This window comes from Arachis stenosperma, chromosome 6, assembly GCF_014773155.1.
Source record: "Arachis stenosperma cultivar V10309 chromosome 6, arast.V10309.gnm1.PFL2, whole genome shotgun sequence".
In the NCBI taxonomy this organism is placed as follows: Eukaryota; Viridiplantae; Streptophyta; class Magnoliopsida; order Fabales; family Fabaceae; genus Arachis; species Arachis stenosperma.
The window spans coordinates 127,645,040-127,717,128 of record NC_080382.1 but is presented as its reverse complement, the minus strand read 5'-3'; the positions used below and the strand labels follow the sequence as shown (position 1 = coordinate 127,717,128).

Here is a 72,089-nt window from a genome sequence, read left to right as displayed (position 1 = left end):
AAATAGTCTCAATGATAATTAATCTTCAAACATTTGAGAAATAAATATTACGAAAGGTAAAATTAAATTTTTAAAGTGACAAAAATTAATTTATAAGTTAAAATCGAATTTATATAGTTTTTTAAAAAATTAATTTTTAGATTAAAAGTTCAAACTTTTAAAAAAATAATTTTGTATAAAAAATTAGTTTTTTTTTTTTAAAAACCAGATTTGTCTATGCAAAAAATCGGTTTTTCTTTATAAAACGGATTTTTTTTTTTGCAAAAACCAATTTTTTATGTAAAAATCAATTATTTTTCTAAAATCAATTTTTATTTTTATAACTCATTAAAAAATAATTTTTTAACCTATTAATAATTAATTTTATTATGTAAAATTTATGATGCATGGACACAGACACAAGACACGCGGACACGCGAATTTAAAATTTTTGTAAGAAACGGAGACATGTATATAAAATATAAAGTATTTTTTAGATAAATTGTAATGATATTTTAGTATTTTATTGATATTAAAATATAAATTAGTTTTTTAATTATTTTAATATATTTTTTAATTATATAAAATATTTAAAATACATTTTATTTTAATAATTAATAATATATACTATTTAAACTCATTTCAAGAATACATGTTAAGAATAAAATTGGACACACTGACACGTGATGGTATTTAGGTGTGTCCAAGCGTGTCCGGAAGAGAATTTTTTATTTTTTATTAAGACACGATTGGATACAGAAGACACGCATGTCGAACGAGTGTCGATGTGTGTCATGTCCGAAATGTGTCCGACATAGGGACACAACAAATCAAGGAAGTGCTCGTTCTCCATAGTGTAAAACGAATTTGACTAATTAACTTAAACTAAATTTTTGGTTAATCAAAACAATAAAACTCTACATCTAAATTAACAAAACACTTAACCAAGTCTAACCAAGTTGTTGTAACAATTTTTTAAATCACGTGATTCTCCAATGTTGCATCTTCTTCTCTTTTTCTTTTTCATTATCGTCATCACCAATAACCAAGGTTACGAGCACCGGACCGGTCAATAAACCGACACTACAAGAATTTGACAAATTAGCGACAAATTGTTGCGAGAAATATTTTTTGTCACTAATTCGTCACTAACTTGCCAGGAATTAGTGACGGACTAACGACAAAATTAATGAGCGGTCACAAAATATCAGAACTTGAAAAAAGCAACTGATTAGCGAGAGATTCACGAGTAAGTTTGTTTCTCGCAAATTGACTTTTGTAGCTAAAAAAGAGCGGGAAAAATTTCCTCGCTAATTTCTCACAAATTAATTAGCGAGTGACAATGTTCTAGCAAATCAGTCACTTGGGGGGTTCAATCAAATAAAAGTAAAGTAGCAAGGAATATTATTGTCACTATTCCATTGCAAATGTTTGATATACAATTAGCGAGAAACAATTCACACACTAGTTCGTCGCTAAATAAATTTTGTGCAAAAAGTCTAATTAGTGAGGAACAATGTTACTAGCTAATCCGTTACAAAGACTAGAAATGCAATTTGCGATGGAAAATTTCCTAGCTAATTTGTCACCAAAATTTTTATTTTTAGCGAGCAACTAGTTTCTTGCTATTTTGTCGCATAATATTGTAAAAATTAAAAATTAGGGTAGCGACAGAAAACAGTCGTCGCTAACTCGTCGCAATGGATAAATCATTCAGCTAGGAAAGTTTTCCTTGCTAATTAGTCGCTAAAGTGGAAATAAGATATTGAGCGCCTGGGATCTAAGTAGCGAGAAATTTGCGACCGTTTAACAACTGACACACTTCATTCGCTGATTTCAAGTCGCTGATTAGCGAGCGAAATACATTTGTCGCTAAGCTGTCGCAATTTTAATTTAGCGAGCGACTTGACAACTGCAATCTTGTCGCAAAGCAAAAGCTATATCCTACCTATTTTGTAGCAAATTACTCGCTAATCTCGTTGGAAATCCGTCGCAGAGTTATAACAAACCCAAAGCTGATTGAGAAAATTTTAGAAGTAACTGGTCGTAATTGAGTCACTAATCAAAAGTTTATTTAGTGAGGAATTAGCGACCGCTTAACAACTGATAGACTTTTTTTTCGCTTATTTCATGTTGCTACTAATTTGTTAGAAAAAACATTAGTCTTTATTTTGTCCTTATTTCATGTTGCTACTACTCACTAACCTCTATATAAATCCATGAAAAATTCACAAAAAATTTGAAGCAAATTTGCCAAGCACACTAATATAATTTGTCACAATTTTGTCACTAATCTAAATCAATTTTAAATGAGAGAATAATTAAAATCTCAGAATTGTGACTAATAATTAGCTAACTAATTTTTAATAACTAATAACTTACAATATTCTAGCAAGATGTCAATTCTCAAAGTTTTCACAAACAACTCAAATCAAAAGCTTTTCCTTAAAAAAGATTTTTTTTTAAAATGTCTCCTGTAACACCCTAACTACCAAAGCTCACGCTTCCGGCTGCGCAACTCTGATAGCTCGGACATTACGACGACACTTATACTATTTAATACTAAAATATGAGCCTGTTTAAAAACTTTAAACCGCAATACCATTCCCAAAAAATACTTTCGCCATACAACGTACGTCCATACATACCATACAACTTACAGAAACTCATAAAGAGTACATCCATATATATATACATACATATATATAAATAATATTACAAACATTATCCAGTACAATTCCTATCCCTCTCACAGAATATATCAAGATAAAGGCGAGGGTACAAAAATAATAATCTAAAGCAATACAGTGCATTTCAATAACAAATAAATAAACTCTTCATAACTTCTGCGCCCAAATCCTGAAAGGGGAAAAATGTAGGGGTGAGAACATCATCCTCGAAAGGGTTCTCAGTAGAGGGTTTTTGGGAATTACTGTAATAGGATACATGAAGATAAACCGTACCAGTGATTAATAACCATCTTATGCCTCTTTTCAAAAACAACAGTTTACAATAAAAATAAAGTCAGAAATCTTTTCTGAAAGAGGAACTGTTCAATTCTCAAAACATCAAAGCATTTCAAAAAGGTTTATCTATACTGAACCAAAATAACCTTTCATATCTTATTCCAAACCAGAACCACAAAACCGAAATCAACCATCGGTCCATCTCATTCAACCACGGCCCTAGGCCCAAACAATCCAACCACAACCAATCCACTACAATCCAACAGAGTTCCAGATGCAAACACAAGTAGGAAGATGCAAACACAAACAAATAGTTAATTGCAAGTAGAACAATTAGCAGTTAATCACATAGGCAAACCAAGTACAATATGCATACCCAAACAATGTCACATAGATGCATATGATGCATGCCTGTCCCTAGTGGTTGATGATATCATCTGTCGGTTATAGAGCCAACCCGACAAGTCCTGGTAGCTAACCATTGGACTGTCCCTCTGTCGCGCATCCCCAACTCGAGTTATACTCATCATAAACTTGATCATAAACATGATCCATATCCATCACCCTCACTGGTGAATATTTCGGGGGCGAGCTCATCCGGGACTTTCACAGTGCCCGGCCACACTTACGACATAGGGTCAACAGAGTATCAAGTCTCAACCTGGAGCACATGGTGGCTAGCCATTGCTACTACCCAGGGAAACCCGTATCTCAGATAGTGGAAGTGCAACATTCACATTTATCAATGATTCAGCATAAACATGCATTCAATCTCATCCATGGATCACCATCCATCTCAGCCATCCGGCTCACGGTTCATTCCAGAACCAGCCAATATTCATATCATACACAGCCATTCCGGCTCACGGTTCAATCCAGAACCAACCAATATTCATATCATACACAGCCATTCCGGCTCACGGTTCAATCCAGAACCAATCAATATGTATAAACATACACAGCCAATCCGGCTCTCAACAAAACAGCACTTCCACATTCAAAATCATCAAATTCATGAAATTGGCATTTAAGCCATAAATCATTTTCTCTATTCATTTCACTTTGAAATCAAGTTTCAACTCTTTTCAGCCTTGGCTTTAGAAATCTCGTTTCTCAAATCATCTCAGGCTCATAAGCCAAATTTACTCAAAGTGAGTTCCCTTTTTAAAACAGAGCCACTCTCGGCATTCTCTTTCCAAAACTTCCAAAACCATGACAAGTTAAGGATTTATTTCAAAGCATTCAAAATCACCCATCCAACAATGGGATTTTATAACAAAAGTTTCTCGGCAGAGTCCCAAGTCTTTAGGGAAGGTCAACCTATATCAATTCCTTAAAATTCATTGAAACTCTTAAAATCATAGATTTCTCGGTTCAAGTAAATAAAACTGAATTTACTATAAAACCGGCCATACAAAATCACAAGTTCCAACCCGGTCCAAAAATCAACTCATTTGAAACGGAACCGGTTCATTTGAATCAAACCACTTTCAAGTTTCTTTTTAGAACCCATTTTTTTTAACTCTTCCAAAATGCCTCAAACTTGATTAATCAATCAAAAGTCTAGATTCCTTTGAAATCACTAAAAACTCCTTTTTATATTAAAATCAATATTGGAGCATCATTCTTTCCTTTAGTGATTCAAACGGTAAAAATAGTTCAGTTCTAAATAAGCCGAACTCAACGTATAAGGTCCATCAAATAAATTAAGCTTGAAAACATAAATATCCTTTTAATAAATCAAATAATACAATTTCTCAAATCCAACCCTTTTTAAGTAACCTTACAAGCAAGTGTAGGATTTTGTAGAAATTTCGGCAGCACCTCCCCTAAAACTTGGACTTTTGCCACCCGGTTTGGGTCCCAACTAAACCATTTCTCATTCCTTTTCAACAGCTCAAAACCAGAAATCAATTTAAAGCAAGCTAAATCCAACAATCGCCTCAGTGGCATATCTCAAGGATACCATTTCAAAATCAACTCAATATCAATCGATATAACTCATTTCCAAAGCTTTAAAGAAACGGTTCAATAACAAATCATTTGTCCAAAACCAAATCAATTAAAATAAACCTGGCTGAATTCAAAAGTGCATTCAACTTTTCATATCATCAAAACAATTAACTCAAATCAAATCAATCCTCAGCGGATTAAACTCAGATTTCAAATCTTTAAAGAATCAACTTCAAAACATTACATTTCACAATGCCGCACAACAATTCAACCAAACCAACATCCATAATCATTCGAGTCAATCAAATAATACATAAGGCAGATACAATCACCAAATACATAATATCTCACATCAGTATCCATATGTAATAATTCCAATATATAAAACATAGTTTTTGGAAAGCGCCCCTACCTCAAAACGCCAAAATCACAACCCAAACGTGTCAACTAAACTCTTTTCGCTCCGCCCAAAATCACCGGCAATCAGAACCCGACTCGGCTTGCTCTCTCGAAAGCAGAAACAGCTACAAGCGGCATAATCAAACCAGATTCTAACTCCTAAAACCATTAACATCGCAAATACTTTATTACACGGAACAGAGAACTAACGCAGGGCTTTCAAAAATCGAAATACTCACTGAAATAACAAAATGAAGCAGCCGCAGCTCCTTATCAACCCGGCAGTGGCTCCGTCAGTAACCCCAAGTGACAATCGCGAGCAAAAACACCAGTGACGGTAACTGTAACAACCACGCGGCGTTAACAACTTTTTCGAAATTCCAACAGAACAGAAACCAAACTCAAAATCTTACCGGCGGTGGCACACGATGGCGGCAGGGTCTCAAGTGGCAGAAACTCAGCCCGGAGCTCCGGCGGCGGCCTGAATCCTTTTCCGGCGACGGTGAGAACCCCAACAGCACGGCGCGGTTCAGTCTGCTCCATAGCACAGCGGCGACTGGACCTCTAGCTCGCGTCGTCCTATCTCCCAGCGGTGCTCAGTCTCAGCCTTCCTCTCCGACGCGACGTGGCAGTGACTGGCACAGCTCGTGGCTCCACAGCGACTCCCTCTCCCTCCCAAACGTCGCCCACTCACGGCGAACCAGGGAAGCAGAAACAAAGCCCCATTGTTCTTCCCATTCGGAGCTGATAAGGACGACAGCGCGGTAACCCCGACGGCGTCAGATCGGCGAGGATGAGCTCCTCTGGCTCGCGCGCGACAACTGCTTCTCCTCAAACCCTCTTCTGCGCGAACAGTGGCGATGCAGGAGACTTTGACGGCGGCAAATCGGTGGCAACGTGGTGGTTCGACAGTGTCCCTGGCAGCATGGACTGCTGCGACGGTGAGGCGCGGTGAGGCGCGATGGCGGCGATGAGCTCCCTCCTCCCTTCCTCGCCGCAGCTCAGTCTCCCTTTCCTTCTTTGCTTCTGTTACTTTCGGTCGTGGAAGGGGAAACCATGGGTGTTGATGTCCGTGGCTGCTGTCCGTGGGTGAAAGGGAATGTAGGTAGGGTTTCGGCTGCTGGGATGGAGGCTTTAGGGTTTCATTTGCATTTTTGAAAATTAGGATTAGGGGTATTTTAGTAATTTCACTTAAAATTGGGAAAAATATAGTAATTGAAACTCAATGTAAATCCAACACTAAGTGTACATAGAAAATACTATTTGCTCATCAATTTCACAAATTATTTTCAATAAAATGCCCAAATCTAAAAATTAGAAATAGTATACTTAATTCCTTCATTTTCCAAAATAGCAGTAATAATATTTAAAATATTACTTATCTAATCCAAATCATATAAAATCCTTATTATTTCATAACTATCAACCTTATACTTTAAATATAGAAAATAGTCCAATAATTATAAAATTGGATAATAATTATAACTTATCTCAAATCCAATAAATCAAAACTTGCCTTAATTATCTTTAATAAAATAATTTCTGAAATTAAGGCTATAATTAACTATATGATTTGAGACTTGATCATAAAAAGACTTTTCAAAGGTTTTGGGTCTTACATCTCCACTAGGTCTCGAACCAAGAACCTATTTGCAAAAACAACCTCCATTTCCCACTCGACCATTGCACTTCTTATTATTGTATGTGATAAATATTAATTATATAGTATACATAAATATCTAATTTAATTTAATTTTTGTTTTTTCTATTTTTCAAATTAATTACATTTTAATTATATACCATTATTAATATAAATATAAATTCCACTAAAAATTTATTAATTTACTTGATCTATTTCAATGCTAGTATTGTGATTAAGGTTATTTGTTTTAATATTAGTGTTAAAATTTACTAATCTTATAGTTAGATGATATGCTTTATGAATTAATTATTTTTTTATTGTGTCAAATTAAGATACTATTGTAGTATTATTGATAAATTTTATGATTTTTTTATATTAGTTATTTTTAGAAGTTGAGACTTGATTCTTCATAAAATGTTAGTGAAAATATGTATATTTCAAATTGAGTCACTAGTTTTTAACTATTTTATATTTTATATTTACGTGAGACCAATTTTATCGGTTGAACCAACGAACCAGTAAACTAGTAGCTTGACCGGTTCGATCACCAGTTTGATTCTGATAACTATGCTAGTACATTTATTTTTGTGGAACCGACTTGAAATCTGACCCACCCTGAAATTTGAGGTCGCATTCAATTTGACCCTCAAAATTTTAATGAACTCAAATTGGACCTTAAAATTTGTAATTATAATTCGCATTAGTCCTTGAGCTATTAAATATTTTACATGGATGAATAAAATTAAACACAAAAATCATAGAACATTTTAAAGTGGTCATGGATTCATTATATATACAAATTCATTTTTTATTAGCAAAATAGCATATCTATATATATATATATATATATATATATATATATATACCCTTATTATTTTTGGTTATTTTACAGTATTTTTTAATTCGACAGGTCAAGAATTAATCTGTTATGGATTGGAGCTCTGTTTAATAGTTTATTACTAGTCAATGAATTGTTACTTATGAGATGGGATTCGAATGCTGAATACTTGTTTCTTATTTGTTTATATGATATATATTGTTCTATAAATTATACTTTAAATAAATGTTATTAAATACAAAATATCCAATAATATATATTTAATTAAATTGAACTGATTTTTGAGATTTTGGTTATGAAAATATAAATTTTAATATATAAAAATATTCTTAAATTAAAAGAATAAAAATTATTTTAATTTATTTGTTTTAATATAAGATCATTGATATTTACATAAATATTTTTGTATTTATTAATAATAATCTTATCTACCTTATAAATTTTTTTAAAATTTAAATTTTTTAAAAAAAAATCAAAATGAAAATTTGAAAACAAAAGAAAAAAAATAGTAACTCGAAAAACAAAAAAAACCATTTTATTTCGAATTTGAAATCACCCCTATAAGCATTTAACTCGTATGAAGGCACTTCACCTCTATCTTTTTTCTCTGAAAATTCAAATTGGAGAACCCTACTAGTGCCAAACCTCCTTGAACGCAGCCGCAGCAGCAACCATCCCTCTTCGGTTATCGTCGAACTCTTCTCCTCCAGGGATAGATCGTGGGTGCCGCATCGCGCATGAGAAGCTTTGTTTGGTGGTTCGGCTCTCCTCAATTTGTTCCTCCCGTCATCGCGTGTGGAAGCTCTGTTCAGCGGTTCGGCCCTCTTTGATTCATTCATCCTTTCGTCGCCGTCGTAGGAAGATCTCCTCTCCTCTCATCCGAGCGCTCTCTTTCTCTCTGTCTTCGTTGGCAGTTCCCATTCCTCTGCCACCGTCACGAAGGTTGAGCGTAGTGTAGCCGAGTTCAATAGCCCTGCTTCGAGCTCTCTCTCGCTCTCTCTCCGTCCAAGCTCACTTCCTTTCCTCTATCGCTGTCGCTGCCCATTCCTACATCAATGTCACTACCCTTCCTTCCTCGCGCCAGTAAGCTCTCTATCTCTTAAAATTATTTTTGCTTGTTTAATTCTCAGTTGCTAAGTTAGGTTTAATTGTGAGTTGCTAATTTACATTTAATTGTGAGTTGCTGGGTTTAATTTGAGTTGCTGCGTTAATAATAATGATCTTTTTATGTTTGTTTATTTTGAGAGTTGCTGATTTTCTGAAATGTTGTTGCTATGGTAAATGAATGATAATAGATAGAAAAGAAACCCCCTTTTCTGTCTGGTAATAGGCTTTCACCCCGAAACTAACTGCAAAAAGAAGGATTTATAATGAACAAATCTACTCATTGGAGAACTTGTTATAGAAAAGGCGCACTCCTCATATAGATTAGTGGGAAGGTTTCAGCCTGTTAGCTCATCATTCGTTTCGGGCCTAGCCACTCCTGCCCTTATTATTTCCACTTTGTTGCTTCTTTACTTTTTATTAAATATATAAGAAAAAAAAAAAAGGATGGATACTTCTTGCTCATGAGTAGCTATCACTTTCCTCTTCTCCGCTAAAACCACTTCAAGTGGGTACCCGTTCTTTTTTAGTTATTTCTTAACCTGTAATTTGTTGCTAGAATATTAAGACTAGTTAGAGCATAAGGATTAGTAGAATCTCATAAAAGAAAATGGTGATATAAAAAAGAGGCAAAATTCCCATACTTCTATATAGTATGAAGCACGCGTAGCACTTGCTAAGAGTTACCTAATTGATTGAATACCACTAAATTTATCACAAGAGTCTACTCATTTCCACAACACAATTTCATTGCTTTGGATGCGGCTCCTTTAACTGCTAATCTTTTTCCACCCGAATGCTAGTTAAACATATGTCGAAAAGAGTCGAATCTGAATTTCTATCTGATGAGGATACTGCTGCAGCGGCTGAGTTTGTGGTAGTATGAATTCTCTTTCGGACTGATTTTCTGATGGTTAAATTTTTTGGCTGTATGTTGAACATTATGTTTGTCATTTACTGTGCGATTTGATCTGCTTGGTTAATGAGATTTGTTCACATGTATATGTAGGAACATGAGGATCTGGGCATTTTTTCATCCATGGATAACTCATGGTTTTAAAATAGTCACAAAGAGAGTGAGCAAGGGTGTAAGAGTGGGAATTTAATGGAGTGGGTGAGGGTCAGGGAGGGCATTGAGAAATTGGAGGGTATACTACACAGATGACAGTGATATGGAAATGTACTGATCTTCGCCTGTCCCAAATAGGGGAGGTATTGATTAGTTGATTGCATTATTATTGACTTTTGTTAAAGCTAGCATCTGATTCTTTTCTGCCTTTTTTTCCTTCCTTATGTTGTTTTTTTTCTTATTTATTTTTTTTAAATCATTATGTTGTGTTCTAATTGATGCTCATACAAAGTAATAGCAATTATTTTGTATTGTGGCATGAACCTTCTTGTTTATTCGCGTATTCATTCATTCTGTAATTACATTTAATTAATTATATAGTTAGAATTAAGGAAATAGTGGACGATGAAATGCCTGAAAATGAAGAAGATCCAGCTCAGAAATTAAAGAAAAAGAAACAGGAAGCTTAGATGAAAGAGGAAGATAACAAAAAGTTCTCAGCTTCCAATAGTTATTAGGGGTGAGACTGGCCATCCTGTTTTGGAAAGTGAAGATGAGGATGGTTTTTCAATTTCTGCTGCTGAGAAAGGTAAATCTGAAGTTAAAGAAAACAAAGCACATAAGACAGCTAAGGAAGCTGGCAAAAATGCAGGTGTTAATCATTCTCCAAGCTTAAGACAGAAAGTCAAAAGTGCTGATGGAGATGAACCGCAGCAGCAAGACAGGTGAGACAAATATACTGATTTAGTGGCATCTTACATTTTTGTGCTAACCAGCCTTTGGTTTTTTTAAAAGGGTCACTGAAAAAGAATACTTTGTGCCTTTTGTTTAATTTATACCAACTGTTTTGCACTTCTTTTTCTCTCCTGATAATGATTTCATATAATTTTCAGGAAAAAGAAGAAGAAAAAGAACAAGTTGAAAGAACCTGGTAAATGGAAAAGTGCTCAGGCACCAGGCAATAGAGCAGCTCCAGAAAAGAAGGTTAACATCCTCTACTGATTGTGTTGGTTGAACTTGCACAAATTACTATTGTAGACTGATGTTATTGAACCTGTTTTCTGATGCAATCTCTTTTAATGAGAATCAATTGTTTGATTTTAGGTTAGTGTTAAATAGTCAATTATTTTACTCTCTTTTTTCAGAGTCTCTTATCAATTATTCAGGTATTTGTTGGCTCATGCTATTTTCAACTCACCCTGTTCCCTTCTGTTGAGAGGAGCTGAAAATCAATCCTATTTGTGTTTCTTGGTAAAGTTTCTGCTTTAATTTCTCATATTGCATTCTTCTATTTGATTCTGTTGTTTATCTTAATTAATTTCTTTTGCATGCAAACAAGAATCACATGATGTTGTGTAGTGTAGTGCAGTGCTTTTGATTTTGACTGTTGTTGGATTCTTTATGATTATAAATTTCTTTTCTTTTCTTTTTTGTTGAATTTCTTACTACTTTGGTGATTATCTTCTATGAATCCATTTATGGAATTCTACATCATGGGTTAGGTTGGCTTATAGTTCTATGACCTCATATATGGACAAAAAATTTCCCTTTTTTTATTGATTTGTGTTGCTTTTTTGTAATCTGCAGAACTGATGAGGTAATCAACATTCAATTGATGGTTTCTCCGCAAATTTACCAAAAATGGAATAAGCATTTTTCTCCATATTTTAGCTTGAAATAAAGAGGTTGTTATGGCTTATTGGCATTACATTTGCCTAATGTAAATTAAATTATTAGTTTTATTGTAGGATTGTAATTTTGTTAGTTATAATTATAGCATGTAAATCAATAAAAAATTAATTCTTTTTATACTTTCTTATTTTCTCCCTTCAAAAACGTGGTTATGGTACCTATTGGCACACTTTCGAAGCGTAGCCAAAACCAATTCAATTGGCATGTTTCTTAAAGCATGGTTGTATCTCTACTTTTTGGCACGCTTTAAAAGCGTAGCGAAAGCCAGTTTTTCTTATAGTGCGAGATATTTATCGATTTGTTACTAGTTTAAAAGGAATTTGTAATGACAGTTGCGATAGTATTGCAACTAATTAAATATATATTATTTTCTAGCAAATTAGTAACTACTTTGTAACTTTGGTTTCTCATTTAGACTATCTTTGGTTTAGCGACAAAATTCCTACAAATTTAATTAAGGATTTTCAAAGATTAGCTATAGATTTGCTATAAATTGTGATAGATTTGCGATCATATTAGCGAGCAACTTGCGACGAGTTAGATTCGGAAAAATTCCTCACCAATTAGCGTCAACAAAAGATTCTATTTTCTCTACGAAGTTAGCTTGGATTTAGCGATGAGTTTACTGCAGTAGTGTTTGACGCTAATTAGCGACTACCTATTAGTCTATTTCTTTTATGGAATTAGCTTTTAATTTAGTGATAGATTTGCGACTATCTATTCAGTCGCTAAAAAATTTTTCTGATGAATTAGCGACTATTGTGTTTGCCTCATTGATCTGCGACTTGTAATTAGCGAGGAAAGCATTGGTTGCTAGGCGGTAGCTAGTCCGTCACAAATTCTATTTTGCGTCAGATTAGCAATGATTTTCCGACTATTTTTGTGGTAGCTAATCGGCCTTATTCTTGTAGTGCGATGAAATCACTGGTTCAATGGTTCACTGGTTCGACCGAAATACAACCGGGATTCAACCGGTTTAATTAAATATTAAATAAAATTATTAAAAAATCTATATATAATTTTGAATATATAAATTTAATAATTTCTAACTTAATAAATTTTAAAATTTCACAATTTCACATCATAAATTATTCATAATTTAATATTAAAAGTTCACAAACAATTTCAATCAATAAATTGCTTCCATTTATACAACAACATGCAACGATCACATCAATCAAAATCAAAATCAAAGTTTTATTACTCAACGAGAAGCATAGTTCACTTGAGCTGCAACTATTCATAACTAAATATGCATTAACAAACATGTTGAATAATGTGAAGCGCATGTGAAGGATAATCAGGAACAATAATAATAAACATAAGGAGGTGAAGAGGATCAAGAAAGAAAGGGTTAGAGAGAACAAGGTCAGCTACTATTATAATTAGACCAATGATTAATGTTCCAGTTTGCACCCAAGTTAAAGGCAGTGCCTTGCCACCTCTTTTTTCACTCAAGAAAGGAAGATTAGAGAGGTAAAAAAAATAAAAAAAAAATTTGGAGTATTCATAAGTTTGTTTAGTTTGATCCTCCTTATTAGTCTTCAGAGTTCTTCTCAAATAAATTTCCTTATTTGTTTTTATGATCAAACTATGCTTTTATGCTTATTAGGCTAGTTGTTAATTTGGGTGGATCTAAGAGACTTAGAATGTAAATTCTGACTTTTGTATAATCATATGGAATGTGCATTCCCTTGTGTGATGTCACTAGAAGCCAGAAAATATTTAATATTTTGCATGTGGGTAGCTAATTAGGAAAGAAGTGGAGTCATCTCACATGATGGATACAGAATTTCTCAAATAAGTGAGTCCCACATGGCTGCTTGATCCATCAGCCTCAAAGATCTGATCAATCGACACAATATTAATGAGTGAGTGGTGCAACAATTCAGTTTCAGAAAAAAAGCATAGTTGAATAAAATTTAGCTCAGATTTACAGCAACACCCAAGTTCCATCGAGAAGCGCGGGTTCCTCAACAAACAATAATCTCAGGAAAAAATCATGAACAGAAAATCAGATTCCAATATAAACAATACCAAAATCATGAATCCAAAATAACTTCAGAAAATCATGAACAAATACCAAAATCATGAAGTCCAGTAAATCAGAAAATCATGAACAGATACCAAAATCATGAAATCCAGCAAATCAGAAAATCAGAAGGCGGCGAGGAGGAATAACAGAGTATTACTTACTGGCGGCGAGCAACGGCGTCGACAGAGGAGGCGAGATCGGCGATGACAAAGACACGGTGGAGGCTGTGGTGGTCAAACCCGTCGTTGCTGTGACTGCGGGACGCGGTGGCAGTGGGTTGCTCGATTGGTGGTGGTGGCTGCAATAGTTCAGAGAAGAGAGGAGAGATGAGTGTGAATTGGTGATTAGGATTCAGTCGTTCAGAGTTTAGCACTTCAGCGTTTAGCCTTTCTTCTTTTTTTTTTATTTATTTTTATAGGTTAAACGACGACGTTTCAGAGGGTATATTTCCGAACCGGAAACCCTCTAAAAAATCGAACAGTTCTACCGGTTTACCGCTGATTCGACTGGTTTTTCATCGATTTTTTGTCAAGCAGTTTATAGACTTACCCGGACCGGCTAGGTAACTGATTTCCGGTTAATCCGGTTGAACTGGCCAGTCCAGTTCGATTTTCAGAATCATGCCAATAACACCAATATTTTTTAAACATCTTTATTAATTCTGATTTTTTCTGCTGCCATCATTAAATAATTTTAGTTTATTTCTTAATTTATTTCAATTATAAGTATTGACCAAATTTTTTAATCTTTAAGTAACATTTTATTTCTTAGTTTAATTGAGATTTATTTCTTAAGGAGGAGGAGAAGGAGGAGAAGACAAAGACAAAAAAAAATATATATTTTGCGTTATTGAAACGCACGTGTATACACATGAGTATAATAAAAGTGATTTTTATTGAATTTGGGCTAACTTAATTATCAAAAACATTTAGACATGTAGTTAGACTATAATTAAAAACAGATTTAGTTGTTTGGTTAACCTTAATTATCCACCACTTTAGACAAGCTATCGGTCTCTCATGACCAACTTACAATCAACGGTATGTCAGAGCATCCAGTCAAATACTGGCCTAGTTTGGTCAACTATCAATTGACCTCGTCATTCCCATTGGCCATGTATCAGATTATTACTCCCAAACCATGCAGGTGGAACTCTATCAGCCATCCCTATACATCCACCGACCAACCTTGGCCTACCCATTTTGATCCCATTGCACATGCCAGCTTTGTCCATTTTTTTTCTAATTTAATTTAATAAACAAACTATCAAAATCATTTATATAATCATAAAATTGCTATCAACACGATGTGATAAGTTTCATTATAAGAACATTAAATATTATTAAAATATTTATTTCATAATAAAAATTAAATTCGGATATATATTGTATTTAAAGTAATTAACCATAAATAAGTAAATAATTTTGTAATATTATTATGGATATAAATATTTAAGAGAATTTTTTTAATGAAGAATAAAATTTTTGTAAAGAATGAAATTTTTTGTCTAAATATATAAAAAAGATATGCATTACACAGGATAATCTTCACTCTTTGTCAATTTTTTTCTCCTTACCATGGCATTCCCTAATACATACTAATACTAATACTTACTAATGCTAATAGTAGTGTATGATAGTTTTATAATTTTGTCTTTTAATCATCCAAGTTTATTTGATTATTTCATTAATGTTATTTTGGGCTAGAATTTTTAAAAAGTTTTCATCTATAATAATACAAGTATAATTATTGTTGATCTTTATTTGAGAATTGGCCTTATGAGAGTTGTATAAATAATTATATATTAATTAGTTTTGAATTTATCTATCTCGTATGTTGAGAATACATATTAAATTTATAAATTAATTTTTTTAAAATATAAAAATTTAAATTTTTAATGTATTTATTTTATATTTATTAAATAAAAATATTTAAAATTTTTTGTTAATGATAAACTTAAGAGTACATATTGGTTAACCCATTAGTTTTTCATGTAGTAACACTTGTGAAAATGAAAGAAATTGTTATGCTTTATTTCTTTATGATTTGGATGGACCTTATCCCTTGTAATAAATAATAATGCGCAAAACCTTATCTGATCCTTGAAAGTTGAAACCGTGTCAAGATTTTTGACACAGGGTGTAACTTGGTGGTCAACACTCAACAGTCACATGAATGATATTGGTAGGGAACATTATTTAAATACATCATTTATTAACGAGCTATGTTTTCTTTTGCAATACCAAAAAAACCCTTTCACCCGTGAATTCATTTTTGTGCTCTGAAGAGATCATTTGTTTTTTTATTTTGCAAATATTCAATCTTCGATCCAAGACATACATGTTGCTGAAAAATGTATTGGCGCTTTTAAAAAATATATATATTTAATAGTTATTTTTATAAAAATATTTTTATATAAATATTAAAAATCATTAAATATTTTCGTAAAATATTTTTAATTAAATATATTAAATTATCTAACAATTCATAATATTATTTTTTAATAAATAGTTTTTATTAAAATAAACCACCTATATTTTTTACTATAAAAAAGGTCATATATATTTTTTACTATAAAAAAGTTACATTTTTTTTTAAAAATACATATTTTGTATACGCAATATATTTAGAATGTTTTAACTACATTAGATCGAATATATTTTCAGAAAAAAAATGTAAGATTCTCGGTATATATAAAAATTATAACTTTTGTACTGATTTATTAGTCCAATGACAGGTATAGAAATGTAGTACTTATAGTTAAGTTGCCGTCAGCTGGATTCATGTTCTTATATTCTCATTTTGCCATGAATAATCGAACTTAAAAACAAAAACAAAAACAAAAAATCTTGTTGAAAACATAGGAAGAAACCTTATTAAATAACACATGGTGAGTCGTATTGTAAAGGTTCTGTTGTAAATCTTAACCCTATAACTGCATGATGAGTCCTGTTATAAAGGTCCTAACGAGATTAAAGTTCCTAGTTATGTATTGTAGTAGTGGTTGCGTTTAACAATCAAAATTTGTACTTACATGATTATATTTTGTTTGAATGTTTAATTCATCATAAATTGTAACAGTTTGCAAAAATTAACAACATAAATCATCATTAGGAAAAACAGAAATTAACATGAATTGAATATCACTAAATGAAATGAACTACAAGGAACTGGTAAAAAGAGAAATAATATATATGAAATTAATTAAAAATGTCCTTAACAGTAAATAAAGTAAAAAAGTTGTGGATGGCTGCTAGATATAAAGACGAACATTAAGAACAATGAAGAATAAAATGAGAAACAGACCATAAATTACAGTGTGCACAAAAATGGATGCCACAGTTGTCTTCATGTTCATGAACTCGAAAGGCGAGTTCTTCCCCGGCAACTGAAAGATCATTCCCGGCGACAACAACCAAAATAGAGCTGCAGCTATGAATGGAGGAGCCCAATTGTTCATTTTATTTCTTAGGTCCCTCTAAGAAAGAAACAAGAGTTAGAAAAGACTTGGAAGAGGCAGTGATAAAGAAGAAAATAAAAAACATAATAAATAACAAATTAATATAAGCTCAATTCCTAAAGTAAAGGGGGGTGAATATTGGAATCCGAAAAAGTTGAACATAAAATTAATTAATCATACTTTAATTTCTCTTTAAATCTTTTGTCCTCCTTTTTATCCGGAGCCAGCTAGTGGAATTTTCTAGATAAGAAAGGCATCGTTTTTTTATGGTCAATGATAAAGAATATCGCAAGGCTGGTTGTGATGAAGGGATTGGACACTATTATTAATAAGTTGCAATAAACAATAGTGTAGAACTAACTTAGATTAATCAAATAATTAATTCACTCATTTATTTAAATAATTATTAAAAATTTAAATTTTATTTTATACATAACATATTTTGTAATAAGATTAAGATTAATTTAACCTATTTAGAGTGTATTTGGCAAGCATTTGTTGATGGTCATTATTAATTTTAATGATTTATTTTCATAAAATTTTTAGATTTATTTTAAGTAATTTTAAATATTTTAATTTTTTTATCAATTTTAGTATTTTATTTTATATTTTGATTTTTTATTTTTTTATTATAATTTTATTGTAATATAAATTATTGATCTTATTAAAAAGAAAAAAATAAATAAAAAATTGATCATACATAACAATAGTCATAAATAATAAAATTTTATTGTCCAAAATAATACTAAATAAAAGAATACTAAAAGTAATAAAACAATTATAGAATATTTTGTTTGTTTGACATTGTAAAATTTATCATTGTAATTTTTGTGCACAATTTATTATTCTAATTTTTTTTGTAATATGTATTATTCTTCCTATTAAAAATGATAAATTTAATAAAAAATTAATCATAAATAATAATAAAAATATAACTAGTAAAAAATTAGAATCTAAAATAATAATAAAAATAATATTATTGAGAATACTTAAAAAGAATACTAAAATATATTATTTTATATATTATTTTTAATTTAATAAATAAATATTAATTCTTATTATAAAAAGAGTATTTAAAAAGTTGTCAATTTTATATATTATTTTTAATTTAATAAATAAATATTAATTTTATTATAATAGTAAAAAATTATAACATATTAAAATAAAGTATTATAAAAATATTATATAAAAAATACTAAAAAAAGTATAAAAAAGATTAAATATATTTAAAAAAGTAAGATTATAATTTAATATTATATTTTTTTAGTAATTAACTAATTATCCATCTAAAAGTGATTTTAAGTAATATTATCTAAATTATATTCATTTTATCAAAATCAATTTTAGTATAAAATTGTTAAACATAAATTATATTAGTATAGACTCACTTCTACCTAAATTAATTCTACAAAATTACTTTTATTTAAATTTTAATGCGATAAATTTTAATTTAAATACACACTTAAATATTTCACTTAAATATTTAAATACACACTTTTGTTGTTCTCTTTTTAGGTATGATTTCTTTATTGTCCTCGCTTTATGATTTATAATGCAGAGTAGGAGATAGACAAAACAAAAAGATAATAAATGAAAGAAAAAGATGGAAAAAGACGCTACAAAAAGCTTTATAAGAAAATCAATAATTCATAGGAGACACAAAGGCATATGCACGCTGAATGTCTTTTACTTAGTCTAGTTAATCATGAGAAGATTATTAGAGTTATTTTTAGGTAAAGATATAAGTCTAAGACTGATACATGTCATATTGCGGTTTGACTAAAAAATCAATTTTTGTTAAAGACTAAACTTAGTTACAATATGAAAGAAAAATCAATTAGTCTGAACAGAGGTTACAAAATTTGGATATAGATATTTGTTTGGTATTATTCTCAAGTATAGAGACGTATGGTATTGTATTTTAGAGCAGTGAATTATACCCTTTTTTTAGTGGGTGAAATACATTTTTTTTTAACCAAATGAAAAAGCTTCGGGCTATATGGGAGAAGTATTGTTAGAAGGTGAATATTTTCATGATGATATTTTTACACGAAGATAATATTATAAACTATTAAATGAGTTGATAAAATTGACTAAATATTTTTGATTAATTATTTAAAGATTCACAATGTCATCTTCATATAAAGATGTCATCATGTAAATATTTTTCTTGTTAAAAAATTTAAAAAATAAAATTGAATCTTTTATCTCGCAATGTGGGAGTTTATTTTTTTTTTAAATAACAAAACTACTTATGTAGGTTTGTATATTTTATTTAACAATACATTTTGCATAAATATATTAGCGCAAATACATTTTATTAAGGTTTAATTATTTTTTTGGTTTTTATAGTTTTGCAAAATTTTTAATTAGATTTTTATATTTTTTTTCTTTTAATTGAGTCCTTACACTAAATTTTTTTTAATTAGGTCTCTGTACCAATTTTTTTTAGTTAGGTTCCTATACAATTAAACTAATTACTGTCAAGAGAGATTTAGTTGAAAAAAAATTTGGTGCAGGGACTAAATTAAAAGAAAAAAAATATAGAGACCTAATTAAAAATTTTACGAAACTATAGGGACCAACAGAGTAATTAAACCTTTTATTAACATGAATATATAAAAGAGGAATAATAGACAGTCATTAGAATTTATTATTTTTTGTTATCAGTTAGTCATCAACATTTAAAAATATGAGATAAAGTATGTAATTAGATTACTAAACTAAAAAAACTAGTATAAAGAAATTGAATTCATGATTAAATAATAATAAAAAAATAATAAATTCTGATAGCTCCTTAACATTTTTTATATAAAATACTTTAATACTAATACATATAATAACTTTCATATTCGATAATAATTTACTATAATTTAAAATATAAATATTAATATATAATTTTTAAATTATTAAACATGAAAATGTCATACTTTTAGAGTTAATAATAATATATAATTTTAAGATTATTATGCATGGTAAGATAACAATTAACAAGGAAAAAAAAATTAACAAACCCTAGTTAGATACGTGAAAAAAGAAAAAAAAATTTAATTATGTATTTTACCATTTAATATTAATATTTTTCACAGTAACATATAATTCTAATAAGTGTTAACAATTTTTGCTTAATAATTACCATATTGTTGAAAAACACACACATATATTCAATTATTAACACCACAAGAAAAACATTATAAAAAAAAATATTGAATACTGTCAGATTTAAGGTGCTGAGTACTATCATATTTAGTGGTGATTTTATCGACAGATTTTGTATTGAATTCATCGAGCAAAAAATTTACCGTAAAAAATTAGAATCCGGTGGTAATAGTTGGAGGAAAAAGCAAAATAATCGGTGCCACGATTACTGTTGGATTTATAAGTGAATAAATCCAACGGTAATCTTGATTATTAATGAAACATTGTGTTTTGATCAACCACGAAGCTTTACTGGCGGATTTATCTAATCTGATGGTAAGTGTGCCCTAAATTCGAATTGCGAACTCTCTTCCTCCTAATTTCGAATTACTCTCTTTCTCTAACCCTGTTCCCCATTCCCTCAACGTTCCCTCCGGCAGCCTTTTTCGACGGTCCCATCTCATCGTTCGAACTGAACCGCCGCTTCTGGTGCCGCTGTTGTTGCCGTCGCCTTTGCCGCCGCTGTTCGCCGCATCTTCCATTGCTGTTGTCGCCGTCTCTACCGCCGTTGCTCCTTTCAAGTAGCACCCCTTTCTCCCACTTCTTAATTTTGGTTCTAGCTTGGTATTTGATGACCATTGATGAAAATAGATTCTAATTGATTTTAAATTGAAAGTTGAGAATAGATTCTAAATTATGTTGTTTGTTGTGTTGTGGTTTACTGTATTGTACTAAATTTTAACTAATTAAGTACTTAACTAATTAGTTAACAATATAAATCATATAATGCCTAATATAACTTAAATTTAGAGACAAATACATATTTACAATATTAGCTTGAATAAGGTCTTGTAATTTATAGGGTTAAGTATTATTTTGGTCTCTAAAATATAGAGAAAAAAATTTTTTGACCCCAACTTTTTTTTGCACAAAAAAATCCTTCGGACCAAAATAGCCTTCTCTTTCTTCACCAAAATACTCAGTTTCTATTCTTATTTTTCTTCTTCTCCATCACATCATCGTCTCTTCTTTTACATCATTGCATCAGTAGTAACAACAATAAAATCAAAAGCAGAAATAATGTAATAAACATAAAAACAGAAACAAAAATAGAAGCAAAAAAAGTAGAAGAATAAACAACAACAATGAAATCAGAAGTAGAAAAATGGAATCAGAATTAGAATCAAAACCAGAAGAACAATGGAATCAGAATCAACAACAACAATAAAATCAGAATAAGAAATAATGTGATTAACAAAATCAATAAATTAACAAATCGTCAATGTAATTAACAAAAGAAATATAAGCAGAAGAATCAACACTTAACAAAACAAAAGTAGAATTGGAACCCTAGGGAGGAACAACGACGAGAGACAAGGAGAAGTGGCGACCGGCGAGCGAGCAAAGAGGAGGAGCAGAAATGGCGACGCGGCGGACGTCCTTCCTCGGCAATCTATTGGCATCAATGTCGAACACTGGCGCAGGAGCAGAAACGGCGATGCGGCGTGCAATGTCTATCCTCCTTTGCCAGAGTCGTTGCTACTTTCTTCTTCCCTTCCCCCTTCTTCTTCTTCCCTTCACCATGGTTCTCTTTCTCTCTCTCGTCCGTTCTCTTTCTCTTTTTTTTCTTTTTTATTTTATAATTTTTTTGTTAGGGGTAATTTGGTCCAAAATTTTAGGATTTAAGTAAAAATGACGATTTTAAAACCAAGTCAAAACTTAGAGACGATTTTGTATGCAAAAAAGGTTAGGGACGAAAATTTTTTTTGGCTTATACCTTAGGGACCAAAATCGTACTTAACCCTAATTTATACAAACTAGAATTTAAAGTTTTGATTTGAATTTGTAAAAGTATGTGAGGTAATAGGTTTTATATAATATTTAATCCCATCAATCTAAGAATCAAGTTAAAAAGAGAACATCATTAATATTTAACAATGCTTGATGATATGCATGTTTAGTATGTAGTGTTAAAGTTTGAGAATAAATTCTCTAATGAATTAGTTAGGTTTAGATTCAAGGGTTCTAACTTTGTAAAGTTTCATATTTGAATATGTTTTGATTGTTGTGCAGTTTATCACCATGATAGTTAGCACATTTTTAGAGGAAGTTATGTCAAAATTTCTTTCAAATAATATAATTGTGGGAGGATTTGTGTTAATTGTTATGCTCTTTGCAGATGTGATGACAAGTAGAGGTGTCACGGATTGGTCTCATGGCCATGCATGGTCGTGGTAGAGGGAGGGTTTCTACTAGTACTCCTCGAACTTCTCAGTCGTCCCCTTCTACTCCAACTATCCCGATGACGTCACAGGCAATGGGTGCATCGGACTAGGCGTTCATGGTCCCTAACCCCAACTACAGGGCTCCTTCTACCTCAACGACGGTGCCTCCATTTGCTTAGCAGCCCACTATCTCGACGACGCCGCCTCCATCCTCTCAATAGCCCACTATCTCGACAATGCCACCTTCAGCGACAGACACCGTGGTGTTGGAATCCTCTCACGGATCCCAGCTAGATGCCTCTCTACCACCTCCCATCATAGAAATGACGATTTGGCTTGATGGGACGACGGTGTGAGTATTATTTTCAGTCTTTTATATGCAAACCATTTTAGTTAGTCAGTTTAATTTAATTACACTCAATTTTCTAATTTTAGTGGATTTATGTTATTAAGATAGGTTCAATTTAGGTTACTAGATTTGAGCTGTTGAAAGTGTTTGAGAATTCGTAACTGTTAATGGATGTTGCTGCTTAAGTCATATAATGTCATATAGATGAAACTACTAATCTTAATTAATTGAACTGCTTATTGTTGATTGATGGATGTTGCTGCTTGATTCTTGATTCTTGTTTGTTGATTGTTGATAGATGTTATTATTTAAGTGAATTGTTGATGGATAGAATATTTGGCGTATTCTAGTTATAGATGAGACTCTGCCAAAATTTCTAATAAAATCTAAATATAATTGAAGTTTATAGATTACTTTAAATAACTTTTTAGTAAACTACTAATCTTAAGCATGCTTGATATTTATTTTAACATATTTGGTTTCTATTATTTAAAAATTGACTACTAATTATGCAAAAAATAAATTTGAATAAAAAAATTTAGAATTTGACCACTAATTGCTTCAAAAAAAAAATTTAACCAAAAAAAATTTGGACTAACCGTCAGATATACCAAAAAAAAATATGACGGTAAATTTGATGGAACAAAATAGTTTGGCGTTAAAGGTACCATCGGAAAAAATCCGCCGGTAATTTACATAAGATATTCGTATCTTAAAAATCAAATTCCGCCACTAAATCTGCCGCTAGTTATCAGAGGACATCAAAATCTGACGTTAAACAATTACCGGCAACGTTTATACCGTTGGATTTAATCCGACAGAAAATTCGACAGTAATCTTATTATCGACATTTTATTTTCATTTTTCCGACGGTATTCAATATTTTTCTTATAGTATAATATCATATTTTACATTATCCATCAATATAATATTTCTATAATAATATTAACATAACAATACAATATAACTCTATTAATACGCAAAACTAATCATAAAATATAAACTTACCTAACACACAAATAAATATTAAAATTTGTATATACATGCACTCTTATAAATTCACGAGATGCACTCTCATCAACGTCGCAGGACATAGGTGCAGTGTAACTAGGCATGGCAATTTTCCCCAGCGGGGCAGGTATCCGCGAAAATTTACCCGCCGGAGAATGAATTTGGGGAGGAATTTTACCCCGCGGAGACGGAGGGCGGGGACCCGTTAAATAAACGGGGCGGGGGCAGGGATCGAAGTCCCCGTCCCATGGGTACCCGTGTAATACCCGTTTGTGCAAATGACAAAAATACCTATATATATATATATATATATATATATATATTAGTTTCACATGAATGTGTGAAACCCTAAATCTCAATTTCATTCACTCAGTGCCGTCACTTTCTCTAAGCCTCTCTTCTCAAATTTGCAAATCCTCTCCAGTCTCCACCTTTCCTCTCATCGTGGTCCGCCACCCTCGTCCCCCTCACCGTCGTGTTCCCCTTTCTCACCGCTTCTCTCCTCTCACTCTCAAAGTCACCACAGAACCATCGTGCCGCATCTGAGAAATCTGGCCGTGGAGAATATCGCTGTTGCGCCCTGTCGCGTGCCTAACCCAGCCCGAGGAGAATTGTCAAAGGCAGAAGCGTTGCCGCCTTCGTCGCGTGAGAAGCAGAATCGTCGCCATTTTCGTTGCGTTGGAAGAGGGTTATCTTTGTCGCCATTCAGAAAGATCGTTAGAGGCAAAATCGTGTTTGTTGCAGTCCAGTCTTCGTCGTTGCTGTTGGTCGCCGTGGCCGCCATTCCTTCCACTAACTCAGCCTCTTTGGTTTCTATAATTTTTATTTACCTTAAACATTTGTTAATTACTATGGCATTGTTAAGATTTCATGTGATTTGCTAAGTTAGCCTTTGTGATTTTACATTAGTTGCTGCCTCTGTGTTAATGATGGAATTTTTTGCCTGTGATTTTGACTCATATGAGTTTGTTTAATTGAACGTATAGTATTTGTTAGTCAATCAATTTTGCAGTGGCTAAAGAAAATTCGGTTAATTTGATTGAGGATATGCGACAATAGATAACTGAAGGTTTGGATTTTTCATTGATGATTGTCTTTTTTCTTCAAGGTTTTCCTATTTTTTCCTTATTTTTTGAATTTCTTATAAATATCCATGGATATCCATGAGGACCTAAGTCCCCGGCGGATACGGGGTCCCCATTACCCGCCGCAGAGACGGGGCAGGGACGGGGACAGATTGTGGAGGCAGGGGGCGGGGGGCATATCCCCGCCCCATGGGGACATGTTGCCATCCCTAAGTGTAACACCCTACCACACACAATCTTATGCTTAAGTTATAAGACAGAGGTGGTAAGGTATTACGACATCTAAAAATAAAATTATAAAATATAATATAGGTTAAATTTTTTTTATAACTAAGAGCCTTCGCAGGAAAGTTAAAAACAAAAGCACTAAACTGAAAGCGCAACCCTTCTGTCAACGTTAGCATAACCGAAGCAAAATAAGAGTAAGCTAAACATGGCTAATTACTAAAGAGTTCCAAGATACAAATAACAAAGCTTCTGACTCGGCTCGTGAAGGTAAACCGGCCAGAGCACATAAGCATATATACATATATACATGAGAGTTCCTAAAAGAGCCCAAAATACAGAGTTTACAGAACCTGTTTTTCCAAAATAACCTCTAAGAGAAATAATACATCATATATATATATATATATATATATATATATATATATATATATATATATATATATATATATATATATATATAAATAGTGGAGAAAATAAGTATCTACATATAGACATTATAACCAAAAGTAAAGTCCAAAAGACAAGAAGGTCTTTGCTGTAAAAAGCTCCTAGAATGTCTCAGCGAGCTGCCTCATGTCCTGCATTTGAAAACCATAGAATATGTATGGGGTGAGAATCAGAGGTTCTCAGCATAGTAACAGTGCCCACATCTCTAACATATAATGTCCTGGGAAAGCCAAAGGCAATCCTAGAACTTCGACACTCAGATTATAAAACTTAAAGGTAATCAATTGTAAACCATAAAAAGGGTAGGTCATCTAAGGTTTTAAATCTTAGCTAAACTCTAACTAAAATCCTCTGTCGTCTACTTTCCTCCAAAACCTCCAACTCTGGTGGAACCACATAGACAAGTAAATAGACAATGGCAAACACAAGTAGAATATAATTACAACAGGTAACAAATATAGCAAATAAGCATAGATTATCAATTAGGCAATCCCAAGAAATGCAAACTTAAGCAAAACAGATAAATGTATATGATGAATGTATGTTCTATGACTGATGATATCATCTGTCGGTTATATAGCCAACCCGACACGTCCTGGTAGCTAACTGATTGTGGGGAAAAAATTGTATGTTATGACCGGAGAGAATTGTTGAGATTTTGTTGAATTACTGGAAATTCTGAAATGTAATACCAAAATTCTAGTTAGATAGAAAAATAGAAAAAATTGAATCACGAAGTTTCCTTTACCAAACATCTTAATTTTCCAGCTGGCATATCCATGTAAATAGGTAAGGGTGGCCAAACTAAAGAACAAGATTCCAACAAGGTGTATATTTGTGTGTAAATTATGTGGAGCATGGATAAAACCAGAGAGAAAATGGGTTATAAACTCATAATTCATCAATCTTAATGTCAATGAAAAGCTAACTTGTTATAATTAGATATTCATGATCAAATAAAATAAATAAATAAATTAGACAAATATTTGTTTAATCAATTTATCATATAGGCCTAAATGCCTCTTCATCATTTGATTAAAGCACAAACCAAATCGATCTTGATTTCGCCCTAATAAGGAAATTAGCGGGTCTTATTCATCACGATACAAAAATGGTTATAAATATTGCAGAATAAAATAGTATTTTGATTTTAAAATATTATTTTTTTTATACAATGGTTGTTAAAAGTAAATAATTTTGTGATATTTAGGTAATTATTTTTAGTGGATAAATTTATTTAAAATAATTATATTAATTTTTAATAAATTATTTTTCTATTAGGATAATATTTCATTCAAAATTAAAATTAAATATTACATTTTTTAATTTTTATATCAATGTAACATAATATATTGTTATATAATCAAATGCGTTTTATAGATATTTAATATTTTAAATTGATCCTTAAAAAAATGTTTAGTCAGAAAAATTAATTTTTAACAAATTTTAATCATAAAATCAGTTTTTGACTTTTTATTTTATTTGACAAATCAATTTACATACCAAATTTTGATAAACAAAATTTAGACAATTCAGTTTTAATATTTATTTAATAAAAAATTATTCTTAAAATTTTTTAAAATTTTAAGATAAGTTCTTTCTATAAAGAAATCTAATGTACTGATTTGTTTAATGAAATAACAACTTAAAAATTAATTTATGATTAAAATATTTTTAAGAATTGATTTAAAATATTACTCTTCTGTTTGGTATTTTTTTTCTAGTATAAAAATTTTCAAAAAAAAAAAGAAAAAAGTCAAATGAATTTTAATTAGTTATTGTTATCTAAATTATTTTTTATTAATTTAATATTGATAGTAATTAATTATGATAAGAGTACATAAAAAGTACATAAAGTTAACTACTAAATATTTTTTTAATTTTTTATTTTCATTCATTTAAAAAAATTTTAAAATAAGAATTCATTTTTCAAAAAAAATTATTTATAGTTAATCTTATATACTATTTATATATTTCTACTATAATTAATTATGATTAATATTAACTAATAAAAAAATAATCTTAAGTAACAATTATTATTATTAGTTTAGCAAGTGAGATAACTAGAAGCAGCCACGAGGCATGAGCGCATGAGTGAAGGACTCGTGCTTCCAAATTGTTCCAAATTCCCAAGCGTATCTTTCACCGCCCTTTTAGTCTTTGTTCCTCACTCATTGATTCATCTCCAATTAAAGCTTCTTTCTAGAGCCGCTGAAAAATTGAAGATCTAATGGCAGATTGGGCACCAGTGGTAATAGGAGTGGTTTTGTTCGTGCTTCTCCAACCCGGTTTGCTTTTCTCGTTCCCTGGAAATGGAAAGCAGCTTGAGTTCGGTCGCATGAAGACCAACGGCAAAGCCATTTTCATTCATACTCTCATCTTCTTTGCTCTCTATTCCGTCATCATCGTCGCCCTTAAGGTCCACATCTATACGGGCTGATCCAGATCTCTCTTTACTTCTTTTTCTTCAACTATATTTGCCTATCGTGGATTTTCAAATAAAAGCTTTCATTCTGCTCTTTTAGTTCATAGATCTGGCTATTGTAAGTTCCATATTGTTTAATTATTATATGTTGGAATGAACTTAATCAGTTTCGATTTTAACCTTGTGTTGTACTTCTATACTTGTTTAATCTAGATCTGGAAGCAAATTTCATGTTATAGTCGAGAATAGTCGAGAAGAGTCAGAGAGAATGTGAATTAAATTGACCTTGTGTGATTCGAGTACTTTCTCATTTTCACGCGCATCTATTATTGTTGTTAAGCTTATTGAAAAATTATCGTAATTAACCAGAGAAATTGTCTAAATACATTAGGGTATATTTTCCGTTTTAAAAATTTAAAGAAAAAATTTTTCAAAAAAAATATATTAAAAATTAAAATACAAAGTAAAAACATAATACTCTCAACTTTTTCATTTGATATATATTGAAAAGAGGGATTTGTTTTTTTCCGGTGGAGAAGGGGAACAAGTAGGGAAAAAAGGATGCATTCCTGGTGTAACTATGATCGACGGAATTTCAAATCAAATTTCAAAAGTTCAAATAATTGATTCAGGTCAAACGTCGAAAGAACAAATAATTGTTAGAAGCACTCTTGGTCCAAAAGTTAAAGAAACCATCTTAAAAGTCACTACAAAAGTTCAAATAACAAATAATGATGCTTCAATGGGAACTTGTAATTAGGTGAGAGTCTTTACCTTCATTCAATTTTATTTTTAATTTTATAATAATAATAATAATAATAATAATAATAATAATAATAATAATAATAATAATAATAATAGAGTGAAACAAAATAATTTTGTATAGCCTAGTGGGTCGCTAATTATAATATTAGCAATTGATTTAATGAACAAAAATTTTATAGCTTATATTATGTGTTAGTTAGATTTTCTAATTTTCATATTGGTTGTCAATTAGCGATTAATTAACGACCAACAGTTTCATAATCAAACTGTCATGTTGGTTACTAAATCAGTAATTACTTTTATTATGAGAGGCTAATTCACTTTACGTCAAAATTTCCTGAGAGACAGAAATTTTTATGGAGACTGTCTCGAATGAGGCTTTGATGATGGAATATTAATTTTGTGGGGACAGAAATGGAAAATGAAATTTTTTCGAAGCAGGTGCAAGGATCCGAAACAAAAATTTCTATTTCCATAATCTCCGAATATATTAAATTACTTAAACACCTTTAATAGTTTATTTCTCATTTTAATTTTTTAGTCATTTCATCTTCTATATATATAGAAAAAGTGAGAATCCTAATTCCTCCCCCTACTAGCGCTGAACTCACGCCTGTTCTTGCAACACCCTCCTTCTCTGCACCCAGCCAGCCATCTCTAAACACCTCTGTTGTCACTCTCCTTCTCACCTCGCCGTTCTACTCATTGCGCCATCATCGGACATCGCGGCGTTCTCTCTCTCGGCGTTGTTCTCTCTCCTGCACGGCACCATCACCGCACCATGGCGTTCACCCTCCGCACTGCACTGTTCTTTGTCTCACCATCACGTCTCCACAACTTGTGGAAAGAAGTCGCCGAAACGTCCCCCCTAATTCGTAGAAAGAACTCACCGTCGCATTCCCCCACTGCAGGCGCCAGTTGTCCGTCCTCCTCCCTCCCCCAGTTTGATGCTCTCTTGTCACATAGGGTTTATAATTAATTAACTATGAAACAATTAGAATTTAATACTCATCTTCTATATAATTTTTGTTATGCATTCTTTTTGTTGATTTATTGTAATTTATAATTTATCTCTTTCTGTGTTTTATTGCCATTTTTGCTGATTTATTGCAGTTTAAAATTTCCTCTATATAATTTCTGTTATGTGTTTTCTATATAATCTTCTCTGTTATGTATTTTTTTTGCTGATTTATTGCAGTTTATAGTTTATCCTTCTTTATTTTTTGTCGTTTTTGTTTATTTATTATGTATTCTTTTGTATTTGATTTAATCTTTTTTTTGTTTTTTGAATTTTCTCTTTGTATCTGAAGTTGAGTTAGAATCTAATTTAGTGTTTTTGTATTAAATCTTAATTTAGGAGTTTAGGTAATTATTTTTTATTATGTCCAAATTTTATTTAATATATAATATTCTTGTTTATGATATATGTTAACATTGTTAGAAAGGTAAGAAAGAGCAGTAGAGAAAAGGATTTGTATGTATTCAAGTTGTCTGCTCAAGTTGTGTAGAATGATGCAATATAAAAGGATATTTATAGGTACTAAGAGAATCGTAATAATAAAGACGTAATCTCCTATAATAAATATTCAGATATACTAAATAATACTAATTGATCCTAATTGATGCTAATTATATTCTAACATCTCCCTCAAACTCAAGTGACAACTTGAGTTTGAAACTTATTTAAAACAACAAAATAAAGAGAAAAAAATCTGCATAAACTGATAAAACGGGCGCAGATGAAAGGAAGCGCAGACGGAACTGCCGCTTATCTGAAGGAAGCGCAGACGGAACTGCTGCTTTCTGAAGGAAGTGCAGACGGAACTGCCGGAAAGAAACACAGACGGAACTGCCACAAGGAAATACAGACAAAACGCAGACAGAACTGCTACGAGAGAACGCATATGGAATTGTCACGAGAGAACGTAGATGGAACTACCACGAGAGAACGCAGACGAAACTGTCGAAAGAGAGCGAAAACTATATGATTTCTTCATGAGAATAGGTAAGCAGCTGATGACAATGGTGTTTGATCATTCGACTCGAAAAAATACAAGACAGAGAAAATAGACTAGTTGGTGAGGTGAAAAAGCATAAAAGGAGTGACAAAAGGAAAAGAAGAATGACATAGAAAAAAATGCAAAAACTACGGTGATTTCACCGCAAGGAAAACAACCTATCCTCTTCAAGGAGGATACCATGATTCTGATACTATGTTAGAAAGGTAAGAAAGAGCATTAGAGAAAAGGATTTTTGTGTATTTAAGTTGTTTGCTCAAGTTGTGTAGAATGATACAATATAAAAGGATATTTATAGGTACTAAGAGAATCGTAATAATAAAAACGTAATCTCCTATAATAAATATTTAGATATAGTAATTGATCCTAATTGATGCTAATTATATTCTAACAAATATATTTATGTACGTGCTGTTTTAATAGAGAACATGGAGTTATTTGTTCGAAGTTTATTCTAACAATGGAAAAATATTTGATGTTGAAGACATTATTTTATGGCTTTTTTTAGAATGAAAGTTGTATTTTAAGATTTTGTTTTATGAAATATAATTTGTTATTTTATATTTCTGGACTTGTAAGTTTTAATCTTAGATAAGATATGTTTGTGTGATGTAATAATATTGTGTTTTTCTTTTTTAAAATTTTTAAAATTTTTTACTATAATTTTCATATAATGCTCAATATAAAGAGATGAAGAATTGGCCCGTGGAAAACATGGGGATGCAAAAAATGGAGATGTGGCCGTTATTCTTTCATGGTGGATTTCAGGACGGGGACAAAAAACAGATCTAAGGGCGGAGACGGGAAACAGGAAGACATCCCCACCCTGTCCCACCCCATTAACATTCCTACTTTAGTAACCCAAAATATTTATAATATATTTTTTAATTAAATTATTCGATATTTACCAATTTAACGACCATTAATTTTTATAGCCTAATTTTTTATTAGCCGCTAAATCAGTCACTATCTATAATTTTTTTACCAAAGGTTAAACAAAGTCTAAGTTTTATTTTGATAGTTAAACAGGTCCCTAATGTCATATTTAGCAATTGAAATATTGACCAAATATTTACACAAAGTCTAACTTTGGCTATGGTTGCTAATTTTATATTTAACTACCAATTTAATTACCAAATAGTATATAGTTTTGGTATTGGTGAGCAAATTTGGTTGCCAAAAAAAATTTACTAGTTTAGTGACCAACTTTTTTAGGTCATACAAAATTATAAAAGTGTGTTAGGGTTAGTAGGTTTTATGATTTTTTGTCATCAATTAATTATTATTAATGTTTTTAATGATGTGAAATTATATTTAATAATGTATAATTATTCACTTTTTCTTTTACTAATTAAGTATTGACAAAATTTTAATAAAAAAATACTGGTCCCAAACTTTCTCTTTATAGACGCTCACAAAATCCATCGTTGTCCTACCAGTTTCTTGTGGGGATCTAATAATTTCTAGAGGTTCAAATTTCAAATTGTGTTTTTGAGTTTTGAGTTTTGACCTTGAGAGATTTAATGCCACCGTTTATTTTGAGTCATTCACACACTCGGGGAAAAGGGATGTGTTAACAGGGCCATGTATTTATCTAGCATCATGTTAGAGTTAGTTAACTAGTTAGATGTTTAGTAGAGGCACATGCATTCAGTTAAAGTTAATTCACTCTGTACTTCAAGTAACTATATATTCTGATGTATCTTGTCAATGTTTCATCAAGAATATCAAAATTATTTTCTCATCAGAAGTACGATTCTCTTCCGCACTTTTTTTCCTGATTTTTTATCTCTTCTGTATTTATCTCATCTCCTTTTCTCGAGAAAAATTGAGTTATGGCAGAAATTCCAGAAACTTCACCTCAATGGCTTGTTCTTGAAGCCAGATCCAATCCTCGCCGAATCGTGGCTGTGCCCCAATGACATTGTCTAAACTTGTTGGATTTTGAATTCCATCTCCAACTTCAATGCGAAGCTCAATGGCTTTCATTCATATTAAATGACTGTGCACGTGACTTATGTTTGCCAATTAGTTCACCGTGTATAAATAGGAAACCTGCAATGTAAGAAGGTTGAGGTTTTTCGTAGTTGTAATCAGAAATTCCACAACTCTATTGAATCCTCTCATTCCTCTCTTCTTCTATTCGCTTACTAAATGGTTCAGCTCCTGAAACTTTGACCCAGCTCATACAACAAGAGAAATCTATTCAATATTCACAAAAGTTGAACCAGTTTTCACGGGAATCGTTTAATAAATTGAATAGAAATTTCCTTGTTTAGAATTATTCATCCGATTTTGAGTTTAAGTAATAATAAGATTGTAGATGAGGCTTGGCACAAATGCTAGATTCGTTGGCCTTCATGAAGTTGCATTCGGGTTCCAAACATAAATTTAACCCATGCAGTGCATAAGAACCCGGATAATTGTGTGTGGCTGGATAGGTGTTTGAGTTTGTGATGAATATTTAGGATTAAAGATTCTCCAATCCATATGACCAAAATAATAATAATTATAATAAGGTTAGAATTTTGCTAACTTTAAGATTAAACTCTCCACATTATAGGTAAAGTTTCTCTAAAGTTATAAAAGAATTTTATGCAACTATAAATACGAGAAATTTTTTTTTTATTTCATCTTACACTACACACACTCACCACACTTAAAAAAGTTCTATATCTTGGTACAGCTTTATGAGAGACCTACAAATCTTCCAACTGTGCGAAATCACGAGATTTTTTGGACAACCATTGCTAAGAGTTTGACAAGTTGATATATGAAAGTGGATCAGACCTAGTTACCTTAGTTAGGTCCAATTGAAGACCAGCCTGTTATTAGGCTATATACAAAATAAGGATTGCTAAAATAAAAGAAATTAAATCACGCAATAACAAAAGGTATAATATATATAATTCCTATAGTTATATCCCCTTTTTTTAATTTGAACAATTGATCATCATCAGCACTGGTACACAGTACAGAAGAAATAAAGAAGAAGAAAGTTCAAAAGGTGAAATAAAAAACATAATTATGGGAGAGATTGTCAAATTCTATGAAACTTGGGATTGATTTGTATCAATTAATGTGTATGTGAACGCCTACAGCAATAACCAAGATGGTAAGTATACAAAAGAAAATGATTGCATGAACTAAAATGGAAATTCCACTAGTGCTCATGTTTCCAAACTCAACAACCCTAAACCTTGATGGGAACTGGAAGAGCAGCCCTGGAGATAGGAGGATGAACAGTCCCACCGCGACGATCACCGGTCCCCAATCGGCACTCATCTTTGTCTACTCTGCCTCCTCTGTTCCACTACTTCAGTGTATCACTCTCTCTTCTACTACTAATATGTTGAATATGCTTGAGAATGGGACTCTGTCAATTCTGTGGACCATGTGGCTCAAGTTTCTTAATAAGGAGCATGAATTTCTTGGTGGTTAAGGAGAAGATATGATGCTAAACTTGAGTGATAAAAAGACAAAGGTTTGTTTAGCAAGAAAGGTATGTGAATGATAGTGCCCAGTGAGGTGTGTGCTTTTTGTGTGCCAGCAAAAGGACCTGCTTTTTTTTTTCTTTTTTTTTCCTTTTTTTATTATAATAAACATTTTTTTGGTGTGTTGGAATTGCATATATCTAAAACTTATTACTAAAAATTCGACTAATTCAACGTGGCCTAACTAAAATTCTATAAGAATCGGTTAAAAATTATTACTATTGTTATTATTATTCTCAAAATATCTACTGCTTTAACTAATTTTAAGTTAATTATCATAAGCTTCTAATAATTGTTAACCTGGACGTTCCTTTTTTTTTTTCCGATTGCTTTATGGATTGATCAAAGTGCGTCTATCTTATTCATTAAACTATTGAAATTTGGAAAAAGGAAAAAAGAAACGCGTGTGTGAAAAGATGGAGCTTTGGCATGAGACACTCTGGTAGGTTCCTTAATTTAGTTGTTCAAAGCTTGAAAAGAGAAAGCATTTCTGAACTTAGAAAATAATGGACATATAATATTTTTGTTCAATCGTTCTCTGATTGACATGATTAACTTTAAATTATATAGAATTGAAGCTTGTGTCCATATATGATGCTTAAAGAATTTTGCACTGAAAATGTAAAGGAGGACAAGGTCTATATCTATTTATTGTATATTATTATTAATTTAAGTGGACATACAGCATACTTGCAAAGCCAGGTTTCATATAATTCTTTCTCTCCTTTTTCTTTTTCCCGGTCCCATATGAAAGAAACCAAAATTATATGTTCATGGGACCGGATGGAAGATACACATGCAGGAATAGTGATTTGATTGAAGTTTCCAAAATTAATAGTCATTGTTGATCAAAAACAAAAGTTAGAACAATACTTAATTTGAAATTTAATTTCTTTGAAGTGAAGAAATTTTTTAAGTAATGATGGTAATTTATTACTATTGAATTTATAACTTTAGTTACATGTGAGTTTAACTATCTTAATTAAAAAAATTTAAAATTTTACTTTTTCTATTTATTATAAAGGAAAAGTCTAGGGGGCCAGCAGTTTTATTGAATTTTGGCCAGCATGTAACCAGTAGGGGAATGTGAGCCATTGGATGAAATCTCATATCAATCTCACACCATCAAATCATCATTGATGGCTAGTTGATGGCTAACAATTACAAAAATTGCTGGCCCCCTAGCATTGCTCTATTATAAATTCACTTATCAATATGAATGATTATATCTGTGACACTCTCTCTTAAATAAGAGTCTTTTTTAAATTTATTTGATTTTTACGTAGGCCTTATTTTTTTATTTGTCTTATGATATTTTTCTTTTATTTTTTCTTTTTATTTGTCTTATGATGTTTTTTTTTTTACTTTTGGCTCCCCATGGATGGATCTTAACCTTTTGAACATAGATTTTTAATATTATGTCATGAAATTACTCATCTCAAAAGTTTAATCTAGACCATATGAATGATTATATTTCTAACATAATTTATTAACGTATTTATTTTAGAACATTTTGCAAGGGCATGATACTGATAGAGAAGGTCTAGGGGATTAGTACATTTTGTGGTTTTTAACTATTCATCAATGGTGTTTTTAATGGTGTGAGATTACATCAAATGATATAGAATCATTCAATTTTCTTTTGATAGTTAAATACTGACCAGAATTTAACAAAATGCTGGCCCTAGCATTCCTCGTAGCGGTATGTGAAAAGTTGGGTTGCAATGGTTTGAATATTGCTTCAAAAAGTTGTTGAGATATGAGATTGGCCAAGGATCATTGTCATGTCATCGAATGTTTCTAAGGTTGTTCAGAGCACGCTAATTGGTATGTAGTGAATCTTGGCTAGTCCATGTAACAGCCATGGATGTCTTCTTTGATCCTTTAAGCAAACCATCTTCCGCAATGCTCATGCCATCTTTTATTGATATCATCTTTTTCGTTATTCAGAGTAGTGTAATTGAGCCACCTTTTTAGGCTTCTACATTTTTTGTTGGATGTGAATTGATTGGTTCGGTCTAATAGGTTAATGTTAGTTGGTTAGTAATGATCAACTTGCATTGTAAGTTAAATAGTTAGAGGTTGCTAACGGCGAAGTAGTTGGTTTTTAGATATTTTTCGCAAATTCATAAGTTAGTTAGGGATGACTTAGTTTAGTGATGTATATAATATAGTAGCTCTGTAACTGACTGAGAAGCAGATTCTGCTAGTGTTCTCACTCAATTCTCAATCAATTTCATTCTCTTTCACATTCTCAGCTCTTCTTCGTTTTCGATTCTTCCATCTTCTCTTCTAATTCCATTTCTTTCTACTCCTCTTTAGAACTCTTTATGGAGTTTGACGAGAGCTACTGTGCTTCTTGCATACTTTTACATTGGACTCTCAACATAATTGGACCCATTAATTTAAATGCCAAGAACAAGATGAGAAATAAAAAACAAGAAGCAATGCTTGAGTACTTGTTAACTAAGTATCGAGAGTTCAATTATCAATTATCACTTTAAATGTAGAAAATTTTAATTTCTAAGTTAGTCAAATTAATTTATCGAATAATTCTAAATCAATGAAAAATCAATTATTATGTTTTACATGAATTATCTCTTCTGTTGAAAAAAATAGTGAAGAAATTTTTATATTAGTGATCTAGATCATGTTAATTAGGAGAGGACAACATTTACTCATATTTGAGAATTATTTTTAAAGATTAAAAGAAATTTTAAAAATTTTGAAACTATCCATGTACTCCAGATGTTTTTATTTTTTATTTTTAATTTTGGACATGATGTACCCCAGATGTTTTTTTTTTGGACGGGTTACCCCAGATGTTTAAAGAATGGTTTTCGGTATTTATAAAGCCTTACCCATAAAAAGTGAACCCAACACATAGGCCACAGCCTTCATTTTTTTGGTTCTATGGGGTCATGTTCTTTGTTGAAATGAAGAGTCTGTTTTGGTCCAAAGTCAAGAAGCAACGTCACATTGTTTTGATCAGAAGCAACGTCACTTTAAAACAGGATGGGAAGGTCCAATATTGCTTCCGAAGCAGGCAACTAACATGGACCCCAATTTTCCTTCTGAAGCGAGTTGGGTTTCCTTTTTCTTATGGTCTTTCAAGATTTCAAGGGTGTTGGGCTTCTAGCTCCATTTTCCACCAAAAATAAAAAGCTTGAAAGGCTTTTTAGTTTTTAGCACTTGAGCTTGCATTACTTTCAATTTTTTCTATCATAATTTTCTTAAGAATAGTCAATTTGGGGTAATGTAATAGTTAGTTTATTAATTTATTTAAATAAGTGTCCGTTTTTAAAACTTTGACTTGTTAAATTAAAAAATATCATAAAAAACTATAAGTAATTTTCTTAAAAATTATTTCGTGGGTCATTATTAAAAATTGGTCAATGCATGATCATTCACGTATTGAACAAATATTATGTTATATTATATAAGAGATTATTATAAAAATTTTAAAAATTAGTAAAAATTTTCATGTATGATAAAGATTCATTTGGTTAAATTATTTTAATATATTTTAATGAGATGAATTTGTCAAATAAAATAAAAAATTAGAATTAATTTAATAATTTTATTTTAAAATTAAAGTATTTAACTTAAAATTTTTATATAAAAAATATAATAAAATTATACGATCCAATAAAATAATTAAACTAAGATTAATTATTTTAATAATTAATTATAATTAATATAAATATACAAAAATATACGTTGACTTTCTAATATTCAGCTATCACTTCTATTAGAACTTTACCGGCGAGTTTGATTGTGCAATTCTTTTTTGTTGCGTTTTAATCTCAATGCGCCACTAAAAGTAGTTCTCAAGACAATTTTCCATCTTGAAGTATTATCTTTTTAAAAATGTTACTTGTCCTTTAATCTTTGGTGAGTTTTTTTAAGAATTTATTATTATTTTTTTGGTGACTTAAGAATTTATTATTATTTAATAATTTAAATATTCATTTTCACATTTTATTTATTCAAAAAATTTAAAAAATATATTTATTTTTTATTTTCTCTCTCCTCTAAAAACTTAATAAATGATACTATTTAAAAAATCTAATTATACTGTTTTTTTTAGCAATATCGATCTAAGTCTAGGTTATTATATTTACTATTTAGTAGAAACTCATGTATAGTTATATTTATATAAAGTTGCTAGTTAAAAATTATTAGATAATAATTTAGTTAAATATATCAAATTATCTAATAATTTTTGACTAACAATTTCATATGAAAATAAGTGGAAATTCAGGTGCATTCGACTTCACATGAAGTTGATAGTTGAGAGTCGTTAAATGATTTGATTTATTTGATTAAATTTTTATCTAATGTCTCTCAACTATCAACTTCACCTGAAGTTGACTGCACCTGAATTTTTGAGGGTTTTCACCTTTAGTAGTAGCCGTCCAAGGAATCATTGCATCCAATGACTACACCGATCATAAACCGTTCCATTTGTCCCATCTTCAATTTTTATTTTTAACGTCTTACTTACTAACTCTCCCTCCTTGAACTTTATGATGTCTTATCCCACATCTATTATCGCCACTCATTTTGCTATTAAATCCTCCTCCTTGATTGCTTAATGTAATTTCTATGTTCAACTCTTTCTTCTTCCTTTAGCAAAAGAGAGACGTTAAGAGCACACAAATTAAATGGCAGATTGGGCTCCTGTAATTATTGGTTTAGTCCTGTTCGTGGTGTTCTCGCCAGGTTTACTGTTCCAGCTTCCGGGCAAAGGACGTGTGGTGGAGTTTCTCAACTTTCAAACCAGTGGCATCTCCATATTTGTCCACTCTCTTCTCTTCTTTGGATTCATGGTTATTTTCCTCATTGCCATTAATGTTCACATTGGTAGCGGATGAAGCATTCACCATAGTCACTTTACTTGGACATGAACTTTTTTTTCTGTTTCTTAATTTGTGTCTTTGGTTATATATATATACACACATGAAAAAGGTTGCTAATATGGCCAATATCTTGCTTCTTAGAGCACTTTTCTTCTTCTTTTTTGTGATTAATTACAAGTTACCTGATATATTCAACTCACATACAATATCCTGTGATTTTGTTATTGTGTCATACAGATTCTTATTTAATTATAACATCGTGTTATTTGTGCACCTAAAAAAAATTACTAACAAATAAAACCAAAACAAGAAATTAACATGAGAAGCACAAAAAATCAATTATGTTGAACCATTTTCTCTAGTGTAACCATCAATTATGTTACAGATATAAACACGAAAAAATCACATACTAATTAATCACTTAAATAAAAATCACGTTTTCACATTTATAATCAAAAGTTAACTCTTGATAGTCAGTCATATCAATTCTTAAAAAGTTTTAGATTGAATACTTTAGCTTTTAAAAGAATCTAATGCATAAATTAATTCTTAAAATTAACTCTCGTTAGTCACATTCATTGATGAGATGGAACATTGATTCTCGTATATGACCATTACATATCACATATAACGATAAAAACATACTATAGTTTTTATAGATATAAAGGGGACGATTTGAAGTCTTTAAAATGGTGTTTTGAGAATGAGAACATCAATATTTTTTCTTTTTCTTTGTATTTAAATTTTGAACCAGAATAGAACCCAATCGTATGTATAGGTAAAAATAGGCCAGATAGTTTGTAACTGACTTGCATTTGGTCTGGTGTAGCCTGATATAAAATTCCAGATCTAAACTAATTTAAATGCTTAATTTTAAATAAATCAGGTCCAAACTTATAAAATAGTTTAATAAACTTGTTAGGTCTTTTTGAGTATGTTAAAATATAAATAAATACAAAAATAATTTTTTATAATTAAAATAATTATTAAAAATTTTTAAATTTATTATACTTTATTATAAATATTTTTTTATATTTTAAATATTTTAAAAATTTAAATATTATTATAAAGATTAATTTAATATATCACATATAAATATTTTTTAAAATATTTTTTATTTTTTATTTTGATAAAAAATTATTTATATCAGAATTTTATCAAGCTTTAGACTAAACCATATTCAATAATAAATTAGGCTTAGTATTTAAAATAAAGTCTATAATAAATTACATATCAAATTCAACCCAGTTAAATACATTATAGACATAATTTGTTAAGAATAAAATCTGATCTATTCTATCTCTAATCATATATATAATCTTTTTGTATGAATGTAATTTTTATTATATAAGAATGTATTATAAATTTTTCTATAAACTAAAAAAATTATAATTTTGATAATTTAATTATATTATTTTTATTATGGTCTAAATTATTTAATTTAATTTAATTTAATTTTTATTTATAAATTTTAATTATTTTATTCCATCAACTTATATATAATATAATATATGTATACAGACATACATTCGAATTAAAAATCCAGAAAATTCTACTATGTCCATCGTAAACGATGCGCTGCCCATAATCGCAACACCTAGCATCAAAATTGCAAGTGCATGTATTGTTGTAGCCAGCCACAATTCAAAACCAGTAATCCACACCCACACGCCCATCACTAGTTCGTGCATTATCTCTGTTCTCTGCTAACAGATAAAGACAGAAACTTCCACACCTCGCATCAGAATGTACAAACCCATTTATCAATATTTATCATCACACCTACTTCCCTTTTAATAATATATGGATAAAGATGAAACGGATTCTCTTAATTTCTTTATAATCTATGATTTTTTATTATATATTTTTTAAATGAGACAAATAAAAAATTGAAAAAATATATTTTTCGGATAAAGAAGAATTTAACCGTTTCTTCAACTTATCATTATGGTAAATATATATTCAAACCAACTTGTCAATTATTATAATGAACTTACAAATAGATATAGATGTCATTTGTTTGTGATTTCTTTCAATGCGAAAGCCTTCACTCACAAAACATACCTATAATTCATGCCACGGGAACATATCTGATAGTTTATTATTCTATTTCATGCAAAGTCATGATCAAACTCATCAGCAATGTTACCAGCTTCATTAATTACTTTTCAAAATGGTAGATAACTATGTATTGTAATCTCCAATCTAACCTCAAAAATTCTAGGCGAATTCTTCTTCCCTCCTAGAGCTTTAAAAATTTCCTGGCCTCATCTGTCTACAATAAATAATAATGTTAGAACTATATAAGATATACTACAATTAATAAAGCAAAATTAAAAATACCATCGTGTAAAAAATAAAATAAATTAAATAAGTGCAAAAGTGCATAACACCATTAGTTATTTATTTTTAAAATTATAAATATAACTATTCTCTTCTATCAATTTAATTTTTTAAAAAAAGTAATTTTATAGTATAACACCAAAATCTATCTGATCCAATGTTGTTAACTATTTATGTCAAAATGTTCACGCTCCAGATGATCATTTATAAGCGTAAAAGAGATATATTACAAGTCTCACATCTCTTAAAATAAATTTTTTAAAGAATTTACAAGTGTAAAGTATTTTTTACCCTATAAACTAGTTTTTAGAGTTAAAATTAAACTCACCTTTATTAATCCTTTCTCAAAGACTCAATAAAATCGGTAAATCAATTGAACTGGTCTGATCTTATTTTTATTGGTATATATTTTATATAAAAATATATTATTTGATTATATTCGATTTAATTTTGATTAAACGACGAAAGCTTTAAATTTACTTAAAAAAAAATTAGTAATGAAAAAAGTGACTTACATGTGAAGTCGTTATTGTGGAAAGTAGTGGATCCAAGAATGAGACGATTCAAGAGCTTGGATAAGTTGGAAACCAATGAGGCTACACAGAAAATGACAACCAAGAGAGTAACCCATGGTAACATGATGAACCCTACTAGGAATGTGGCCGACCCGAATAGCATCAGTGTAAGTGATATGCCCAGAAACATGGATGCGAAAGCCGCCGGAGAATTCTGCGAGGAACTCACGGCGGCCCACGACAACATTGTCCACCATGGCTGGCTCGAGGAGGAAGAGGAGGACGAGGAAGAAGAAGGAAATGGATATGGATGATACGGGAACTTGAGAGTGCGATGGATCATGGAACATAGCTCGTATAGAACCCTTGATTGGTAATCTTCTTCAGCTTCCAGTTGTTGCTGGTGTCTCATTATTCTTATTTCTTAATTTCTTGTGAACTTGAATTCAGATTCAAGAAAAGGTCAATGGCTTTAGGAACTGCTTGATAGGAATTGAAAAATGGAGATTTGTTTGAGAGAAATATAATATTATTTGGTAGCTTTTACTCCACAATATGTTTTTAAATATGTTTGTTGAGCAAATAATCTATGCAAAAATGAATTATTGGAGGTGTAGATTAGATATTTTTTTTATTTTATCTAGACGAGAGATTTTTTATTTTCAGTTTTTATTTTCTTTTAGTTTAGACTATTTACACTTTAATAATTAATAATTTGTCTTTTATTTTTCTTTGTTAGAGACATGAGTCATTCTATAAGAATTTTTGACAAAAAGTGACAAAAATTATTTATGAACGAATTAATTTGTATATGATCTAGCCTTCACTTATTTTATATGGATAATAATTATTTAATTGATATTATTTATTGTTTATACGATCATTGTAAAAAAATTATAACTGTTTAATTATTAGAGTATATCGTTTTAATAATTATATTAAAATTAAACAGTCTCAATCAAATGATTATCATTTACATAAGACTCATACAAATTATATCACATATTTTTTTAACAAAAGTTATTACAAAAAGATTTATGCGTCTAATAAAAAAAATATCCAAAAAGGGATTTTACTTTTAAATAAAATGCAAAAAGTCCATGGCACTATTATTGTGATAATCAAACTTTATATTATTTCATGTGCCATGAACTCATGATGAAAATCAGCATTTCAATTATTATTATTATTATTATTATTATTATTATTTCCACTGTTTACGATTAGTATGGGCAAGGAAAAGGGCGGGGCATGGCCATTGGCCCATGATGTGTTATGGGTGAAAATTGACTTTTTGTGTTTCAAAATCGGGATTCGAGTATAACAGATAAGTTATCCATTGAGTTGATTGCTCCGTTCTTTTTGAAGGAACATGGAATTCCATCTCATTAAAATAAAGTTTTTGCTAACCTATATCCAAAGTCACATTTTAAAAGTCTCATAAAAAAGCATTTGACTAAAAATTATTGAAAATTTATTTTTTTTATAAATTTAATGTATTAAAAATTTTAAAATTTTTATTATTATACTCTTAATATATATTTTCAGGATACAAATTAACAAAATTTTTAAAATAATAATTTTAAAATTACTTTGTACTAAAACAAACAATAAAAATGTCATAAATTTTTTGTAATCTGCCATAATATAAACGATAACACTTTAAAAATAGTTATCATGGCAAAATTGCTGTAAAAATAATCCTAAAATTTAAAATTTTGTTGTAATCATAAATCAAAAATTTAAATTATTGAGTTAAGTTTGATTTTAGATTTTATATAAATGATAACAAACATTCTTTGGGTTAAAGTCTAAATTTGTTTAATATGTGTGCTAAGCGATGCAGGTCCATTTACTTATTTTTCAGCCTAATTTTATGTTATTTCAGCAACTTTACATATCACAACTCCAAAATTTCAGCCCAATATTCCTATTAAGCACCGTTCAGGATATACAAGGCAAGAGAGAGGGCTCCTAAATATTTTTTGTTGGAACAAAAGAGGAAAAAGAAAAAAGGGACATTTGGCGCTATTATGGGACAGCTGTGGCTCTAGGAAAGCAACAAAGATTCAAGGACAAAATAAAATAAAAATGTAAAAGATCACTACCAAAGTTTGTAAGAGCAAAACAAAAACGTAGAGCTATGAACAGTAGTTGCTATAGCATGAAAATGAAAATGCAGTGCATGCTAAAAAAGGCAACAACTCTTCAGACAGTAGAGGTAATGGAACAGAATGGAAAAAGCATTACATGCAAATGGAGACAGCTTCAACGAGAAAAAAGGTACAAGGAATTGAAAGATCAATATGCATCTATAAAGCTGGCCTCACTTTAACATTTGAAAGCAAGAAAAATAGAGTGATACAAGAGCATCATCTCAAAACACTTGAACTGAATTTTTTTCCTTCAATTTGTGCTTCAAATCAGATTTTCTTTGTTATGACTATCCAATGTCATCTTTCTATATTTGATAAAAAGGCTTATGAGCGTGAGTTGAAAAAGTCATGAGAGAAGAGGCAAGAGAGATGCATGAAAAAGTTAAAGAAATGTTTCTGTGTATTTAGTTTTGTTGAACTAAGGTTTAGTTCCCCTTGCCAATTTGGGATAGCACTTAGTGGAAGATTGAATCTGTGGGTTTCCTTTGCCAAGTTGGGATATCACTTGGTGTTTCTGAATCTGGTTAGGTTCTCTTTTCAAGTTGGGACAACACTTGGGTAGCTAAGTTTTCGGGTAGAAAGATTTGTGGAAGATACTAGATGAATTAGGTTGTAATTCATTAGTATTGGTGTTTGTAATCTGGTTGATTATAGTAAAAATTCCACCATGATTGTGGTGGAGACTGGATGTAGGTTTCGTAGCACTTGAAAATCGAACTAGGATATATGTTGGCCTCATTCTCTTCTTCCCTTCTCTATTTCCACTACAAAAAAGGCCTTTGGCCATGGTAAAAAACCGTGACCATAGCTAGTAAAAAGGGTGACCATAGATCTATGGTCACGGTTTCGGATCTATGGTCATGGTTTTTTACCGTGGTCTATTCTCTCGTTGCCATAGGTCTATGGTCATTGTTTTTTATCTATGGTCACGGTTTCAATTTTCAAATTCTGACACTTTAGGCCACATTTTTTCACTGTGACCATAGATTAATCTATGGTCACGCGTAAAAACCGTGACCATCGCCCCTATGGTCACCCCTCCTTAAAACCGTGACCATAGACTCTATGGTCACCTCTCCTTAAAACCGTGACCATAGCCTTATCTATGATCACTGTTTTTACCGTGATCATAGCTTCTATGCTCACCCCACTTAAAACCGTGACCATAGTCCTATTTATGGCCACGGTTTTCACCATGACCATAGCCTCTATGGTCACAGTTTTTCGCTGTCTCCCTCCCTCTTCAATTCGGTTTTCAAGGAAAACCATGCAAAACATGTGTTTTCTTGATGTTCTTCCTTAAGAATCATGATTAACTTGACTTGAGGGCCAAGAAATATTAATTTCCAGCAAGTTTAAGGTGAGATATCCCTTCCTAACGTGCTGAGAGAGATTTGGTCAGTTGAGGGTTTTTGGATTTAAAGTTGTTCTTGATGTGATTTAGGAGGAAAAAGTGCTTAAGGACCACTTGAAAGTCTAACCGAATTAGGAGCAGCAAAACCAGGTAGGGTTTGACGAATTTAACATTGATTGATTGTATTTGAGTTGTGTGATTATGATATGGTTTGGTTGTGCTTGAAATTGATTGTTTATATGAGTAATTCTTGTTGAAATTTTGGTAAAAATTTAGTGAAATTTGATGAAATTCAAGCTTTGAGTTTATGTTCTTGGAGCTGCTGGAAAAACGAAACCCTAGACCTTAAATTGGAGTTCAATTTGTGTTAAAACCATGTAGAAAAGATGGGGTTTTAGTGGCTGGGAATTTATTATGAATTTTGGTTGCTGAAAAGATTGAAAAACGGGTAAAAACAGAGAAAAATCTGAAGAATTTACGAAGGACACGAACACTTTGAGTATGATGAAGAGCATTGAAGAACACCTTTTAGATCTTAAAAAGGGCAAGGTTGTAATTATTTTGGTGTTTGAGGGGTTATTTAGTAATTTCTAAAAGTTTGGGTGGTTAAAGTAGAAATATTAAAAGTTACGGGTGGTAAAAAGTAAATTTTAACGGTTAAAAGTTAAAGTAGGATAATTTTGAAAATTTAATGATAAAATAATAAATAATAATAAAATATTAAATAATAATATTTAATTAAAAATAATATTTTAATAAAAATAATAAAATAATGCGGAAAAGGCAGTTTTCTGTAAAAGTTTTAGAAAGACAACTTTAAGCACAGAATCTCATAATTACCTTCATAAAATACTTAGGGAGTGGTAAGAACATATTAGTGAGGCAAAGATAAAAGAAAGATAAAAAGTTAAAGAAAAGATAAAAACCAAAGAAAAGTCTGTAAAGTTTTAATGACAGAAAAACAGACGGAGATTAGTGAACGAACTAGGGCAACATAGTTAGTTCTTGAGTTCCGACTAGGGTTAGGTATAATATGAAAAGTTAAACTGTTTGAGTATAGACTTAATGAACCCATACTTGGAACAGACTAACTATTCATACCGAAATTTACATAAGCTTTAAATACATATGTTAAGTAGAGAAATCAGAGCAGAGTAAAAAAACACAAAGAACAGAGTAACCAGAGCAGAATAAAGGGATACAGAGAAAAGAGTAATCAGAGCAAAGTAAAAATACAAAGAGAAAAGAGTAATGTGATAAAGAGAAATGGTTTGAGTTAAGACGTTGTAAAAGTAAAAGCTGTAGAGTTTATATAGCATGATTGAACAGAGAAAGAAAGAGGTACTGCATAAGAATGTGAAAGTGATGATGAATAATGAGAATGTTAATGAATGATGATAATGAGAATGATTATGTAAGAATCTACTGCAGAGAGGCAGTCAGATAGATGGTGGTACGACCATTGAAAACGCTTTCCTAGGATACCTTGCTATAATGCTTTGCTGTAAGACAGAGATTACTTACAGAGGTATCAAGATTAGTGTGCTCCTGTAAGACAGAGGTTGCTTACAGTGAGTGTGTTGTGCTCCTGTAAGACAGAGGTTGCTTACAGCGAGTGTGTTGGGCGTATGGTGCGCGAAATTGTGAACTATACTTTTTCACAACTCTCATAATCCCTGGTAATGGCTCCAAAAACTTGGTGCGCTCAATACCATGGCATTACACAACTTCGCACAACTAACCAGCAAGTGCACTGGGTCGTCCAAGTAATAAACCTTACGTGAGTAAGGGTCGATCCCACGGAGATTGTTAGTATTGAAGCAAGCTATGGTCATCTTGTAAATCTTAGTCAGGCAAACTCAAATGTATATGATGATGAACGAAAATAACATAGAAGATAAAGATAGTGATACTTATGTAATTCATTGGTAGGAACTTCAGATAAGCGCATGAAGATGCCTTCCCTTCCGTCTCTCTGCTTTCCTACTGCCTTCATCCAATCCTTCTTACTCCTTTCCATGGCAAGCTCGTATAGGGTTTCACTGTTGTCAGCAGCTACCTCCCATCCGCGCAGTGAAAGCTAATGCACACACTCTGTCACAGTGCTGCCAATCACCGGTTTGGTTCCCTCCCCTACCGGAATAGAATAACTCTTTTGCGTCTGTCACTAACGCCCAGTAGGTTACAGGTTTGAAGCACGTCACAGTCATTCAATCATTGAATCCTACTCAGAATACCACAGACAAGGTTAGACCTTCCGGATTCTCTTGAATGCTGCCATCAGTTCTTGCCTATACCACGAAGACTCTGATCTCACGGAATGGTTGGCTCGTTTGTCAGGCGAGCACTCGGTTGTCAGGCGATCAACCATGCATCGTGCAATCAGGAATCCAAGAGATATTCACTAAGCCTCGAATGCTTGTAGAACAAGAGTGGTTGTTAATCACTTTGTTCATGGGTGAGAATGGTGATGGGCGTCAATCATCACCTTCATCATGTTGAAGAACAAGTGATATCTTGGATAAAGAACAAGCGGAATTTGAATGAAAGAACAATAGTAATTGCATTAATACTCGAGGTACAGCAGAGCTCCACACCTTAATCTATGGTGTGTAGAAACTCCACCATTGAAAATACATAAGCGTAAGGTCTAGGCATGGCCGAATGGCCAGCCTCCCAACGATCTAAGAACTAAAATGTCCAAAGATGATCTAGAGATCTAAAAGTGATCAAAAGATTTCTATACAATAGTAAAAGGTCCTACTTATAAGAAACTAGTAGCCTAGGGTGTACAGAAATGAGTAAATGACGTAAAAATCCTCTTCCGGGCCCACTTGGTGTGTGCTTGGGCTGAGCAATGAAGCAATTTCGTGTAGAGACTCTTCTTGGAGTTAAACGCCAGCTTTGGTGCCAGTTTGGGCGTTTAACTCCCATTTGGGTGCCAGTTCCAGCGTTTAACGCTGGGATTTCTTGAGGTGACTTTGAGCGCCGGTTTGGGCCATCAAATCTTGGGCAAAGTATGGACTATTATATATTGCTGGAAAGCCCAGGATGTCTACTTTCCAACGCCGTTGAGAGCGCGCCAATTGGGCTTCTGTAGCTCCAGAAAATCCGCTTCGAATGCAGGGAGGTCAGAATCCAACAGCATCTGTAGTCCTTTTTGGTCTCAGAATCAGATTTTTGCTCAGGTCCCTCAATTTCAGCCAGAAAATACCTGAAATCACAGAAAAACACACAAACTCATATTAAAGTCCAGAAAAGTGAATTTTAATTAAAAACTAATAAAAATATACTAAAAACTAACTATATCATATCAAAAACATACTAAAAACAATGCCAAAAAGTATACAAATTATCCGCTCATCACAACACCAAACTTAAATTGTTGCTTGTCCTCAAGCAACTGAAAATCAAATGAGATAAAAAAGAAGAGAATATGCAATGAACTCCAAAAACATCTATGAAGATCAGTATTAATTAGATGAGCGGGGCTTTTAACTTTTTGTCTCTGAATAGTTTTGGCATCTCACTCTATCCCTTGTAATTCAGAATGATTGGCTTCTTTAGGAACTTAGAATCCAGATAGTGTTAATGATTCTCTTAGTAAAGTATGATGATTCTTGAACATAGCTATTTATTGAGTCTTGGCTGTGGCCCAAAGCACTCTGTCTTCCAGTATTACCACCGGATACATACATGCCACAGACACATAATTGGGTGAACCTTTTCAGATTGTGACTCAGCTTTGCTAAAGTTCCCAATTAGAGGTGTCCAGGGTTCTTAAGCACACTCTTATTTGCCTTGGATCACAACTTTATTTCTTTTCTTTTTCTCTTTTCTTTTTTTTTTTCGATTTTTTTTTGAAATGCTTTTTCTTGCTTCAAGAATCATTTTATTGATTTTTCAGATCCTCAGTAACATGTCTCCTTTTTCATCATTCTTTCAAGAGCCAACATTCATGAACCACAAATTCAAAAGACATATGCACTGTTTAAGCATACATTCAGAGAACAAAAATATTGCCACCACATCAAAACAATTAAACTATTATAAAATTCAAAATTCATGCAATTCTTTCTTTTATCAATTAGGCACGTTTTTATTGAAGAAAGGTGATGGATTCATAGGACATTCATAACTTTAAGGCATAGACACTAAGACACTAATGATCACAAGACACAAACATGGATAAACATAAGCATTAAAATTCGAAAAACAGAAGAACAATAACAAGAAAATCAAAGAACGGGTCCACCTTAGTGATGGCGGCTCTTTCTTGCTCTTGAAGATCCTATGGAGTGCTTGAGCTCCTCAATGTCTCTTCCTTGTCTTTGTTGCTCCTCCCTCATGATTCTTTGATCTTCTCTAATTTCATGAAGGATGATGGAGTGTTCTTGATGCTCCACCCTTAGTTGTCCCATATTGGAACTTAGTTCTCCTAGGGAGGTGTTTAGTTGCTCCCAATAGTTTTGTGGAGGAAAATTCATCCCTTGAGGAATCTCAGGGATCTCATGATGAGTGAGATCTCTTGTGTACTCCATCCTTTTCTTGGTGATGGGCTTGTCCTCATCAATGGGAATGTCTCCCTCTATGTCAACTCCAACTGAATAACAGAGGTGACAAATGAGATGAGGAAAGGCTAACCTTGCCAAGGTGGAGGTCTTGTCCGCCACCTTATAGAGTTCTTGGGCTATAACCTCATGAACCTCTATTTCTTCTCCAATCATGATACTATGGATCATGATGGCCCGGTCTATGGTAACTTCGGACCGGTTGCTAGTGGGAATGATTGAGCGTTGTATGAACTCTAACCATCCTCTAGCCACGGGCTTGAGGTCATGCCTTCTCAATTGGACCGGCTTTCCTCTTGAATCTTGCTTCCATTGTGCGCCCTCTTCACATATGACTGTGAGGACTTGGTCCAACCTTTGATCAAAGTTGACCCTTCTAGTGTAAGGATGCTCATCTCCTTGCATCATAGGCAAGTTGAACGCCACCCTCACACTCTCCGGACTAAAATCCAAGTATTTCCCCCGAACCATAGTGAGATAATTCTTTGGATTCGGGTTCACACTTTGGTCATGGTTCTTGGTGATCCATGCATTGGCATAGAACTCTTGAACCATCAAGATTCCGACTTGTTGAATGGGGTTGGTGAGTACTTCCCAACCTCTTCTTCGGATCTCATGGCGGATCTCCGGATATTCACCCTTTTTGAGTGAAAAGGGGACCTCGGAGATCACCTTCTTCAAGGCCACAACTTCATAGAAGTGGTCTTGATGCACCCTTGAGAGGAATCTATCCATCTCCCATGACTCGGAGGTGGAAGCTTTTGCCTTCTCTTTCCTCTTTTTAGAGGGTTCTCCGGCCTTGGATGCCATAAATGGTTATGAAAAAGCAACGCTTTTACCACACCAAACTTAAAATGTTTGCTCGTCCTCGAGCAAAAGAAGAAAGAAGAGAGTAGAAGAAGAAGAAATGAGGAAGAGGGGGAAGGTGGTGTGTTCGGCCAAGAAGGGTAAGAAAGGGTGTTTAGGTTGTGGGAAAATGACGGGTTGAAGAAGGGTATATATAGGAGAGAGGGGGGTAATGGTTCGGCCATTATGGGTGGGTTTGGGAGGGAAAGTGGTTTGAATTTGAAGGGTGAGGTTGGTGGGGTTTTATGAAGGATGGATGTGAGTGGTGAAGAGAAAGATGGGATTTGATAGGTGAAGGGTTTTTGGGGAAGAGGTGTTGAGGTGATTGGTGAATGGGGGAAGAAGAGAGAGAATGATGGTGGGGTCCTGTGGGGTCCACAGATCCTGTAGTGTCAAGGAAAAGTCATCCCTGCACCAAATGTTGCTCAAAATCACGTTTTGAGCCATTTCTGGCGTTAAACGCCGGGCTGGTGCCCATTCCTGGCGTTTAACGCCAGGTTCTTGCCCTTTACTGGCGTTTAACGCCAGTCTGGTGCCCCTTTCTGGCGTTAAACGCCCAGAATGGTGCCAGACTGGGCGTTAAACGCCCAACAGCTAGCATTACTGGCGTTTGAACGCCAGCTTCTTCTCCTCCAGGGTGTGCTGTTTTTCTTCCTGTTTTTTCATTCTGTTTTTGCTTTTTTCATTGTTTTTGTGACTTCTTATGATCATCAACCTACAAAAAAGATAAAATAACAAAAGAAAATAATTAATTATAAAACATTGGGTTGCCTCCCAACAAGCGCTCCTTTAATGTCATTAGCTTGACAGAGGGCTCTCATGGGGCCTCAGAAATGCTCAGAACCGTGTTGAAACCTCCCAACACCAAACTTAGAGTTTGAATGTGGGGGTTCAACACCAAACTTAGAGTTTGGTTGTGGCCTCCCAACACCAAACTTAGAGTTTGACTGTGGGGGCTCTGCTTGGTTCTGTTTTGAGAGAAGCTCTTCATGCTTCCTCTCCATGATGACAGAGGGATATCCTTGGGCCTTAAACACCAAGGATTTTTCATTCACTTGAATGATTAACTCTCCTCTGTCAACATCAATCACAGCCTTTGCTGTGGCTAGGAAGGGTCTGCCAAGGATGATGGATTCATCCATGCACTTCCTAGTCTCTAGGACTATGAAATCAGTAGGAATGTACTGGTCTTCAACTTTAACCAGAACATCCTCTACAAGTCCATGGGCTTGTTTTCTTGAGTTGTCTGCCATCTCTAGTGAGATCTTTGCAGCTTGCACCTCAAGGATCCCTAATTTCTCCATTACAGAGAGGGGCATGAGGTTCACACTTGACCCTAAGTCACACAAGGCCTTCTTGAAGGTCATGGTGCCTATGGTACAAGGTATAGAAAACTTCCCAGGATCCTGCCTCTTTTGAGGCAGTTTCTGCCTAGACAAGTCATCCAGTTCTTTGGTGAGCAAGGGAGGTTCATCCTCCCAAGTCTCATTTCCAAATAACTTGTCACTTAGTTTCATGATTGCTCCAAGGTATTTAGCAACTTGCTCTTCAGTAACATACTCATCCTCTTCAGAGGAAGAATACTCATCAGAGCTCATGAATGGCAGAAGTAAGTCCAATGGAATCTCTATGGTCTCATTTTGAGCCTCAGATTCCCAAGGTTCCTCATTGAGGAACTCAGAGGAGAGTGGTGCACGCCCACTGAGGTCTTTCTCAGTGGCGTCTTCTTCCTCTCTTTCCTCTCCATATTCGGCCATGTTGATGGCTTTGCACTCTCCTTTTGGATTTTCTTCTATATTACTTGGGAGAGTGCTAGGAGGGAGTTCAGTAACTTTCTTGCTCAGCTGACCCACTTGTCCTTCCAAATTTCTGATGGAGGACTTTGTTTCATTCATGAAACTTTGAGTGGTCTTTATTAGATCAGAGACCATTGTTGCTAAGTCAGAAGTATTCTGCTTAGAACTCTCTGTCTGTTGCTGAGAAGATGATGGAAAAGGCTTGCCATTGCTAAACCTGTTTCTTCCACCATTATTGTTATTGAAACCTTGTTGAGGTCTCTCTTGATTCTTCCATGAGAGATTTGGGTGATTTCTCCATGAAGAATTGTAGGTGTTTCCATAGGGTTCTCCTAGGTAATTCACCTCTTCTATTGAAGGGTTCTCAGGATCATATGCTTCTTCCTCAGATGAAGCTTCTTTAGTACTGCTTGGTGCATTTTGCATTCCAGACAGACTTTGAGAAATCAAATTGACTTGTTGAGTCAATATCTTGTTCTGAGCCAATATGGCATTCAGAGTATCAATCTCAAGAACTCCTTTCTTCTGACTAGTCCCATTGTTCACAGGATTCCTTTCAGAAGTGTACATGAATTGGTTATTTGCAACCATTTCAATCAATTCTTGAGCTTCTGCAGGCGTCTTCTTCAGATGAAGAGATCCTCCAGCAGAGCTATCCAAGGACATCTTGGATAGTTCAGAGAGACCATCATAGAAAATACCTATGATGCTCCATTCAGAAAGCATGTCTGAGGGACATCTTCTGATTAATTGTTTGTATCTTTCCCAAGCTTCATAGAGGGATTCTCCATCCTTCTGTCTGAAGGTTTGGACTTCCACTCTAAGCTTACTCCATCTTTGTGGTGGAAAGAACTTTGCCAAGAAGGCATTGACTAGCTTTTCCCAAGAGTCCAGGCTTTCTTTAGGTTGAGAATCCAACCATATTCTAGCTCTGTCTCTTACAGCAAAAGGGAATAGCATCAGTCTATAGACCTCAGGGTTAACCCCATTAGTCTTGACTGTGTCACAGATTTGCAAGAATTCAGCTAAAAACTGATGAGGATCTTCCATTGGAAGTCCATGGAACTTGCAATTCTGTTGCATTAGAGAAACTAATTGAGGCTTAAGCTCAAAGTTGTTTGCTCCAATGGCAGGGATAGAGATGCTTCTCCCATAGAAATCAGGAGTAGGTGCAGTAAAGTCACCCAGCACCTTCCTTGCATTGTTGGCATTGTTGTTGTTTTCGGCTGCCATGTGTTCTTCTTCCTTGAAGAATTCGGTCAGGTCCTCTAAAGAGAGTTGTGCTTTGGCTTCTCTTAGCTTTCTCTTCAGGGTCCTTTCGGGTTCAGGATCAGCTTCAACAAGAATGCCTTTGTCTCTGCTCCTGCTCATATGAAAGAGAAGAGAAAAAGAAAATGTGGAATCCTCTATGTCACAGTATAGAGATTCCTTGAAATGTCAGAGGAAAAGAGAAATAGAGAGAAGAAGGAGAAGAAGAATTCGAACTTTAATTAGATAAGGTTCGAATTGTGCATTTAGAAGGAGTGGTACTCCATAAATAGAAGGATGTGAGAAGGAGGGAAGAGGATTTTCGAAAATTCAATTAAAAGATTTTGAAAACATTTTGAAAATTTGATTGATAATTTTCGAAAATTGAAAGTGGAAGAGAAATCAAGTGATTTTTGAAAAAGATTTTGAAATTAGAAACTAAAAAGATTTGATTGAAAACTAGTTTGAAAAAGATATGATAAAAAAAATATGATTGAAAGGTTATTGTCTTAAAAAGATGTGATTGAGAAGATATGATTTGAAAACCATTTTAAAAGATATGATTTGAAAACAATTTGAAAAGATATGATTTTAAAAAAATTAATGACTTGCCTAACAAGAAAAGATATGATTCAAACATAAAACCTTTCTTAATAGAAAAGGCAAAAAATGTTCAATCAAATCATTAATTGTTAGTAAGTATCTTTGAGAAAGGAAAGAAATTGATTTTGAAAACATTTGATTGAAAAGATATGATTTGAAAAAGATTTGGTTTTGAAAAACTTTGAAAACTTGAAAAAAAATTGGTTTGAAAACAAAATCTTCCCCCTAGCACCATCCTGGCGTTAAACGCCCAGAATGGTATACATTCTGGCGTTTAACGCCCAAAATGCTACCTCTTTGGGCGTTAAACGCCCAACCAGGTGCCCTGGCTGGCGTTTAAACGCCAGTCTGCCTTCTTCACTGGGCATTTTTGAATGCTCAGCTTTTTCTGTATAATTCCTCTGCAGTATGTTCTGAATCTTCAATTCTTTGTATCATTGACTTGAAAAGACACAAATTAAAAATATTTTTGGATTTTTAATAATTAAAATGCAACAAGAATCAAATAACAATGCATGCAAGACACCAAACTTAGCAGTTTGTATACTACTGACACTAATGAACTGAAAATGCATATGAGACACACAAACACTCAAGTCAAAAGAATTCAAAGATCAGAGTAAGAAATCATCAAGAATTACTTGAAGATCCTTAAGACACATGAATGAATGCATGCAATTGACACCAAACTTAAGATGAGACACTAGACTTAAGCAAGAAACATAAAATCTTTTTGGTTTTTATGATTTTGTAAATTTTTTTTGTATTTTTCGAAAATTAAGTGGAAAAAGGTATCAAAATTCTTAATGAGAATTCCAGGAATCAGTGCAATGCTAGTCTAAGACTCCGGTCCAGGAATTAGACATGGCTTCACAGCCAGCCAAGCTCTCAAAGAAAGCTTCGGTCCAAAACACTAGACATGACCAAAGGTCAGCCAAGCCTTAGCAAATCACTGCTCCAAAAGCAAGATTGATACGAAATCAACAAGCTCTTGTGGTGATAAGTTGAAACCTCGGTCCAATCAGATTAGACATGGCTTCTCAGCCAGCCAGATTTCAACAAATCATCATGAAACTCTAGAATTCATCTTCAAGAATTTCGAAAAAAAATACCTAATCTAAGCAACAAGATGAACCGTCAGTTGTCCAGCCTGAACAATCCCGGGCAATAACACCAAAAAATTGATGTTGTTGCCGGATCTTGGCACTGATGTTACCAAAGGCTTGCTCAAAACTAGAACAGTCCCCGGCAACGGCGCCAAAAACTTGGTGCGCGAAATTGTGAACTATACTTTTTCACAACTCTCATAATCCCTGGTAATGGCTCCAAAAACTTGGTGCGCTCAATACCATGGCATTACACAACTTCGCACAACTAACCAGCAAGTGCACTGGGTCGTCCAAGTAATAAACCTTACGTGAGTAAGGGTCGATCCCACGGAGATTGTTAGTATTGAAGCAAGCTATGGTCATCTTGTAAATCTTAGTCAGGCAAACTCAAATGTATATGATGATGAACGAAAATAACATAGAAGATAAAGATAGTGATACTTATGTAATTCATTGGTAGGAACTTCAGATAAGCGCATGAAGATGCCTTCCCTTCCGTCTCTCTGCTTTCCTACTGCCTTCATCCAATCCTTCTTACTCCTTTCCATGGCAAGCTCGTATAGGGTTTCACTGTTGTCAGCAGCTACCTCCCATCCGCGCAGTGAAAGCTAATGCACACACTCTGTCACAGTGCTGCCAATCACCGGTTTGGTTCCCTCCCCTACCGGAATAGAATAACTCTTTTGCGTCTGTCACTAACGCCCAGTAGGTTACAGGTTTGAAGCACGTCACAGTCATTCAATCATTGAATCCTACTCAGAATACCACAGACAAGGTTAGACCTTCCGGATTCTCTTGAATGCTGCCATCAGTTCTTGCCTATACCACGAAGACTCTGATCTCACGGAATGGTTGGCTCGTTTGTCAGGCGAGCACTCGGTTGTCAGGCGATCAACCATGCATCGTGCAATCAGGAATCCAAGAGATATTCACTAAGCCTCGAATGCTTGTAGAACAAGAGTGGTTGTTAATCACTTTGTTCATGGGTGAGAATGGTGATGGGCGTCAATCATCACCTTCATCATGTTGAAGAACAAGTGATATCTTGGATAAAGAACAAGCGGAATTTGAATGAAAGAACAATAGTAATTGCATTAATACTCGAGGTACAGCAGAGCTCCACACCTTAATCTATGGTGTGTAGAAACTCCACCGTTGAAAATACATAAGCGTAAGGTCTAGGCATGGCCGAATGGCCAGCCTCCCAACGATCTAAGAACTAAAATGTCCAAAGATGATCTAGAGATCTAAAAGTGATCAAAAGATTTCTATACAATAGTAAAAGGTCCTACTTATAAGAAACTAGTAGCCTAGGGTGTACAGAAATGAGTAAATGACGTAAAAATCCTCTTCCGGGCCCACTTGGTGTGTGCTTGGGCTGAGCAATGAAGCAATTTCGTGTAGAGACTCTTCTTGGAGTTAAACGCCAGCTTTGGTGCCAGTTTGGGCGTTTAACTCCCATTTGGGTGCCAGTTCCAGCGTTTAACGCTGGGATTTCTTGAGGTGACTTTGAGCGCCGGTTTGGGCCATCAAATCTTGGGCAAAGTATGGACTATTATATATTGCTGGAAAGCCCAGGATGTCTACTTTCCAACGCCGTTGAGAGCGCGCCAATTGGGCTTCTGTAGCTCCAGAAAATCCGCTTCGAATGCAGGGAGGTCAGAATCCAACAGCATCTGCAGTCCTTTTTGGTCTCAGAATCAGATTTTTGCTCAGGTCCCTCAATTTCAGCCAGAAAATACCTGAAATTACAGAAAAACACACAAACTCATAGTAAAGTCCAGAAAAGTGAATTTTAATTAAAAACTAATAAAAATATACTAAAAACTAACTATATCATATCAAAAACATACTAAAAACAATGCCAAAAAGTATACAAATTATCCGCTCATCAGCGTATATCGGCTAATAAGTGCCGGCCTGCAAGACAAAGGTTGCTTGCAGTGGATATTGCCAACAGGAAAGCCTTATCCAGACAGAGGTTGTTGGGTAACGTCGGGAGCGGGTACGTAACCGACAGATGAGCTTATTACCTGCACTAGGGCTAGACATGCATCATATTTGGTTGCGCATTTCCTCTATTATGATTGTTGTTTGAATGTAAGCTTTCTTTGTTTGTATTCTCTTCACTGTGTCTGTGTTTTACAGTCTTGTATTCTTCTATTTGTGTTCTATTTTCTGTTTGCTCTATTTTTTCTATATATCTATTTACTGCTTCTCTGTATTCTGCTATTCGTCTGTAAAATAACATATAATTAATGAACTTAACTAATAACCCCGATCCTACTAAGAACTCCCCAGTTCTTACCCCTTCTCTCTCCCTTTCCCCCTTCAGATGGAAGCATGAGTACCCTTCCGAAGTTCACTGACGACCGTTCGTAAAAAAGATTCTGCTCTAGGTAGTCTTCTGAGTCTAGGGTGAATCTCGTTCCCTGTTTATATGTATCTACTGTGAGACCAGCCAACGTCTGCACCCCATTTGTACGTGAACCTTAACCTAAACCCTATGTACGAGACTCTTGTTATGTGGCTACTTGACAAAGTACCAGAGAAACGTCATATGGCAGTGTCTGATTGTGCAGAGGAGTAGTAGATGATGTCCCATCTTTTGGTGACGTTTCACCTGACTTGAGTTTTGAAGACTTAGAACATATTTTCCCTCGCTTTAGTAGTTTAGAGGGACTAGGTGAGTATTAAGTCTAGGCTAGCCTGGGCACCAGCTTAGGGACTTCTTGAACATGTCAGGGCTTGGGATGTCATATGTATATGTATATATATATATATATATATATATATATATATATATATATATATATATATATATATATATATATATATAGATTTTATTTAGCTATATCTAGGGGTGTTCTAACTAAAAGTCTATACTCTAATAAAGGCTGGATCACGGAATGTTATCAACTGTTTGAGATGTATTTATGTCTGGTTGTTTATAACTATTTTACCTATTATTATTTGTGAATTGATGATGAATGACTCTGTTTATTAATCCAAATGTTTTAAAAAATTATTAAAAAGTATCTTGCAAAATAACTACGCTTATAACAACGAATCAGGCTCATATAATAAATAATAGATAATAATTAGGAAGACAAGTTGGTAGCGCTCAGTTTCTAGTATGATCATGACATACCAGAAATTGGGTCGTTACATTCATCATTTTGGAGGAAGGGTTTACAATAGGAAAGTAGTTCCTCTTGATAGGGGTGTGGCGGTTCAACACTCTCCAATTTTTCCACTTGTTGCACAACACACTCCATGGTTGCTCCTCCACAATCTTCCTTGAACATGTTTTACTTGGGATATGAATCCCATGAGTCTATCTTTTGACGGATGGTTGCTTGAAGTTGGTCCATTATTTCTTTGAGGCGATCTTATTCCAAATTGCAAGCATAAGTAAGATCTTCTTGCTCTTAGATCGATGGACATGAATATTCTTCCATGGGAGGTTGTGGTTGAAAGTAAAATTCATCTTGTGAGTGGAAATTTGCATACATTGGAGGTGGTTCATCTTGGTCATAGTATGGAGGAGGTGGTTCTTAGAATTGTTGATATTGTGGTGGTTCCATGTATGGTTCATATGGCTCAAAAGGTTGTTAGTAGGGTGGATATGGATTAAGGTCATATGAAGGTGTTTGGTGAAAAGGTGCTTGTGAGTATGGTTGATGGCTATGTTGAGGATAGGGGTAGCAGGAGTACCCGAACCCGCGGGTACCCGACCCGCCCCAACCTGGTTGGGGCGGGTTTAAACCCGACCCGGTTGGGGCGGGTTTAAACCCGACCCGGAGCGGGGCGGGTTTTGACCGGGATGGGTGGAAGAGCGGGGCGGGGCGGGTCGGGGTCGGGGTCAGGCTAAACCCGCCCCGGAGTACATATATATATATATATATATATATATATATACCATTTTAAGTTTTTAGGGTTTCTATTCCTTAATCCTTACAGCCACCAGCCTAACACTGTACTCATTTCATTTTTCTATTTACGAATTTCACCCTCCCCAAAGAACCCTAGCGGAGAAGACTGAAGAGGGAAGGAAATTCAATTCCTCTTCTCCGTAGTGAACCTCAAATCTAGTGACTTTCACTGTGCCATCGAGCCTTCCGCCGAGCTTGTCGCCGTCGCTGCGCTGCCGTCCTGCCGAGTCCGTCACCGAGTCGCTGCCACTGCGCTGTTGTCCTGTTGGTGCCGTGTCATCGCCCTGCTGAACCCTCGAATTTACTCATCGTTGGCTCCTTGCTGCACTACCGAAGCTACTGAGTGAACCCCTCTTTCTCACCGTCTTCCTCCAAGTGGTAAGTTTTCCTGTCTCTGCGCTGCCCTCCTAGAGATTGCCTTCACAGTATCTGTAGCTTTAATTAATTTTAATTTTATAGTTTTGGTTAGAATTTAACTAGTTAGAGTTTTTACTATTTTCTCTTGTGATTGAGGTATTGCTTGCCAAATTAATGCTAGAGTTTGCCTTCACAATATTCTCATACAATTGCTTGTTAATTTTAATTTGAGCCTTTTTGATGTGCCCAGTGATGAATTTAAATATTGTATATCAATTTGTATGAAACTCTAGCATAATAGTCACATAAACCACAAAAGATAACACCACTGTAATGACATATTCAGATTATGGACTTTAGGCAGTAACGGAAAAATAGAAGAGAGAATTAAGACTATTAGTAGTATAAAAATATATAGGTGTGGTCAAATTGAGTATGTTGTGCTATGATACAAAAACAAATACAAAGCGCTATTCCCTATTTATAATAATATTACAAAATCAAATCTTATTTAGATGAAGAAACAAATCTGAAGTATAAGGAAATATAAACATGAATCCTAAGAGATAAATTGATAATGTAATATTTTAAGATATGATATGAGACATTATGGATACTATAAGATAAAGTATAGACATTTCTAAATTTCCAACATATTTGTACCTCTCAAGCATTTACAGTTATAAATGTAAACAGATCCAATTTTAATATAAGAGTGGTGTTTTCTCTTCTATTTTTATGCTTATTGTAACCAAAGAACTTCAGATATTTCTAATTTAAATATTGAAAAAGCTTGATCTATTTAATTTGTGGTTGGTTAATCACTAACCATAGCTTTATAAAACTTCATGCATCTAATTCCCACCTTGTACTACTATTTCAAAGTTTGTATACAAACAGATGCAGTTTATTCACTTTTGTGATCTCGAAAACTCTTCTTTAGTAGTTGTGTATCTCAATGAATATATGAATATTGTACTTGTAATTGAACCACTTTTTGTCATGATTTTTGGGACTGCAATGTCTTTTAATTTATGAGGAGTTTCTGCTATGAAATTTTAATTTATTTATTATTCTATTTAAATCCTACTAAATTTCAATTAATATAATTTTACTGAAGAGATTGGATAAAATTAAAACAAAATTGTCAGATTATGTTGCTTTTTTCATTCTTTAATATTTGTATTGCATATTACTCACTTAATTATAGTGCTAAGCTTCCAGTTTTGTTTCTCTGTCCCTCAAGATACATGTTATGGCTCTTCCCTTTTATTCTTTGCATGAAGAATCTTGTATGCTTAATTGAAATGAGCTGATCTTATGATAGCATGGATGGATTTTTATGTTATTTATTAAAGAATGAAATTAATATAACAAACAAAATTGAGATTATGTTGCTTTTTTCATTTACTGGCTTTGCTAACTGATTAGACGCAATTAATATAACTAACATTCATGTCATGCATTTTGGTTGCTTTCAAAAGCATATGTTACCCTTTCACCTCAGCTATAGGTTACTATGTTTCAAAGAATTTTGTGCTCCTTATTGAAATAAAAGCATGTTCTGGATGGAGTTCATTCAATTGTAGTAAGCAAACTTGTTTTAATAGACAAGCATATTTATTAGAGAAAAATAAGCACACGCTATATATGCTAACCTAATTTTGAAAATTGATGCATGCTGCATGGTCAAATTGCCATTAGTTTGTTTGCATTTCAGTGGAAATTTTATAAAGCTATATCTTTTTCATTCAACTATTGTGCTTTAAGGAAAAAAAAACATTTTGCTTTAGTTCTGGTTGTGGTTGCCTGCTGCATAGTTCAATGACTATGTCAAGTGATTTATGTGGCTTATTATGATTTTTAGTGTACTTCAATTTGTGTTTACTTATCTTAGTGGCTTAAACTTCCAATTCTCTACTCTTTCATTTATGCATTTTGATCTTTTATGTATTTATTGGGAGGATTTTATTGATATAGGTCTTTTCAATGTAGGTTTGTTAAGATAGTTTCATGGCTAGTAATGCTAGAGAAGACACACAAAGCAATAATGTTCCTAGTGATATTGAAGTTGAAGTTCAGAGTAATGCTAATCCAACTTCAGAAACTCCACAACCAACGGATAATAATGCCTCAAATCCAGAAGGATCAAATCCTGTTGAAGGTGATAATAAGGCTAATGTTAAGAGTGCTTATTGGGAGTATTTTGATCGTTTAAAAGTTGAAGGTGAATGGAAGGCAAAATGCAAATTTTGCAAGGGTGTACTTAGTGCAAATCCGAAGAATGGTACTAAGTCATTGAGAAACCATGTGGACTGCTACTGTAAAAGAGTAAAAGTGGTGAACTCAAGGCAATCATCAATTGTTGAATCACTAGCAAAACAAGCACATGTGCAAAAAGTAAATGAAGATGGCTTTGTGTTTGATCATTCAAAGACAAGAAAGTGTGTCGCCGAAATGATTATCCTGCATGAGTATGCTTTGAGTTGTGTGGACCACCATGGACTGAGGCGATTGGTTGCATCAATGCAACAAACATTTAAAATACCTAGTCGCAACACGGTTAGGAAAGACATCTTGAAGATGTTTGGGGATGAGAAGCTGAAGCTAACTCTTCAACTAGATGAAAATGATAGCAGAGTTGCAATAACTAGCGACATGTGGACTTCCAATCAAGAAAAAGGTTACATGGTTGTCACAGCTCACTATATCGATAGTTCGTGGAAGTTGCAAATGCGCCTATTGAGGTACTTCATAAACTTCATAAACTTCTATATATTGTGTTGTATTAGTATGTTGACATCTAAAATGCATGCATGTTTGTTTTATTTTTCAGCTTTTGTTATGTTCCTTGTCCTCATACAAGTGAAGTTCTTACTCAAACATTGATGAAAATATTGTTAGAATGGAATGTTGATAGAAAATTGTCTACTGTTACATTGGATAATTGTTCTACTAATGATGCTATGATAGATGAATTGTTGGGGCGGCTAGATTCTTCATTCTTGATGTTGGGGGGTAAATTGTTGCATATGCGTTGTTGTGCTCATATACTAAATTTGATTATGAAGGATGGTTTGAGTATAGTTAAGGAAAGTATTGAAAAGATTCGTAGTAGTGTATTGTATTGGACTGCAACGCCGAAAAGGAACGAAACTTTTGTGAGTTGGTGTGCTAAAACAGCGATTCCATTTACTAAGAAATTGGTTCTTGATTGTCTGACTAGGTGGAACTCAACTTATTTGATGTTAGACACTGCATTGTTGTATAGAGCTGTCTTTCCTAGGTTAAGACAAAAGGAACCCCAATATAAAACTGTGCCAAGTAATGAGGAGTGGGAACTTGCCAAGGAAATATGTGATAGATTGAAGTTGTTTTATGATGTTACTCAACTGTTTTCTGGTTCTAAATTTCCAACTGCCAATCTTTATTTTACTCTGGTTTGTAAAATAAAAGTCTCATTGGATGAATGTCAACTTTCTAGTAATTCTTTAATTGCTAATATGGCATCTAGTATGAAGAAGAAATTTGAGAAGTATTGGGATGAGATTCATGGCATTATGGGTGTTGCTGCTGTTTTAGATCCTAGGTACACGATGGTTGGGGTTGAATTTCAATTTGGAAAAATGTATCCAGATCCAATAGAATGTTCTAAGCAAGTTGACAGAATTCATCAGTTGTGTAATGAGTTGGTTAATGAATACAATCAAAAAATGAGTTTTGATGTATCACATGTTGGTACAAAAGAAGTTAATGAAAGTGGAAATACAAGCATATTTGGGGGTGATGATTATATGGTGTATCTTAAAAGAAGAAAGATGACAAGGGGTTCATGTGCGAATGTTGAGTTTGATCATTGTCTTGAGGAGGACATTCATCCTCCAAATGATCCTAACTTTAATGTTTTGAAATGGTGGAAGAACAATTAAATTAAATTTAAAGTTTTGGCAAAAATAGCCAAGGATATATATGCCATTCCGGTATCCACTGTTGCTTCTGAATCTGCTTTTAGTACAAGTGGTCGTATGATTTCTCCTCATCGCGGAAAGCTCAAAAAAAGCATAATTGAAGCTTTAATGTGTGGCCAAAGTTGGCTGTGGGCAGCTTTAGAGAATAAAGGTGACATATTACTTAATATTCATTTATGTTAATTTTTTACATTATAGTAATTATTTTATTCATTGCTATCTCTTTTGATTTTTAAGTTTAAATCTTGATCTTCAAACCTTTAATGATGATGAAGATGTGGAAAGTGATCAAGAATAAGGATTGAAGACTTTTTAATATTTTAACGATGTAATTTCTTTATGTTTGTATTTTAATTAAGTTATTTGACATTGTATGGACCTTTTTAAATTTCAAGTTATTTGATATTATATGAATGTTATGTTTGTATTTTAATTTAATTATAAATTTTAAGTTTGTATCTTAATTTATAAATAAATGTGTAAAAAATAAAATGTCATTTAATTTTTATAGGGGCGGGTAGGGGCGGGGCGGGTTAGGGTACAGGCACCTACTACCCGCGGGTAGGGGTGGGGCGGGTAGTAGTGGAATGCAAGGAGGGCGGGGCAGGGTCGGGTAGGGCTAAAACCCGTCCCTACCCGCCCCACTGCCACCCCTAGTTGAGGAGGAGGTTCATAGGCATATGATGGTGGTTCTTGATAGTCACAAAGAGATTCACCATAGCCATTTGATTGGTATGCATCATATAATGGCTCTTGTTCATAGTTCATTGGTGGGGGTTATTGCCAAGAGGATTGATCATATGCATATGGCTCCTCCTACCTTTGATTGTCCCATCCTTGATACACATCCTCATTGTAGCTCCCATTTCCTACAACATAGTTGGAGCTAAACTCATAGCCAAAGTGAGAATTCATAGTAGCAAGAGAAAATAAAAACAAAGACTAAGAAGAAATAATGAAAACAAACTACTAAGACTAGCAACAATCAACAAAGAAGCATATTCACAATATTCACATATCTACAATAACCAATAACAAGCGCACATTTGCAATTCCCCGGTAACGGCGCCATTTTGATGAATGGAAAATTGATGGTTTAGAATTTCACAATAAAATCTCGTTGCAGGTATAGTTCCTAAACCAACAAACAATCATTTCATACAAAAAATTGTTTGTCACAAGTAAAAAACCCCTAAAAATAATTACCGAAGTATTCAAACCTCGGGTCGTCTCTCAAAGGAATTGCAGGAAAGTGTTCTTGCTATTGGTTATGAGATGTATATTTTTTTTGAATAAGGAACAAGAAAAGTAAATTGCAAGAATTTAACTAATAGCTAATAAGGCTCTTGGCAAGGTATGAGAATTAGAAGTCCTATCCTCATTATCCTCCTCAATTGTGACATCAATTGTACATTGCTCCCACTTAGTCAACCTCTAACTATGAAGAAAAGTCAAGTGGAAGAATCAACTTGAGTCCACAAGTCCTAGTCAACTCCTAGGGAAAGACTAGAGTTAGTGAAATTCAAATCAACTAGCAACTTTCAATTATCAATCAACAAACGAGTTTGATAAGTCAAGAGTCACTAATTACTCAATCGAAGCTAAGAGGAGAAAAATCTACTCTAGTATCCTTCCAAGCATTTTATCAAATACTTGGAAGGCATAAAAGGAAAGCAAGATAAAATTGCAAGAAAAGCAAATCTACAGTTACTAATAGCAAGAAATTAACAATCAACAAAGCAATTAGACAATAAAAGAAATCAAAATATGAATTGCATTAAAGAGAAATAGAAGAACAAAAGTGCTTCAACATAAAAGTAAAGAATTACAAGAATTGAAGTGCAAAACTAGAGAGAGGAGAGGTAGAAGAACAAGAATTGATAAAGGAAAAGTAAATCAAAGTATGAATTAAACCTAGATCTAAGAAATCCTAATCTACCTCGAACCTAATTCTAGAGAGAAGAGAGAGTTTCTCTCTCTAGAAACTAACTAAAGCCTCAACTAAACTAAACTATGTGCTAATGTGGTGTAATGTCTTGATTCCCCTTCATTGTCTGGGTTTAATAGCATTAGAAGTGAGTTGGATTTGGGCCTAGGAAGCCCAGAATTTGCCCCTAGCGTTTTCACTTTAATGAGGTCACATGTGTGCATCGACGCGTACGTGTGAGTCACGCGTACGCGTCGCTTGGCAATTCTCCATCCATGCGTACGCGTCATGTACGCATACGCGTTGCCATGCGACTCCATATCCACGCGTGCGCGTCGACTGCGCTTGCGCGTCGATCTCAGCATTCCAAATCCTTGGTTTTCCATGATTTCTCCACTTTGCATGCTTTTTTCTTCATTCCTTTGATCCATTCCTAGCCTTTTCAACGTAAATTCACTTAACAAATATACCAAGGCATCTAGTGGAATCAAAGGTAAATCGAAATTAATCAATTAAAGGCCTAAAAAGCATGTTTCACACTTAAGCACAATTTAGGAAGAAATCATGAAACCATGCTATTCCATTGGATAAATATGGGTAAACGGTGATGAAATCCTCTAAATTAAGCACAAGATATACCACGAAATAGTGGTGCATTAGTGTTTAACTATGAGGACGATGCCGGAGGAAAAATAAAGCGCGGAATTATGAAGAGGATAGAAAAAAACTAGAAGGATACATGGCACAACTTGTATCGTAAGTGTTACAAAGAAATAAGGACTTATGAGGAAAATCTTGAGCATCGCCCAAAAGGAATAGAAGAAAATGAATGGAAATAGTTCCTTGACTATCGCCAGTCGGAAGAGACAAAGGTAAGCCTTGGTATTTTTTATTATTTGCACATAAACATACATGTGTATATATATTACACCCCTTACATTTTATATTCAACATCTCTTTCTCATTTTCATTTGTTCTGTTATTTGTTCATAAAAAAAGTGTAAACATAACGCTTTAAATCAGAGTAAGCAACTTTACACATATACTGGGGGCTCCAAAACATTGGCCAGAAAAAAAGACAAAATGGTAATAAGTAATTATTTGCTTTAAGATTTTGATTAATCTTCCTGAATATGTTGTTGTTGTTTACATAATTGTGTTGATATCAATGATATAGGAAACAGAGCAAGGAAGGCCCGTTGGTAGAGGAGAGTTGTTTATCATGACTCATAATAAAAAATGGCTCGTATATCCATCCCGATGCGCGTGTTGTTAGTGTAAATCATGTCTGAAAATTTCAAGCAACTTAGCTTACTGTATATATCGTACTACTGATAACTCATGCCTTTCTAATGTGTTCTATATTTGTAGGAAGCAATTGCGAATGTTGAGAGGCAGGAAGAATCCTCTAAGCACCTTTCACAAAATGATTCGCTAGCACAAGTTCTTGGAAAGGAGCACCCAGGACGAGTTCGTGCCCTAGGTGTTGGACCATGTCCCACCCAAGTCTTTGGTAACATTGTTGGACAACCGTTGGATTCTGCAGAGCTCAATGAAGAGTACGAGAGGAAGATTGTAAAATTGATGGCTAAGCTAGAAGAAGAGCAGGTGAAGAGACAGTCGATACATAAGGCCTTGCGATATCTAGTCTAACAGCAAGGAGGCAATTTGCCAACTGAGGTTGCTGCAGAGCTGGCTTTTTTAGGCAGTACACCAGACTCGTCATGCGCATGGCCATCTTCATCTGGCAATCATGACCCGCAACAAAAATTTTGAATTTCAATCAATGTTCTTAGATACTTTTGCATTTAAGTTGGTTTAGTTCTTTATGCTTATTTTCTTCAAGTTAAGCATTGTTACTTTACTTTGGATGATGTTATGACAATCTCATTATATATGTTATGTTTGCATCTATTTAGTTTGGTTTGTTATGTTATTTAACTATTTTACTTGGTTGCAATTTCTTTAAATTAATTGAAAATAAAAAAATTAAAGTTTAATAAACAGACATTTTCAAAAGAGGCAAAATAATAAAAAACCTAAAATTTTAATGGAAAATTTGAATTTGGCGACGGTTTTTAACCGCCGCAAAACAGTCATATTGTCCTTTTTTTTATAACGCCACAAAAAGACTTCATTTTCAAATCACTGACATTTAGCGGCGGTTGCAAACCGCCGCAAAATTGGAAATAACATTTTTCACCCTCATATTGCAGCGGGTAATAACCGCCACGAAACCAATTCACATTTTGTTTTGGTTATTCCAGTGGTTGGAAAAACCGCCGCTAACCATTTGCCCGCACCCCATCTTCTGGCGTTTAATTAACCGCAACGAAATATTTTTACGACGGTTTAAAACTGCCGCAAAATGGCTCCAGAAATTGCCGCTCTCTGCCTGAATTGTTGTAGTGCTAATAAGAACTTTTAAGTCTTAAATAATTGCTTAAAATTTTAGAATAGAAAAAAAAGACTAATTGCTAACGTATTTTGTGGTTTGAGAATAGATTATTGAAATGAGATAAAAATTCATATACATTTATTTTTATGTGAAGTTAATAGTTGAGAATTATTAAATAATTTAATATGTTTGACTAAATTATCATGTAATTATTCTCAATTATCAAATTCACATGAAGACAACTACATGTGAGTTTCTATTAAAAAAAAGAAGTGAAAAAAAATAAATAAAAATGACATGTTTTAGAACCGGATCGAATTGTCTAGTCAGACTGAAAAATTGGATAACTGGTCACAAAGTCAGTTTGATTGAGATATCTGATTGTAGAAGAAAAAGAACCAGTAAAAACTAGTTTAGATCGGTCGATTTTGGTGAAAACCAATGAACTAACACTTTTAAATAACCCAGCTAATTCGAAATTTCTTTTTTTTTTGTACACCCTCGCCTCCAAAATGATGCCATTTTCCTCATTTAAAGAAAAAAAATCCTAATCTAATTTCCCGAAGAACACACTCCCTTACTCTCTCTCAATCTCACTCAATCTCCAGAGGCACTCTAGTCTCAAACTTACAAAAAAAACCACCGGCCACAGCCATCGCACGGTTGTTGCCACAATTGCTGGCTTCTTTGCCTCGTCTCCCTAGCTCCTATACATCCCTGTCATCGTCGGGGCATCTCTTGTCATCTTCATTGCGTCCTCCTCTGGCGTTACTCACTATCGTTGCTACCTCTACCTTGCCAATCTCTGCTTTTTCGTGCTTGGACAGCTTGGTTTCTTTCTTTTTTTCCTGCATTTTGTAAGCAAAATGTAAACTTCGAGTAATTAGTAAATAATTAACCAATTAATTAATATTAATTGAAGAAATTAGAAAATTAAATTTTATAGTATAATGGAGTAAAAATAACTAAAATACAAATTTTGACACTAATTTAAAGATTTTGGCCCGAAAACAGGCCAACGTGCCGAACTGGTTGAACCTGGCCCAAGTGGCCCAAGCCCACTCACATAACTCCCCATATATAAGTTAAAATCAGCTTTCTTCCACTTCTCATTACCATTTCACGCAGTAAGAAAGGAAGGAAAGAAGCAAAGCTAAATTCTCAAAAGTCTCCGAATTTCATTTGTCCATAACTTTCAATCCGGAGCTTTGATTGACGAGCCGTTAGCGGCCATGCGTTCATCTTGGAATTCTCTACAAAATCCACTAAATAATTTAGTAAGAGAATCATGTCTTTTTACCCAGTTCTCCCCTCTTCAATTCGTGATTTTGAGTTTTAGTATTGTAAGATTCTGTGATTTTGATGGTTTAGGGGGTATTCTAGCAGTGGATAATCACCGGATTTTATCTATTTGACTCGTGGATAATGATAAGAAAACCTTAACCCCTATGAATTGGTGATTTAGTAAGTTCAACATTGATTATTGTGATATTGTATGAATTAGATCGTGTATCTTGTTGAATTAGAGTTAAATTAGTGGATATTGGAAGCTTGGAATCGAATGCTAGGAGCTGAAAATTCAATTGGTGAGGAGTGGAGTTTTAGAGCTTGAGAAATGATGGATAATTCAGCTGTTCCGGGCTTAGGGAGGAATCGGCCAAGGTATGGCTTCTGTTTCTCGTAACTTAAATATAATGTGTCATGAAAACATAGGCTAGTTAACCTTAAGATATGATTGAAATGTTGTTGTTGATTCTGATTGTGATGGATTGATATGCCTATGTATTAGAGACTTGGAGGTTATTGTTGGTTCCATATTGGTTGTGGTGTTGGTATTGTATTTGATAGAAATAATTGATGATGTTATGATAATAATAATGACGATGATGTATATTAAACTTGAATGATTATGAATGGATATGAATGAATGATTTATAATAAAATTGGAAAAGGAAAATTATTTTGAGCTTGACCTAGAAAGGTTCGTGGTGGTTTACCGCTTGCCCAAGGTCGAAACGCATGTGGGGTTCGAGGTGGTTTACCACCCACATGTTATTAAACAAGAATGCTTTGTGGGGTTTGTGGTGATGTACTGCCCACATATTTTTAAAAGTGAATGTTATGTAGGGTTCGTAGTGGTGTACTACCCATGTGTGTGTGTTGTTTTTCAATTGAAGGTCTTGCGAGGTTCGTGAGGGTGTACCGCTCGCAATGGTGGGGTTTGTGGTGGTGTACTGCCCGCCAGGTGGGGTTCTTGGTAGTGTACCGCCCACTGGTTTTCAAGAGGACAGTATCCGAATTGGCTACTGGATGTGTCGGGTTCTGGCAAAGTAACCGACACGTGAGCTCACGGCCAATAGGAAAGGCATGCATCATATGCATTTATGTGTCTTGTTTGGTTTTTCATTCTTGGATTTGCATAATTGATATTCATGCTTAATTGCTATATGTCCTGTTTGCTGTATCTGTATCCTAACTTTATTTGCTTTGTCTGTATTACTTGTCTGTGTACTGGAGCTTTGGAGGATTGGAGAAAGACGGAATTTTAGGCTTACGTTAGAAAGGAATTAGAAATAAGAACCTTAGATATCCTACCCTATTTATGGTTTTCAGTTTTAGTTTTAAGTTTGAATATATTGTCGGAAGTTCTAGGATCGCCTCTGGCTATCCTGGGACATTATATATTAGTTATGTGCGCACCGTTACCATGCTGAGAACCTCCGATTCTCATTCCATACATATATTTGTGGTTTTCAGATGCGAGTCGAGAGGCACCTCGCTAGGCGTTTAGATTTACTCAATAAATGAAGTTGGGGTGATGGTTTTGATATTTTGCTATCAGTATATAAGACAAATTCTCTGTGTATATTTCTATATATTTTGAATTTGATCCTCCTAGAGGCTTTTGGGTGGAGAACTAAGTGTATGTTTATGTATTTTGGGTTTACTGGGTTATATATGTGTATATATATTTACGTAAATATTCTCCGGCCGGCCTTGGCTTCGCAGGTCGAGCCAGGAGTTTGACATTATGTGACTTTTGACCCTCTGCTATCATTATATTCTTGTGTCGTTACTTTTCTCTGTACGCAAGTTTTCGTTCACGCGAGAAATGTGTTTTTTTTTTGTGACTTGTTGCTTAAGATTTCTTTCAAGGCTCCTCGAATATAAAATTTCCTTTCAACTATTACTAAATATATATATATATATATATATATATATATATTATTTTTAGAGGTCGTAATACCTCACCATCTCTATTTTATGACTTAAGCGTAAAGCTCTGTGTGGTAGGTTGTTATATTATGGTATTAGAGCAGTTCGTTCCTATAGAGCCTGAGGGACGAACTAACTATGCTTCTGGGCATACTCTGGGTGTATGTACATGCTATTTAGGATGTCTGCTAGACATATATAGCATAAATATTCATAAGCAAACTTTTGGAGATTCAAAGCACTAGACTTGAGATATTAAGACTGATCACTTTAATATAAATTGTTCAGCATGAACAAGACCCAAAGGACATCTCGTGGATGCGAGTGAGGTGATATGGTTGATGATAGGTCTGCTGCTGTGTAGACTATTGCTGACGGGTTGAGACAACAAGCTAGAAATGGTGATAGAGGCGGTAATGGACCTAGTGGTGAAGAAAACCAAGGGATTAGAACTCACGCAACTGAAGTAAAGGACAATGGCTTTTGGTTAGAGAGGTAAAAAGATTCAAGGAGATGTTTAGTGGAAGAGAGTGTAGGATTAAGCTCTTAGTGATTTATAATTT

At 33.4% G+C, this 72,089-nt stretch overlaps 4 protein-coding genes, 1 long non-coding RNA gene and 1 other non-coding gene across 8 annotated transcripts; 2 read left to right on the top strand and 4 right to left on the bottom strand.

The window, feature by feature from the left end:
* Nucleotides 1-5,430: 5,430 nt before the first annotated feature.
* Nucleotides 5,431-5,799, bottom strand: LOC130936787 (uncharacterized). Its single transcript, XR_009068177.1, has 3 exons — nucleotides 5,711-5,799; nucleotides 5,537-5,638; nucleotides 5,431-5,456 (listed from the first exon to the last, which is right to left on the bottom strand). It is a non-coding gene; the product is annotated as an uncharacterized LOC130936787 (long non-coding RNA).
* Nucleotides 5,800-16,848: 11,049 nt separating this feature from the next.
* On the bottom strand, nucleotides 16,849-17,236 carry LOC130936432 (uncharacterized). Its single transcript, XM_057866499.1, has one exon. The coding sequence runs from the start codon at nucleotides 17,135-17,137 to the stop codon at nucleotides 16,931-16,933; it is 207 nt and encodes a 68-aa protein (XP_057722482.1). The 5' UTR covers nucleotides 17,138-17,236; the 3' UTR covers nucleotides 16,849-16,930.
* A 16,637-nt stretch (nucleotides 17,237-33,873) lies between these two features.
* On the bottom strand, nucleotides 33,874-34,311 carry LOC130936308 (uncharacterized). Its single transcript, XM_057866357.1, has one exon. The coding sequence runs from the start codon at nucleotides 34,111-34,113 to the stop codon at nucleotides 33,901-33,903; it is 213 nt and encodes a 70-aa protein (XP_057722340.1). The 5' UTR covers nucleotides 34,114-34,311; the 3' UTR covers nucleotides 33,874-33,900.
* Nucleotides 34,312-38,944: 4,633 nt separating this feature from the next.
* LOC130936848 (uncharacterized) lies at nucleotides 38,945-39,378 on the top strand. The gene has a single exon (XM_057867009.1). The coding sequence runs from the start codon at nucleotides 38,990-38,992 to the stop codon at nucleotides 39,197-39,199; it is 210 nt and encodes a 69-aa protein (XP_057722992.1). The 5' UTR covers nucleotides 38,945-38,989; the 3' UTR covers nucleotides 39,200-39,378.
* Nucleotides 39,379-40,670: 1,292 nt separating this feature from the next.
* Nucleotides 40,671-42,562, bottom strand: LOC130932463 (uncharacterized). Of its 3 annotated transcripts, XR_009067460.1 has the most exons (3): nucleotides 42,043-42,562; nucleotides 41,395-41,459; nucleotides 40,671-40,887 (listed from the first exon to the last, which is right to left on the bottom strand). XR_009067460.1 is itself a non-coding variant. In XM_057861795.1 (2 exons), the coding sequence occupies exons 1-2, from the start codon at nucleotides 42,452-42,454 to the stop codon at nucleotides 41,452-41,454; spliced, it is 420 nt and encodes a 139-aa protein (XP_057717778.1). In that variant the 5' UTR covers nucleotides 42,455-42,562; the 3' UTR covers nucleotides 40,733-41,451. The 3 variants fall into 3 exon arrangements, 2 of the variants coding, with proteins under 2 accessions (XP_057717778.1, XP_057717777.1); XM_057861795.1 differs by having other exon boundaries at nucleotides 40,733-41,459; XM_057861794.1 differs by having other exon boundaries at nucleotides 40,733-41,455.
* A 10,923-nt stretch (nucleotides 42,563-53,485) lies between these two features.
* Nucleotides 53,486-53,593, top strand: LOC130938430 (small nucleolar RNA R71). The gene has a single exon (XR_009069596.1). It is a non-coding gene; the product is annotated as a small nucleolar RNA R71 (small nucleolar RNA).
* The last annotated feature ends 18,496 nt before the right edge of the window (nucleotides 53,594-72,089 follow it).

Bases quoted from the DNA above. Each gene is read 5' to 3' on its own strand.
- LOC130936432 (XM_057866499.1), bottom strand. From the start codon at position 17,137: ATGAACAATTGGGCTCCTCCATTCATAGCTGCAGCTCTATTTTGGTTG.
- LOC130936308 (XM_057866357.1), bottom strand. From the start codon at position 34,113: ATGAGTGCCGATTGGGGACCGGTGATCGTCGCGGTGGGACTGTTCATC.
- LOC130936848 (XM_057867009.1), top strand. From the start codon at position 38,990: ATGGCAGATTGGGCTCCTGTAATTATTGGTTTAGTCCTGTTCGTGGTG.
- LOC130932463 (XM_057861794.1), bottom strand. From the start codon at position 42,454: ATGAGACACCAGCAACAACTGGAAGCTGAAGAAGATTACCAATCAAGG. The intron at 41,456-42,042 runs GTAAGTCACTTT...TATTGTAGACAG, and splicing joins CCACAATAACGACTTCACAT to ATGAGGCCAGGAAATTTTTA.